Source organism: Pseudophryne corroboree, chromosome 4 (assembly GCF_028390025.1).
Source record: "Pseudophryne corroboree isolate aPseCor3 chromosome 4, aPseCor3.hap2, whole genome shotgun sequence".
NCBI classification, from domain to species: Eukaryota; Metazoa; Chordata; class Amphibia; order Anura; family Myobatrachidae; genus Pseudophryne; species Pseudophryne corroboree.
In genome coordinates, this window is record NC_086447.1 from 9,431,653 (window position 1) to 9,503,741 (window position 72,089).

General features: G+C 45.4%; 1 protein-coding gene across 1 annotated transcript; it reads left to right on the forward strand.

The window, feature by feature from the left end:
* Nucleotides 1-12,410: 12,410 nt before the first annotated feature.
* LOC134910328 (fucolectin-4-like) lies at nucleotides 12,411-34,843 on the forward strand. The gene is made up of 3 exons (XM_063918210.1): nucleotides 12,411-12,438; nucleotides 23,738-24,044; nucleotides 34,705-34,843. The coding sequence occupies exons 1-3, from the start codon at nucleotides 12,411-12,413 to the stop codon at nucleotides 34,841-34,843; spliced, it is 474 nt and encodes a 157-aa protein (XP_063774280.1).
* The last annotated feature ends 37,246 nt before the right edge of the window (nucleotides 34,844-72,089 follow it).

The window sequence follows — 72,089 nt, forward strand, 5'->3', positions numbered from 1 at the left end:
TCCTCCGGCATAGTATTAGAAGTATCAGCATGATCAGTGTTCTTAGTGCTAGGAGTGTGCATCTGCATCTCTCTTCCTCCAGCATAGTATTAGAAGTATCAGCATGATCAGTGTTCTTAGTGCTAGGAGTGTGCATCTGCATCTCTCTTCCTCCAGCATAGTGTTCGAAGTATCAGCATGATCAGTGTTCTTAGTGCTAGGAGTGTGCATCTGCATCTCTCTTCCCCCAGCATAGTATAAGAAGCCTCAGCATGATCATTGTTCTTAGTGCTAGGAGTGTGCATCTGCATCTCTCTTCCTCCAGCATAGTATAAGAAGCCTCAGCATGATCAGTGTTCTTAGTGCTAGTAGTGTGCATCTGCATCTCTCTTCCTCCAGCATAGTATTAGAAGCCTCAGCATGATCAGTGTTCTTAGTGCTAGTAGTGTGCATCTGCATCTCTCTTCCTCCAGCATAGTATTAGAAGCCTCAGCATGATCAGTGTTCTTAGTGCTGGGAGTGTGCATCTGCATCTCTCTTCCTCCAGCATAGTATTAGAAGCCTCAGCATGATCAGTGTTCTTAGTGCTAGGAGTGTGCATCTGCATCTCTCTTCCCCCAGCATAGTATTAGAAACCTCAGCATGATCAGTGTTCTTAGTGCTAGTAGTGTGCATCTGCATCTCTCTTCCTCCAGCATAGTATTAGAAGCCTCAGCATGATCAGTGTTCTTAGTGCTAGGAGTGTGCATCTGCATCTCTCTTCCTCCAGCATAGTATTAGAAGCCTCAGCATAATCAGTGTTCTTAGTGCTAGGAGTGTGCATCTGCATCTCTCTTCCTCCAGCATAGTATTAGAAGCCTCAGCATGATCAGTGTTCTTAGTGCTAGGAGTGTGCATCTGCATCTCTCTTCCCCCAGCATAGTATTAGAAGCCTCAGCATGATCAGTGTTCTTAGTGTTGGGAGTGTGCATCTGCATCTCTCTTCCCCCAGCATAGTATTAGAAGCCTCAGCATGATCAGTGTTCTTAGTGTTGGGAGTGTGCATCTGCATCTCTCTTCCCCCAGCATAGTATTAGAAGCCTCAGCATGATCAGTGTTCTTAGTGCTAGGAGTGTGCATCTGCATCTCTCTTCCTCCAGCATAGTATTAGAAGCCTCAGCATGATCAGTGTTCTTAGTGCTAGGAGTGTGCATCTGCATCTCTCTTCCCCCAGCATAGTATTAGAAGCCTCAGCATGATCAGTGTTCTTAGTGCTAGGAGTGTGCATCTGCATTTCTCTTCCTCCAGCATAGTATTAGAAGCCTCAGCATGATCAGTGTTCTTAGTGCTAGGAGTGTGCATCTGCATCTCTCTTCCCCCAGCATAGTATTAGAAGCCTCAGCATGATCAGTGTTCTTAGTGCTAGGAGTGTGCATCTGCATCTCTCTTCCTCCAACATAGTATTAGAAGCCTCATCATGATCAGTGTTCTTAGTGCTAGGAGTGTGCATCTGCATCTCTCTTCCCCCAGCATAGTATTAGAAGCCTCAGCATGATCAGTGTTCTTAGTGCTATGAGTGTGCATCTGCATCTCTCTTCCTCCAGCATAGTATTAGAAGCCTCAGCATGATCAGTGTTCTTAGTGCTAGGAGTGTGCATCTGCATCTCTCTTCCTCCAGCATAGTATTAGAAGCCTCAGCATGATCAGTGTTCTTAGTGCTAGGAGTGTGCATCTGCATCTCTCTTCCCCCAGCATAGTATTAGAAGCCTCAGCATGATCAGTGTTCTTAGTGCTAGGAGTGTGCATCTGCATCTCTCTTCCTCCAGCATAGTATTAGAAGCCTCAGCATGATCAGTGTTCTTAGTGCTAGGAGTGTGCATCTGCATCTCTCTTCCTCCAGCATAGTATTTGAAGCCTCAGCATGATCAGTGTTCTTAGTGCTAGGAGTGTGCATCTGCATCTCTCTTCCTCCAGCATAGTATTAGAAGCCTCAGCATGATCAGTGTTCTTAGTGCTAGGAGTGTGCATCTGCATCTCTCTTCCTCCAGCATAGTATTAGAAGCCTCAGCATGATCAGTGTTCTTAGTGCTAGGAGTGTGCATCTGCATCTCTCTTCCCCCAGCATAGTATTAGAAGCCTCAGCATGATCAGTGTTCTTAGTGCTAGGAGTGTGCATCTGCATTTCTCTTCCTCCAGCATAGTATTAGAAGCCTCAGCATGATCAGTGTTCTTAGTGCTAGGAGTGTGCATCTGCATCTCTCTTCCCCCAGCATAGTATTAGAAGCCTCAGCATGATCAGTGTTCTTAGTGCTAGGAGTGTGCATCTGCATCTCTCTTCCTCCAGCATAGTATTAGAATCCTCATCATGATCAGTGTTCTTAGTGCTAGGAGTGTGCATCTGCATCTCTCTTCCCCCAGCATAGTATTAGAAGCCTCAGCATGATCAGAGTTCTTAGTGCTATGAGTGTGCATCTGCATTTCTCTTCCTCCAGCATAGTATTAGAAGCCTCAGCATGATCAGTGTTCTTAGTGCTAGGAGTGTGCATCTGCATCTCTCTTCCTCCAGCATAGTATTAGAAGCCTCAGCATGATCAGTGTTCTTAGTGCTAGGAGTGTGCATCTGCATCTCTCTTCCCCCAGCATAGTATTAGAAGCCTCAGCATGATCAGTGTTCTTAGTGCTAGGAGTGTGCATCTGCATCTCTCTTCCTCCAGCATAGTATTAGAAGCCTCAGCATGATCAGTGTTCTTAGTGCTAGGAGTGTGCATCTGCATCTCTCTTCCTCCAGCATAGTATTTGAAGCCTCAGCATGATCAGTGTTCTTAGTGCTAGGAGTGTGCATCTGCATCTCTCTTCCTCCAGCATAGTATTAGAAGCCTCAGCATGATCAATGTTCTTAGTGCTAGGAGTGTGCATCTGCATCTCTCTTCCTCCAGCATAGTATTAGAAGCCTCAGCATGATCAGTGTTCTTAGTGCTAGGAGTGTGCATCTGCATCTCTCTTCCTCCAGCATAGTATTAGAAGCCTCAGCATGATCAGTGTTCTTAGTGCTATTAGTGTGCACCTGCATCTCTCTTCCTCCAGCATAGTATTAGAAGCCTCAGCATGATCAGTGTTCTTAGTGCTAGGAGTGTGCATCTGCATCTCTCTTCCTCCAGCATAGTATTAGAAGCCTCAGCATGATCAGTGTTCTTAGTGCTAGGAGTGTGCATCTGCATCTCTCTTCCCCCAGCATAGTATTAAAAGCCTCAGCATGATCAGTGTTCTTAGTGCTAGGAGTGTGCATCTGCATCTTTCTTCCTCCAGCATAGTATTAGAAGCCTCAGCATGATAGCACCTCTTGATATATTTTTAGTAATAGGGTGTGCAGTCTAGGTTCCCCCCTTTATTCCAATACTTCATAGCACCAGCTTCTATTACCTGTTATCTGTAGCTAGAAACGTATGCAGACTGGTGGTCTCATGTATAACTAGAAATGGGGAGACATTGTGGCACGTAACGCACATATTCCCAGAAAACTCACAGCTTCAGACAAGCTTATAAACTCGGGACCCACCCTCATTACCTCAATACCAACAGAACATGCTGCGCTGTATAAGAAACTGTTAAATAATAAATATTGTATAGGAAGCCTAAAGATCTGATTTCAGTCCGGTGGTATTTGTAGAGAGTCCACTGGTGGCTTCAGAGGTGCGGCTGCAGCAGAGTCCAAAATTGAAATAGTGGAGCAGCTGCAGTTGCCAGTGAGTCCTGGGCAGGCGATGTTTGGCAGTTTGTGCGGCTCCCTTATTTGAATTATGAACAATGCTGTAGCCCATCCTCTATAGCCACCACTGGATGTGACACTGACGTGTCCCGCAATAGTGTTGCTCTGTCTAACAGCGTTCTTTAGTGGGAAAGTGATGCATATGCCGCGCAGCATAACACAGAGTACACATCGCTAGCCAGCTCTCATAGACTTCAATAAACGGTCCCAATTGTAGTGATTGCACAGCGTGAGCATACGCCATGCTATGCAGGGACCAGTGTGCTGCCACCCTCTCCCTTTGGAGGCTGATTATGGCCTTCATTTGTTCCTGTCTGTCTATAAACTCAGTCTGGGCATGTCTGAAGGTTTTGAGGAACTGTGCAATTTCCTTGACACTTTGGGTGCTGGGTTGATGCCTGTGTCGGTGCCTGCTGATGGGTTAGTGGGCTGGAGGCTGGTGACTATGTGGGGTGAGAATGATAGTGTAATTCTCATCCTCTTCATCCAAATTTGCCACCAGTCAACAGGTCTGCCCAGGACCACAGGTGCTGGTGGTCACTGGCGTGCGCAGTGCATTTTATTAGGGGGTGCACCGTCGGGGGTGTGTGTCTAGCACTGCCTTTTGGGCGTGTTTAGTACCATCTATTGATGGTCAACACATATAAAATATCCACCCTTGTACCAATCCTAATAAAGCAGATACATTGTCAGATGTTGTGGTGTGCACCAAACAAACACTCCTGATGGCACTCACTGCAATTACACTGCTGCTCCTCAGCCTGGTCTGGCTCCCCCTCTCTTTCTTCTGCAAGCTGCAGCAGCTTACTTACAAGTCAGTCACTCACTGACACTGACTGTCGCAGACTAGTACTGATGCTGCTGGAAAAATTAGTGACGCGTCAATGCTGCTGCCGGCCATCTGCTAGTATTGAATTTGTCTTCCTAAGAGGAACGCTGGCTGCATGTTGCTCCTCATCAGTGGCTGGCGTTGGCATAGCATAGAAGGAGAGAGGGGAGCATGTGGCGGGGGTGGGCGTGTGAGCAGCATGACGTAATCACGTCACATCACGCTGTTTTTGTACATGGAGGTGGAAAGCCGGGAGTTTGAAAGCCGGTGGCAGTGGCACCCTTGATTAACCCAGGCGTCCGGTCAGTAATGCAGTCCTGACAGGGTGCAGCGCAGAGGGGACAGTAATCAGCCTGCTCATCGATCGCTGCATCAGGAATGTGAGATCGGGGTGCCAGACATTAGGGGGTGCCTGTGCGCACCAGGCACCCCCCCTGCGCACACCTATGCTGGTAGTGGGGCAAGGGGTGAGAAGGACATGCAGAAAATTCAAGCTGGAAAACTCTCTCAAATACACTCCTCCAAATGCCGTCTCAAACCTATCAAAGGCTAAAATGACCACGCTGGGACTTACTGTATATAGGGTGTGTAAGATTATAACTCACTCAGGTGACTTTTGGGTGCCAGGGGGTGACTTCTGGTTGGTCAGAATTTCACATGCTTCCTAGTGTGAGTCCTCACGTGAAGTTACATGCGAGTTATGTGGGCCTTGGAAGTCTCTCACCCCATTACACTTGTGAATTGCTGGACAAACTTGCACCTTTAAAATGTGTGAGTTTGAAATAGCAAAATAACTGTCTCCCTATTACATATAGCCCTAAGGTATACATTTTCTGGAACATTTTGCATATACAGCTGGCTAATTTATGTCATAGCGTATATATATATATATATATGGGTAACCCAATACACATTATTAGTGATGTGCACCGGACATTTTTCGGGTTTTGTGTTTTAGTTTTGGATTCGGTTCCGCGGCCGTGTTTTGGATTCGGACGCGTTTTGGCAGAACCTCCCTGAAAATTTTTTGTCGGATTCTTGTGTTTTTTTTTTTTTTAAACCTCAAAAACAGCTTAAATCATAGAATTTGGGCGTCATTTTGATCCCATAGTATTATTAACCTCAATAACCATAATGTCCACTCATTTCCAGTCTATTCTGAACACCTCACACCTCACAATATTATTTTTAGTCCTAAAATTTGCACCGAGGTCGCTGGATGACTAAGCTAAGCGACCCAAGTGGCCGACACAAACACCTGGCCCATCTAGGAGTGGCACTGCAGTGTCAGACAGGATGGCACTTCAAAAAAATTGTCCCCAAACAACACATGATGCAAAGAAAAAAAGAGGCGCACCAAGGTCGCTGTGTGACTAAGCTAAGCGACACAAGTGGCCGACACAAACACCTGGCCCATCTAGGAGTGGCACTGCAGTGTCAGACAGGATGGCACTTCAAAAAAATAGTCCCCAAACAGCACATGATGCAAAGAAAAAAAGAGGCGCAATGAGGTAGCTGTGTGACTAAGCTAAGCAACCCTAGTGGCCGACACAAACACCTGGCCCATCTAGGAGTGGTACTGCAGTGTCAGACAGGATGGCCCTTCAAAAAAATACTCCTCAAACATTACATGACGCAAAGAAAAAAAGAGGCGCAATGAGGTAGCTGTGTGACTAAGATAAGCGACCCAAGTGCCCGACACAAACACCTGGCCAGTAGCAGATCTTGCCACGGGCTAGCAGGACTTTTGCCCGGGGAGCCGCCTTCCGGAGGGCGCAGCACCATGGCAAGATCTAGTTTCCCTTCGTGTAGAGGACCTTTGCTGTGCGGTGCGCGATGACGTCATCGCGCACCGCACAGCATTGTGGGACTGACAGACGCTAGGGGTCATAATTGACCTCTAGTGTCTGTCATCCGAGGAAAGGGGCGGTGCCGGCGGAGATCTGCAGCGGTCGTGAGCGGGGATAGTAAGTATTTGTTTTTGTTTTTTCAGCGGCGCTACTCCACTGTACAGGGGGCGTAACTGACCATGCCCCCTGTATGAAGCCACGCCCCCATTTTCCACCCGGGGCGCCGAAGGGTCTAGAACCAGCCCTGCACCTGGCCCATCTAGGAGTGGCACTGCAGTTTTCTAGCGAGAGGATGAGTGCTTTCATCCTCATGTGAAGCTGAAGCACTAGCCATGAACATAGGCCAGGGCCTCAGCCGTTCCTTGCCACTCCGTGTAGTAAATTCCATATTGGCAAGTTTACGCTTCTCCTCAGATGTTTTAATTTAGATTTTTTGGGTCATTTTACTGAACTTTTGTTTTTTGGATTTTACATGCTCTCTACTATGACATTGGGCATCGGCCTTGGCAGACGACGTTGATGCATTTCATCATCTCGGCCATGACTAGTGGCAGCAGCTTCAGCACGAGGTGGAAGTGGATCTTGATCTCTCCCTATTTTACCCTCCACATTTTTGTTCTCCATTTTTTAATGTGTGGAATTATATGCCAGTATCAATAGCAATGGCCTACTACTATATATACTGCGCACAACTGAAATGCACCACAGGTATGGATGGATAGTATACTTGACGACACAGAGCAATGGCCTACTGTACCGTACTGCTATATATTATATACTGGTGGTCAGCAAACTGTGCAAAACGGAAATGCACCACAGGTATGGATGGATAGTATACTTGACGACACAGAGGTAGGTAGAGCAGTGGCCTTCTGTACCGTACTGCTATATATTATATACTGGTGGTCAGCAAAATTATGCACTGTACTCCTACTATATACTACAATGCAGTACAGATATGGAGCGTTTTTCAGGCAGAGAACGCATAATACTGGTGGTCACTGGTCACTGGTCAGCAAAACTCTGCACTGTACTCCTCCTATATAATACTGGTGGTCCCCAGTCCCCACAATAAAGCAGTGTGAGCACAGATATATGCAGCACACTGAGCACAGATATGGAGCGTTTTTCAGGCAGACAACGTATAATACTGGTGGTCACTGGTCAGCAAATCTCTGCACTGTACTCCTCCTATATAATACTGGTGGTCCCCAGTCCCCACAATAAAGCAGTGTGAGCACAGATATATGCAGCACACTGAGCACAGATATGGAGCATTTTTCAGGCAGAGTAGAGAACGTATAATACTGGTGGTCACTGGTCAGCAAAACTCTGCACTGTACTCCTCCTATATAATACTGCTGGTCCCCAGTCCCCACAATAAAGCAGTGTGAGCACAGATATATGCAGCACACTGAGCACAGATATGGAGCGTTTTTCAGGCAGACAACGTATAATACTGGTGGTCACTGGTCAGCAAAACTCTGCACTGTACTCCTCCTATAAAAATCTGCTGGTCCCTAGAATAAAGATATTTGCAGCCACCTGAATAAAACTGAGAGGATGCCAGCCATGTCCTCTCACTATCATTTCCAATGCACAAGTGAAAAATGGCCGCGACGCGCGGCTCCTTATATAGAATCCGAATCTCGCGAGAATCCGACAGCGGGATGATGACGTTCGGGAGCGCTAGGGTTAACCAAGCAAGGCGGGAGGATCCGAGTCTGCCTCGGACCCGTGTAAAAAGAGCGAAGTTCGGGGGGGTTCGGATTCCGACGAACCGAACCCACTCATCACTACACATTATGAGTGCTAGCTCCCAAGTAGTTATACAGTAAGTTGAATGTAGCATATTGTACCTTTTACCAGGGCTGCCACCAGAAATTGTGAGGCGCGGGACTGATAAAATAGACAGGGCCCCTACCTCCCCCCAAAAAAATTCTGCCGCACTGCTCCACCCCTATGTAATGTCATACATTGTGACGTTACATATAGGTTAAGTGTTGTGAACCTACAAGAACGGTTTATAGAGAACTGATGCGCACATTGTTTTAAGAAGGCCTGCCGCTGATTCACAGACTGGTGCAGGTATTGGCGGTAGGAGCAAGAGGTGGGCCCCCCTATCTCTAAGGGCCCGGGACACCAGTCCCCACAGTTCCCCCCTGATGGCTGCCCCGCCCTTTAACTTTTTATTTGGTTTATAAATATAGATGCACATCATTGATTAGTGTATATGAACGATAGACTACTTTATATAAATGTTGTTTATTGAGGAAAGGTCAGTATCAGACGTATGTATCAGGAATATGAAAGAACACTTTATTTTCTTTTTACAAGATTTAAAGTATATTACATACATAAGAATTACACATACACAGAGAAATATTTTGAAATCTTGTTGACATTCAATATTACAAATCCAAGAAGGTCACCATGTTCTAGCAAAGTCCATAGTATGTTTAATATTGAGTCTATCAGAAATAAAATGGGGGTCATTCCGAGTTGTTCGCTCGCAAGCGGATTTTAGCAGATTTGCTCATGCTAAGCCGCCGCCTACTGGGAGTGAATCTTAGCATCTTAAAATTGCGAACGATGTATTCGCAATATTGCGATTACACACCTCGTAGCAGTTTCTGAGTAGCTCCAGACTTACTCGGCATCTGCGATCATTTCAGTGCTTGTCGTTCCTGGTTTGACGTCACAAACACACCCAGCGTTCGCCCAGACACTCCCCCGTTTCTCCGGCCACTCCTGCGTTTTTTCCGGAAACGGTAGCGTTTTTTCCCACACGCCAATAAAATGGCCTGTTTCCGCCCAGTAACACCCATTTCCTGTCAATCACATTACGATCGCCAGAACGATGAAAATGCCGTGAGTAAAATTCCTAAGTGCATAGCAAATTTACTTGGCGCAGTCGCAGTGCGGACATTGCGCATGCGCATTAAGCGGAAAATTGCTGCTATGCGAAGATTTTTACCGAGCGAACAACTCGGAATGAACCCCCATATCAAGACCAACCTTTCCAATTTTTATGGGTTTTTTTTTTAATTAAAAGTAACTTGAAAGTATGTTTCAACAATATGAACAACAAATATGAGGAACAATTTGGTGTTTTCAAACAATGAGAATTTTCATGGTATCCAGTAAAGAAAAAGAGTAAGAAGACTCTAGTAAAGTGACGAAGAAAAGGTGAGAGGGAAGAAAGTAATGGATCTGGCTATCATACATCTGGTGAATCATCGAATTAATAAAAACCTAGAAAACAGTTTCATATCTGTGTTTTAATTGGCAGGGAGTCAATGGGGTATAGGCAATTGCGGTCGAATTCCGGCTGGAATTCGACCGTTTTTTAATTCGACACAATTCGACAATCAGACACCCTCCCGCCGGGACCCGAATTCGACATATTCAATAAAAACGGATTTGACAGTCCCGCTGTCGAAAAACGGACCAATTGACGAATATGTGCGTCCTGGATTCGACTTTTTGAACGGCACAAAAGTGTTTAAAAACCCCGAAAAAAAATTGCGTGGGGTCCCCCCTCCTAAGCATAACCAGCCTCGGGCTCCCTGATTGGCTGAAGGGACCCTCTGTGACAGGAGTCACGAGAGGTCCCGGCATTCGGGGAAAGGGGTCCCATGTGTAAACATGGGACCCCTTTCAGTGCGTGGTCCGGGTAAATGCTGTTTGTTTTTTTGCCAAGTACATGGATGACAAGCTCAGAAGAGGACAGATCTACACTGGATTTTGGTGAGTATAATTTTATTTTCAGGTACACCGTGGATTCTACTTGGAGAAGTGGACCGACCCTCGTGTCAACATATGTGTGTGTTGGCATGTATGTAATAAAGTTTTACTTTCACGGTGTGAGTGTACTGTTTTTATTTGGGTGTTTTTTTTGTAGTAGAACTACAGGTACCAGCCGGCCCGTTTCCACCCACATGCTGGTACTTGTGGTTCTCCAAGTAACAGCTTTCGGGGGAGGCTTGCTGGGACTTGTAGTTCTGCTACAAAAAACAATACTCTTTTATTTGACACAAGGCTATCAGCTCCCCATCCGCAGCCCTTGGATGGGGGGACAGCCTCGGGCATCACCCCTGGTCCTTGGGTGGCTGGTGGGGGGGGACCCCTTGATTTAAGGGGTCTCCACTCCTCCAGGGTACCCCGGCCAGGGGTGACTAGTTGGGGATTTAATGCCACGGCCGCAGGGACCGATATAAAAGTGTCCCCCGGCTGTGGCATTATCTCTCTGACTAGTGGAGCCCGGTGCTGGTGTTAAAAATACGAGGGACCCCTACGCTTTTTGTCCCCCATATTTTTGGCACCAGGACCGGAGGCAGAGCCCGGTGCTGGTTGTGAAAATACGGGGGATCCCCTGTCATTCCCCCCCCCCCCCCCCGTATTAATACAACCAGGACCGGCTCAAAGAGCCCGAGGCTGGTTATGCTTAGGAGGGGGGACCCCAAGCATTTTTTTTTCTTGATTTTAACCCATTCCCACCCCTTACCACTGAAAACCATGCTCTGATCTCTCCATATTATTTTAGTCAGTTAAAAAAAATATATATTCTTTTAAAAAATATATAAATAATACTTGTGTCTCCTAATAGACAAACCAAGTACATAATCCCTTCTAATATAAATAGATATGCTATTAGCAAACAAACAAAAAAATATGTTTTTAAATTTTTTTATTAGATTCCGCCAGCAAAGTGAGGCGGAATGAAATTGACGAAATTACTGTCGAAAAGCACTGTTGTCGAATCGACATTCTTCAATTGAATATACTTTTGTCGAAAAGCCGCATTTTTACCATTGCAGACATGTCGAATTTGACAACTGTCGAATTTCAAAAAGTCGAATCTGAAACGTCCGTTTTTTTGTCGAAAAGTACTGTATTGCATTATCAAATATATTTTTTTGGTGTCGAAAATGCCCCGTTTTTCGACATTTGCGGCAATTCGACCGCAATTGCATATACCCCAATATATTCATTCCATAGGAGAAAAAAAATCTTTATGCAAGTGTCTTTAAATAACGAGGTTTCTATCCAATCCATTTTGAAAATAAGGAAGAGTTGCTTCTGAAAAATTTTATCAGTTGGAGGTGAATAAGAAATCCATTGACGCAGGATGCGTTTACGGGCTATCGCAGATATAATTGTAAGAAGTTTCGTTGTTGGGAAGGTTAAATTGGTGTCAGCATTCGAAATTCCCAATATCGCCCATTCAGGTGTCAGCTGGCATTTCGGGGTTATATATGAAATTAGAAAGTGTAATATCTGTTTCCAGAATGGTTTTATTGCGTGAAGATATGGGAAAGATAAGCTGAGGAAGAGGAGCATTTAGGGCAACTAGAGGAATCTATGGCCCTAATTCAGACCTGATCACTATGGTGCGTTTTTTGCATCCCTGCGATCAGGAAGTCGCCACCTACAGGGGGAGGGTATTGGCTGTATGCAGGGGTGCGATCGCATTTGTAGCAGAACTTTCTACTCAGCCCAGCACTTACTCAGCCGCTGCGATGATCCGGGCCAGAGCTGACCCCAGAAACCCTCCCACCAAACACCTGGTCACTCCTGCGTTTTCCCGGACACACCTACAAAACGGTTAGTTTCCACCCACGAACGCCCACTTCCTGTCACTCTTCTTTCGATCGCCCGTGCGATCGCTTTTTTCACACCATCCCGTCGCTATGCACCGATGCCCGGTCCAGTCATCCGATGCGCCTACGCATTGCGGCACATACGCGTGCGCCGTTCAGAACTGATCGCAGGCTGTGAGAAAACGCAGCCTTGCGATCAGGTCTGAATTTCCCTCCACAATACCTATAAGATTTGCTCTCCCGGGTGATAGATAGTCACTGTAAAAGATTTTGAGACGCATTTCTTTATATGTAATTGCATAGAGTGTTCAGAGAGAATATAAGAGTTGATAGAATTTTGTCCGAATGTATACGTGGAAATTGTTCACGCCAAGCAGAAATCCCCGTGCAAAACTCACGTGAGAATGTTGGCGAATGGGCTAGAGAATAAAAGTAAGAAAGTGGATTGGACGGCTGAGAGAGTAGCAAGAATGTAGTATCTAAAGTGCATCCAGAAAGTATTCACAGCGCTTCACTTTTTCCACAGTTTGTTATGTTACAGCCTTATTCCAAAATGGAATACATTTATTTTTTCCCCTCAAAATTCTACACCCAATACCTCATAATGACAGTGTGAAAATTTTTTTTTTTTGAGATTTTTCCTAATTTATTAAACATAAACAACTAAGAAATCATATGTACACAAGTATTCACAGCCTTTGCCATGAAGATCAAAATTGAGCTCAGGTGCACCCTGTTTCCACTGATCATCATTGAGATGTTCCTACAGCTTAATTGGAGTCCACCTGTGGTAAATGCAGTTGATCGGGCATGATTTGGAAAGGCATACACCTGTCTATAAAAGGTCCCACACTTGACAGTGCATGTCTGAGCACAAACCAAGCATGAAGTCAAAGGAATTGTCTGTAGACCTTCGAGACTGGATTGTCTTAAGGTACAAATCTGGGTAAGGGTACAGAAAAATATCTGCTGCTTTGAAGGTCCCAATGAGCACAGTGGCCTCCATCATCCGTAAAAGGAAGAAGTTCGGAAGCACCAAGACTCTTCCTAGAGCTGGATGGCCATCTAAACTGAGTGATCGGGGTTGAAGAGCCCTAGTCAGGAAGGTGACCAAGAACCCAATGGTCACTCTGTCAGAGCTACAGTATTCCTCTGTGGAGAGGAGAACCTTCCAGAAGGAAAACCATCTCTGCAGCAATCCACCAATCAGGCCTGTATGGTAGAGTGGACAGACGGAAGCCACTCCTTAGTAAAAAGCACATGGCAGCCCACATGGAGTTTTCCAAAATGCACCTGAAGGACTCTCAGACCATGAGAAACAAAATTCTCTGGTCTGATGAGACAAAGATTGAACACTTTGGCATGAATGCCAGGTGTCATGTTTGGAGGAAACCAGGCATCGCTCATCACCAGGCCAATACCATCCCTACAGTGTAGCATAGTGGTGGCAGCATTTTTGTAGGGAGGTTTTTCAGTGGCAGGAACTATGAGACTAGTCAGTATAGAGGGAAAGATGAATGCAGCAATGTACAGAGACATCCTGGATGAACACCTGCTCCAGAGCACTCTTGACCTCAGACTGGGGCGACGGTTCATCTTTCAGCAGGACAACGACCCTAAGCACATAGCCAAGATATCAAAGGGCTGGCTTCAGGACAACTCTGTGAATGGCTTCAGAACAACTCTGTGAATGTCCTTGAGTGGCCCAGCCAGAGCCCAGACTTGAATCCCATTGAACATCTCTGGAGAGATCTGAAAATGGCTGTGCACCGACTTTTCCCATCCAACCTGATGGAGCTTGAGAGGTGCTGCAAAGAGGAATGGGCAAAACTGGCCAAAGATAGGTGTGCCAAGCTTGTAGCATCATATTCAAAAAGACTTGAGGCTGTAATTGATGCAAAAGGTGCATCAACAAAGTATTGAGCAAAGGCTGTGAATACTTAAGTACATGTGATTTCTTAGTTTTTTTATTTTTAATAAATGTGCAAAAATCTAAAAAAAAACTTTTCTCACGTCATTATGGGGTATTGTGTGCAGAATTTTAAGGAAAAAATTAATTTATTCCATTTTGGAATAAGGCTGTAACATAACAAAGGGGGTGATTCCGAGTTGTTCGCTCGCTAGCTGCTTTTAGAAGCATTGCACACACTAAGCCGCCGCCCTCTGGGAGTGTATCTTAGCTTAGCAGAATTGCGAACGAAAGATTAGCAGAATTGCGAATAGAAATTTCTTAGCAGTTTCTGAGTGTTATGATCCTGATACTCAGGTCAGGGGAGATCTTATACGGTGGGACCTGAATACCAGGACGTAATGCTGGAAAGGGAAAAGGAATGGGAATAACCCCTGGCACCCTATCTCCGTTGTCTCACCCGTGCTGTCAGTACACTCTTGCGAGACTATGGTTTCTTGGGCCCATGGCAGCCGCGTTTGAAGGGCGGATTACGTCTGCCCAACTCCGATGCCCCCTCAGGTCTTAATGAGAGACAAAGAGTGAACTGAGACAGGGTGATAACAAGGGGCCCTCTAACTAAACAACAAGGCCAGGGGCTACTGGCAAACCTGAAACTGAAGTAAGCGCGGCTTACCGCCAGGGAAAAGAACAACAAAAAATAATCCACTTGTCCACTCTCCTACACGGCACCGCCGAGTACCGGAGAGGACTATGGAAGCGGATACCTCCGCAAATGCACCAGTACAACAAAACTATACTAAAGTGGCCTAGGCCACAACACGCGGCAGGGCCGCAACTCACGAAACCAAGAGAGAACCTCAATCGACTGCCACAGGTAAATGCGGACCAGAAGAACTCCTTGGGACCAGATGACTAACTCCAAGATACAGGAACTCAGAGAACTGGAGGGACCGGACACAGCTAACCAGGAACAGACGTTCACCAAACATGAGCAGCATGCAGGAAGCTATCACCGGCATCTGTGTGAGGCACTGAGGAGGCATTTCACAGGGAACCCTCCAATCAGAGTCCAGAGCCCAATTACACAAAATGTCGTGCAGCTGCCTTGCTGCACGACCAGAGAAACATGTGTGAGTGCATAATTAGATGATTACTGCAACGGGGAACACGGTCCGCCTGTGGTGTCCCCATTGCTATGGACCCGGCGGCTCAGCACGCACGCGTCTTGGCGTTGCTAGGGACCCGGCGGCTCAGCGCGCACGGCGTCCTAGCATTGCTAGGGACCCGGCGGCTCAGCGCGCACGGCGTCCCTAGTTGCCAGACGCCGTGCGGGTAAGAGGAAAGTTGCAGCGGCCGGCTACGGACCGCTGCGCCTAACAGTACCCCCCCTTGAGGAGGGGTTAAAGAACCCCTAAAGCCAGGTTTCCGAGGAAATTCCTGAAAAAACAATCTCTTGAGTCTAGGGGCATGTAGATCCCTATCCAGGACCCAAGACCTTTCCTCTGGACCATAGCCCTTCCAGTGAACCAAAAAATAAAGCCGACCCGAGAAACTTTTGAATCTAAAACCTTCTCTACCAAGAACTCCTGTTGCCCCTGAACATCCACTGGAGATCTACCCTGGGAAGTCCTCCGAGGAAATCTCCTGGAAGAAACATATTGTTTCAAAAGGGAACAGTGGAAAGTATTTCCAATTCTGAGAGATCTTGGCAAGCGTAGCCGAAAAGCAACTGGGTTGACCTTCTTAATGATAAGGAATGGTCCAATAAATTTGGGTCCCAATCTAGCCGAAGGTTGTCGGAGCTTGATGTTGCGAGTTGACAACCATACCTTATCTCCCACCTTAAAAGTGCAAGGACGTCGGAGCCTATCAGAAAATTTCTTTTCTCGGAAGGCAGCTTTTCTGAGGGCAAGGTACACTTTTCTCCAAATTGCTCTGAGATGGGAGGTTAAGGTCAAGGAGGAAACTGGATAATGATGTAAAAAAGAGTTGGCTCTAGGATGAAAACCAAAGACTGAAAAGAATGGTGACTCCTTGGTGGAGGAATGACAAGAGTTATTATAAGCAAATTCGGCCAAAGGAAGAAACTCATACCAATCATTCTGGAATTTGGCCGAATACAAGCGTAAGTATTGTTTTAATGACTGGTTGACTCGTTCGGTTTGCCTGTTAGACTGTGGATGGTAACCAGATGTTAAAGACAGTTTCATATTCAATGAGGCACAAAAACGTTTCCAGAATCGTGCGATGAATTGCGGACCCCGATCAGAGACAATAATAGTGGGCAAACCATTGAGCCTGAACACATGGCAGAGGAACAAAACTGCCAACCCTTGAGCAGAGGGTAATCGGGGAAGAGCAATGAAATGATCCATTTTACTAAAACGGTCCACCACCACCCAAATGACTCGAAATCTGGCTGAAAGGGAAAGGTCCACCACGAAATCCATGGATATATGAGACCATGGCCTGCGAGGAACGGCTAAAAGCATGAGTTGCCTGATAGGCAACGAGCGAGGGACCTTATGCTGTGCACAAACCTGACAGGAATGGACAAATTCCTTAACGTCTTTCGAAAGACTAGGCCACCACACCGAGCGAGAGACTAACTCCAAGGTCTTAGTGATACCTGGATGACCCGAGACTTTGTTGTCATGAAACTCAGCTAACACAGTGCCTCTCAAAAATTCAGGGACAACAAGACGACCAGCAGGAGTAAGTCTAGGAGCTTGGTGTTGAAGCTGGTTTAATTGAGTAAACAAATCCTGTGTGAGGCCTGCCCGGATGACTGAAGATGGAACTATGGGGGTAGTAACAGGATTGCTATTGTGAACCATAAGAAAGCAACGTGACAGGGCATCAGCTTTCGTATTCTTGGAACCAGACCTGAAATGAGTAAAAAACAGTGCCCAACGTGCCTGCCGAGCATTAAGCCATTTAGCTGACTCAATGGGGTATATTTACTAACATTCATAATTTTCGGAAAAAGGTCAAAGTTCAATCACGAATAACATCGAAAGTGTAAAACTGCAACTTTTTGAATTTATTACGACTAATTTACTAAGCTGTCGTATTCGGATTTTTCATTTGTTCCGATGTCGATGTCATTCGTGTTTTTTTTACCTTTTTTACGGCAGTGATTAGCAAAACACTGCCGAATTTTTCAAAATGAATCTCGGCCGGATCTGTGTGATCCGTGCTGGGGTTCATTTTTTTTTTTTTTTTAAATAAACACTGTAAAACGGAGAAAAAAAATGCGTGGGGTCCCCCCTCCTAAGCATAACCAGCCTCGGGCTCTTTGTGCCGACCCTGGTTGCAGAAATATGGGGAAAAAAATGACAGGGGTTCCCCCATATTTAAGCAACCAGCATCGGGCTCTGCGCCTGGTCCTGGTTCCAAAAATACGGGGGACAAAAAGAGTAGGGGTCCCCCGTATTTCTAAAACCAGCACCGGGCTCCACTAGCTGGACAGATAATGCCACAGCCGGGGGTCACTTTTATATAGTGCCCTGCGGCCGTGGCATCAAAAATCCAACTAGTCACCCCTGGCCGGGGTACCCTGGGGGAGTGGGGACCCCTTCAATCAAGGGGTCCCCCCCCCACCACCCAAGGGCCAGGGGTGAAGCCCGAGGCTGTACCCCCCATCCAATTGGCTGCGGATGGGGGGCTGATAGCCTTTTGTGAAAATGAAAAGATATTGTTTTTAGTAGCAGTACTACAAGGCCCAGCAAGCCTCCCCCGCATGCTGGTACTTGGAGAACCACAAGTACCAGCATGTGGCGGAAAAACGGGCCCGCTGGTACCTGTAGTACTACTACTAAAAAAATACCCAAAAAAAGACAAGACACACACAACTTGAAAGTAAAGATTTATTACATACATCCACACAAACATACAAACATACTTACCTATGGCCCCACTTGAATAAAATAAAAAAACGGACACCCGAGCCACGCACTGAAAGGGGGCCCTGCGGTTGACCGAAAGTGACCTCACCGCTGAGCAGAAAGTTCCCACCATTGGTTACAATGGAGCGCATAGGCGCTACATTGTAACACTGCCGTGTGCCGCCTGTCAGTCAGTACAGGAGCACACAGCCGATCAGGAGGGTGCTACAACGTGGCGCTCCCTGATTGGCTGAAGAAACCCACTTAGACAGAAGTCAGAGTGGGTTTCTGGCAGACAGGGAAAGGGGACCCATGTGCAAACATGGGTCCCCTTTCAGTGCGTGGCTCGGGTGTCCGTTTTTTTATTTTATTCAAGTACGTGGATTACAAATGGATGCTACGAGGAGCCTGGGACCCTGGAGCTGGTGAGTATAATTTATTCAACAGGTACAGGTACAGGTACCGCAGCCAATTGGATGGGGGGGACAGCCTCGGGCTTCACCCCTGGCCCTTGGGTGGCTGGGGGGGGACCCCTTGATTGAAGGGGTCCCCACTCCCCCAGGGTACCCCGGCCAGGGGTGACTAGTTGGATTTTTGATGCCACGGCCGCAGGGCACTATATAAAAGTGACCCCCGGCTGTGGCATTATCTGTCCAGCTAGTGGAGCCCGGTGCTGGTTTTAGAAATACGGGGGACCCCTACTCTTTTTGTCCCCCGTATTTTTGGAACCAGGACCAGGCGCAGAGCCCGATGCTGGTTGCTTAAATATGGGGGAACCCCTGTCATTTTTCCCCCCATATTTCTGCAACCAGGGTCGGCACAAAGAGCCCGAGGCTGGTTATGCTTAGGAGGGGGGACCCCACGCATTTTTTTTTCCGAAAATAACCACTTTCCCACCCCTTCCCACTGATATACATGCACGGATCTCATGGATCCGTGCATGCCTATCCAATCACGGGGAAAAAAAGCAGGTCTGTTTTTTTTTAGCACTTTTTTACGAGTAGTAATTTTTCACGGCAGTGTTTTTTTTTTTTGCTTTGCACTTCTTAGTAAATTACCGAGATTCATACTTAAACAGCCGCGTTTTGACCGATGGTGTATTCATTCGTAATTTTTTTCTTGGACTTCCAAAAAATTACGAATGCCCTCATCACTGCCGTGATTTGAGTTTAGTAAATTACCGAGATGACACTTTGAAGAAAAAACGGCATCTCGGTCAAAATCGGGACCTTAGTAAATATACCCCAATATATTGCAGGTTCTTATGGTCAGTAAATACTGTAATAGTATGCCTAGCTCCCTCCAGCCAATGCCTCCACTCCTCGAAAGCCCATTTTACTGCCAGTAATTCTCGATTACCAACGTCATAGTTGTATTATGCGGAGGAGAATTTCCTGGACATGAAGGCACAAGGATGTAATTCCTGAGACTCCGGATCTTCCTAAGAAAGGATAGCCCCCACTCCAACCTCTGAGGCATCAACCTCCACAATAAAGGGGAGCTCCGGATTAGGGTGTCTGAGGACAGGAGCCGATACAAAGGCCTGCTTCAAGGCCCGGAAGGCAGACTCAGCTTCAGGCGACCAATTGGAAGGATCCGCTCCTTTTTTAGTCAAAGCTACTATAGGAGCGACCAGGTCAGAAAAAGTATGAATGAACCGTCTATAATAATTTGCAAACCCTAAAAAGCGCTGAATTGCTTTTAAATTAGTGGGTTGCGCCCAATTAAGGATGTCCTGGAGTTTTTTCGGTTCCATGAAAAATCCCTGGGGAGAAATAACGTACCCCAAGAAAGACACCTCTGTGATGTGAAAATCTCACTTCTCAAGCTTAGCGTATAAATGATTCTCTCGTAGTTTTTGAAGAACCAGACGCACCTGGGTAACATGTTGTTCCATAGACTCAGAGTATATCAAAATGTCATCTAAATAAACGACCACAAACAAAGACCAGACGTTAATCTTCTGGTTCTTTCCTCTGAGGACTGCCGGGAGAGACCCATCTGCATGGGCTCCTCGACGTCCTCAGGAAAGGTATAAACACAAGGATTAGGTCTAAAAGTTGTTCCTCTTTCAGCCCTCCGCTCACGGAGACGACGATCTATTTTAATAGCAAGCTCCATGAGTTTGTCGAGAGTCTCAGGAGCGGGTACTGAAGGAGACTGTCTTTAATAAGTTCAGACAAACCGAGGCGAAACTGACTGCGCAGGGCCGGGTCATTCCAGCCACAGTCGTTCGACCAACGGCGAAATTCGGTACAATACACCTGGATTTTTACCTTGTTTAAGGGCACGCAGGTGTCTCTCAGCCGATGCCTCTCTATCTGGGTCATCATATAACAGGCCTAAAGATTTAAAGAAGGCGTCTACTGACAACAAGGCAGGATCATCTGTTCTTAACCCAAACGCCCAGGTCTGAGGATCACCCTGGAGTAATGACATAACTATCCCAACCCGCTGAGACTCAGTACCAGAGGAACGAGGCCTTAAACGAAAATAAAGCTTACAAGCTTCCTTAAATTTAAAGAAATCTTTTTGGTTACCCAAAAAACGGTCAGGTAAATGCATTTTTGGTTCTGCGACCACACTCGGGGAGGTTCGCAAAAGATCTTCCTGCGATTTTACCCGAAGAGAAAGGTCCTGAACCATCTGAGTAAGTTCTTGAATTTGGTTAACCAAAAGCTGACCGGGATTCGGCCCTAACACTGCCGGATTCATGAAGCCGAATTTTAGACTCACCAAAACAAAAAATGGAAAAAATTAAACCCCTTTTTGTTTTATGTTTTGGGCCGGTGATAATGTTATGATCCTGATACTCAGGTCAGGGGAGATCTTATACGGTGGGACCTGAGTACCAGGACGTAATGCTGGGAAAGGGAAAAGGAATGGGAATAACCCCTGGCACCCTATCTCCGTTGTCTCACCCGTGCTGTCAGTACACTCTTGCGAGACTATGGTTTCTTGGGCCCATGGCAGCCGCGTTTGAAGGGCGGATTACGTCTGCCCAACTCCGATGCCCCCTCAGGTCTTAATGAGAGACAAAGAGTGAACTGAGACAGGGTGATAACTAGGGGCCCTCTATCTAAACAACAAGGCCAGGGGCTACTGGCAAACCTGAGACTAAAGTATGCGCGGCTTACCGCCAGGGAAAAGAACAACAAAAAATAATCCACTTGTCCACTCTCCTACACGGCACCGCCGAGTACCGGAGAGGACTATGGAAGCGGAAACCTCCGCAAATGCACCAGTACAACAAAACTATACTAAAGTGGCCTAGGCCACAACACGCGGCAGGGCCGCAACTCACGAAACCAAGAGAGAACCTCAATCGACTGCCACAGGTAAATGCGGACCAGAAGAACTCCTTGGGACCAGATGACTAACTCCAAGATACAGGAACTCAGAGAACTGGAGGGACCGGACACAGCTAACCAGGAACAGACGTTCACCAAACATGAGCAGCATGCAGGAAGCTATCACCGGCGTCTGTGTGAGGCACTGAGGAGGCATTTAACAGGGAACCCTCCAATCACAGTCCAGAGCCCAATTACACAAAATGTCGTGCAGCTGCCTTGCTGCATGACCAGAGAAACATGTGTGAGTGCATAATTAGATGATTACTGCAACGGGGAACGCGGTCCGCCTGTGGCGTCCCCATTGCTATGGACCCGGCGGCTCGGCACGCATGCGTCTTGGTGTTGCTAGGGACCCGGCGGCTCAGCGCGCACAGCGTCCCTAGTTGCCAGACGCCGTGCAGGTAAGAGGAAAGGTGCAGCGGCCGGCTACGGACCGATGCGCCTAACACTGAGTAGCTCCAGACCTACTCACAAATAGCGATCAGTTCAGTCAGTTTCGTACCTGGTTTGACGTCACAAACACACCCAGCGTTCGCCCAGACACTCCCCCGTTTCTCCAGCCACTCCTGCGTTTTGCAACTCGAACGTCTGCGTTTTTCCGCACACTCCCATAAAACGGCCAGTTTCCGCCCAGAAACACCCACTTCCTGTCAATCACACTACGATCAGCACAGCGATGAAAAAGCTTTGTTTAATCCGTGAGTAAAATACCTAACTTTTGTGTAAAATAACTAAGCGCATGCGCTCTGCGAACCTTGCGCATGCGCAGTAAGCGACTAATCGCAGTATAGCGAAAATCGGCAACGAGCGAACAACTCAGAATGACCCCCAAAATGTGGAAAAAGTGAAGCACTGTGAATACTTTCCGGATGCACTGTAAATTGTTGTTCCAGTCAGATGGTGTAAACCTGCGCAAGAAGTATTTGGTATAGTGTTTGGCTTGAAATTTCGCAAAAGTTTGATTTCTCGTCAAATTATTTTTTTCTAAAATTTGATCATGCGTCATTAAAGCCAAACTTGAGGTATTTGTCAAATGTCTTATAGAAGATAGGCCTAGATCCGACCATGATTTAAAAGGTTGGTTTGACTGTCCTCTTTGAATATCTGGATTTCCCATAAATGGGAGAAACAGAGAATATTGATATTGTAGTTTCCAGTTCTTTCGCAGTCTACACCATGCTGATCTGGTGGAAGTTAATAAAGGGTTGTCTTAGTATGGTTGTGGAATGTCTCTCTTGGCCAAATGCAGAAAAGCAATGAGGTTAGTGGGGGTCATTCCGAGTTGATCGCTAGCTGCCATTCTTCGCTGCGCAGCGATCAGTGTAAAAAACGGCTAATCTGCGCATGCATAGGCATCGCAATGCGCACGCGCATGATACGGTACAAAGTCCATTGCGGTTTTTCACTGGCTCTAGCGACGATTCCAATCGCACAGACTGCCGCAAGGAGATTGACAGAAAGAGGGCGTTTCTGGGTGTCAACTGACCGTTTTCAGGGAGTTCATAGAAAAACGCAGGCGTGTCGGGGAAAATGCAGGTGTGGCTGGGCGTTCGCTGGGCGGGTGTGTGACATCAAAAGCCATCCCTCCGTCGTTAGAATCAACGCACAGGTTAAGTAACTACAGGGCTGGTCTTGTTGTGCACAAAATGAGTTTGCAGGCGCTCTGCTGCACAGGCGTTCGCACTTCTGCAAAGGGAAAATACACTCCCCAGTGGGCGGCGACAATGCGTTTGCACGGCTGCTAAAAACTGCTAGCGAGCGATCAACTCGGAAGGATCCCCAATATCTGGTATGCGTTGCTGTTCTAGTGCAACATTAGCGTATTTGTTGTGACTAGAGATCCAATATTTTATATATCTGCATATAGCAGCTTGATTATAGAACATTAAATGAGGGAAATTAAAGCCTCCTTCAGATTTTCTTTTTTGTAAAATGTTAAGGCTTATCTTCGGTTTGTTGCCGTTCCAAATAAATTGACGGAAAACAGCGTTCAGGGATTTCTCATCTTTATTAGTAAGAAGCACTTGTAATGGATACAGTATTTTAGGAATGGAAATCATTATTATTAACTGAGCCCTGCATAGCAGGTGAAATAGCAGGTGAAATAATTCAAAACTGTCTCGTAGTATTCTATAGTATTCTCCACTCCGTCCGTCTGGACCAGGAGATTTATTCAGTTTAAGATCTTGGATAGCCTTTTTAATTTCATCTTCTGTGATGTCTTCTTCCAAATGTTCTATTTGTTGTGTGCTTAAAGTTGGTAAGCGGATTTTATCTATAAGAGATTTGGTCAATAAGGGTGCGTCTGGCATTTCAGTGTACAGAGTTGAGAAATATTTTTGGAATTGATTGGAGATATATTTTTGGGTGGTGAAATAACTGTTCAGTTTTTTTTCAGCTGAAAGATAATAGACTACTTTATAAACGTGCAACATTTTAAGAACTCAATGACCTCAACCTGCACTACCTTACGTACTGTGCATCATGACAATCCTTGTGCTATATTATTACTGTTTAGTATAACACACTGCCCAATACCAAATTGTAATGTATTTTTCCCTTCATATCTTTTCATACAGCAGTATATGAGAATCTTGCTCTTAGAGGCCGTGCGACACAGTCATCTATATCTCTAGACCCTTCCGTTGGATATTTGGGCCTGGGTGTGAATGCAATAGATGGAAACACAGATCCCAACTATTACCATGGGTCATGCTTTCACTCTGGTTATGAAGTTGGTCCCTGGTTTAGAGTGGACTTACTGGATTCCTATCACATCTCCAATATAATTATCACCAACCGAGGAGACTGCTGTGCAGAACGGCTGAACGGAGCAAAAATTGTTGTTGGGAACTCACTGGAAAATTATGGAAAGACCAATCCAAGGTGAGGACACAATTATTCATAGAGATGTCATGATGGTTATTTAAGTAACTTACCTCTAACAAAGCAAATTATCAGAGGAGAATGATGGGAAAATACCCAGTACTGTCCCCATTCAGAAGCTCAGTGACGTATAACATTTACAAAGGTGTCAAGGTTCAAAAATGTGAAAATGTTTACAACAATTCTGATTATAGAGGTGAACCCTAGTTGTTCCATCGGTTCTGCCAATGCCTTGGAGACCACAGAGAAGGCATACTCTAATGCAGTGACAGGCAACAGGCACTGGTCGCCATCTACAGATGGAGCCTCCATTATCTTGGCTGGCTGAGGCATTAGTCGCGATCGGGTATATGCAGCATGCCTGGCTGGAAGGAGGCACGCCTAGTCATAGGGAGGCACACAGAGCATTTGGCAATACCTTTGAGTGTAATACCAGCGATCATCCACCAGATGTCGCTTTTTAAAATCACTAATGCGCATACGTGTGGTCTCCATTAAAATACAATACTGAACTACAGCGTAGGAACTACTTTACTGGTGCGTCTCATTACGCTACATTATGCTACAGTATGTCATACAGTATATAACAGTATATACAGTACAGACACAAATAGTACAGCATATACAGATGCAAATGAATGTGTTACAGGTACAGTATGGTCTAATGATGTTAGGGATATGTGAGCGTCCAAATCCCGTTGTATTAAGTATAATGGGGAGAGATAAAACCTCCTCCCTAAGTTCCTGGATGCCAAATCACTGTGCTTTGCATCGCTGTATAGTATTTTGTATTTAATAATAATAATAATAATAATAATAATAATAATAATAATACTTTTATTTATATAGCGCTCTTTCTCCAATAGGACTCAAGGCGCTTAACAGATACATAGCATAATATAGTACAGAAAAGAATGAAGTACATTTTCATAAAATACAGAAGCATGAAGATACTAAAAGGGACATTATGGAAATGCTTGAGAAAACAGGAAAGTCTTGAGTCTACTTTTGAAGGATTCTATAGTTGGCGCCTCTCGCACTGTGCGGGGAAGTGAGTTCCATAGCGTCGCAGCCGCATGACTAAAAGCTCGACCCCCAGATGAACTACGGGAGATTCTAGGTACTGCTAAAAGTCCTTCATCTACAGATCGCAGTAATCGAGTGGGGCAGTATGGGGTCAGAAGCTGTTTCAGGTATCTTGGGCCCTGGTCATGTAATGCTCTGAAACACAGTAAGCCAATCTTGAAGATGATTCGCCATCGTACAGGCAGCAAGTGAAGTGAGTAGAGGATGGGTGTTATGTGGTTAAAACGGGGCTGGTCGGTTAACAGCCTGGCAGCTGTGTTTTGCACCAGCTGTAAGCATTGTAATTCTTTTGCTGGGAGACCAAGGTAGAGGGCATTACAGTAGTCTAATCGATATTATTCCAATGCATGTATGACTTTTGGCAGATCATCTGAGGGAATTAAGTGCTTGATTCTGGCTATGTTCCTCAGGTGAAAGAAAGAGGATTTGATTGTGGCTGATATCTGATGTTTAAGTGTCAAGCCACCATTGAGGACAACACCAAGATTCCGCTCACGATCAGTGATCTGTAATTCTGAATCCCCGAGTGTAAGTCCAGTTGGTTGGCTATGCTGCAGTCTTGTCCTTTGATGTTGCGGTCATATCATAAAGACCTCTGTTTTATTCGGGTTCAGTCGCAGCCAACTGGTGCTCATACGCTTCTGGAGCTCAGCTAGACAGCCATTTAGGGTTGCTATTGGGTTATCAGTGCCCAGAGCAAAGGACAAGTACAGTTGTGTATCATCTGCATAGCAGTGGTAGACCAGGCCATGGCGCCTGATTATTTCACCCAACGGAAGCATGTATACTGCAAAAAGCATGGGGGATAGTATAAAACCTTGTGGGACACCACATGGCAATGTCACTGGTGGTGATGAGTATAATCCAGACAATACTCTCTGTGACCTGCCTGTGAGAAATGATTTGAACCAGCTTAGGACTGTGCCATCCAGACCACAGAAATGTATCAGTCGCTCAATCAGAAGCCCATGGTCCACGGTATCAAATGCTGCAGAGAGATCCAGAAGGATTAATATTGAACAGTCACCTCTGTCTCTTGCCATCAGAAAATCATTTAACACACACACCAGGGCTGTTTCAGTTCTATGTATTCTCCTGAATCCTGATTGGAATGGATCATAAATATCATGGGTTGTCAGGCGGGTTTCCAGTTGATTTGCAACTACTTTCTCAATAACCTTTCCTAGGAAAGGAAGGTTTGATACCGGGCTGTAGTTGGTCATGCAGTCAGGATCTAAATTAGGTTTTTTAAGAAGCAGTCTAACAATTGCTTCCTTTTGGGGTCCCGGAAAAAATGTCTGTCTGCAAAGAGCATTGAACAATTTTTGCAAAGACAGGACCAATTATATCCATACAACCTATTAGAAGCTTGGTTGAGGTCGGGTTCAGATCTCAGGTGGTGGGACGCAAAATCTGAGCAATGTCAGAAGTGTCCTTTACATCCACTGGGTCAAAGCTGGTCCATGAAGGCAAGAGGCTTATATTGGCATGCTTTGTAATTTGGCACTCCTTTGATGGCACTGTGGAGATTCCAACCCGGACGGTGGATATTTTATCTGCAAAGAAGTTTGCAAACTCGTCGCATCTTGCCTGGGAGAGGGCTTCATCAGTCTGCAGGCATGCTGGCTTGCAAAGCATGTCCACTGTGCGGAAAAGTTGAGCTGGCCTATTGTTTGCTGCCGTGATCTCATTTGACAGGAACTGTGATTTCTTACGAGTGATTGTCGATTGATAGTCTTCGTTATGCTTTATTAGTTTTATTTTGTCATCCACTAGGTTAGTCTTCCTCCATCATCTTTCCAGTCTACGCCCCCTTTCCTTGAGCTCACTAATGCTGTTTGTCGAACCATTGAGCTTGACGTTGTGGTTTACAAGGTCTTATACACACAGGGGCGATAATATCAATTGCAGCCATAACATCCCTATTATAATAACGGACTAGGGAACAGGGATCTTCACAGGCTCCCAGTATAGCAGAGAGATGCAGATTTGCTGCAAGAGCCTGGGGGATCATACCCCTCCTTGGACGATACCTTGTCAACTCTACCGGCAGAGATCTTATTTTAGGGGTTGCAACTGAGAACCAAAGGGAGTGGTGGTCTGACCAGATGACTGGGTTTATTTTTAGGTCAGTGACTTCTAATCCAATCTGAAAGACAAGATCGAGAGGGTGACCACTTTTATGTGTGGCAGAAGGAATGACCTGTGTGAAGCCCAAACCATTTATTGTGCACAGGAGGTCTTGGCCAAGGCGTGAGAGCTCATCATCCACCCATGCACTGAAATCCCCGAGGATGAGCCATTTTTGATGTTCGAGAGCCAGGCCAGCAACAGTGTCTGCAATTTATTGTAGAAATATCTTTCCATCTCCAGGAGCCGGTAATGAGAAATACTGTGAAACCTAATCCTGTTGAACTCCAGGCAGCAATGCACTCGAATGAGCGAGTAATTTCAATAGGGTGGGCCCTTTATTGAAGCAAATAGCCACCCCGCTACCCATGCGGTCCAGTCTTGGGTTGTGGATGACAGAGTAGTTTGTTGGGATCGCAGCCTCCAATATAGGTGCTGCATTTTCTTCTTGCCAGGTCTCTGTAATACAGGCTAGATCTGCAGATTCAATAAGGTCAGCAATTGTTGCAGTCTTGTTTCTTATAGATCTGGCATTACAAAGGACTGACCTAATTGGGCATACCAGAGGGCCTTCAGTTTTCTTTATGTTAAGTGCAGGAGCTCTGGGTATGGGGGTCACAAAGCGAGAGTTGACAGTTCTGTTCTTCCAAACACAGGTCCGTCTTTTGGGTATCACTTCTATATGATTGTTCTTTGAATATGGGGGTGAGCAGGTGGGCAAAGGACTTAGATGGTTACCGGGGGAGATAAATTTCCGGCCTGCTCTCTTCCCACAAATGCGCCTGTGTTTTCTTTTTAAAATGCTAAGGGATTGGAGAATAGAAGCCTCCTGTGATAGGAACTGTGGAATGTGGTGGGCGGAGTGAAAGAATGAAGCTGGAGGAATACGTATACATTGGGTCATCAATGACAGATCACTATAAGTATGAGCTACATATGATAATGAGAGGGGGAGAGAAAGCAGTGGGTTTTTTTTTTTGTTTGTGTTTTGTTTTCCCCCAATTCGGTATGTGATCCAAAATTATAATGGGTTTATGAACAGAGTTATTGCTATAACCTATTGTGTATATTTGAAGCAAGTGATAAATAAAATAACTGCTGATTTAGTCAATTATCCTAGGATAGGCAGTCTTGTGGAAAGGTGTTAGAAGCCAATTCCTACTGTGTAGGTGTGAAAAGTCTTAGTGTGAGAGGCCTTTGAAGTAGATTTCTTGTGGGGGTAGTGATAACGTGTCCTGGGAAATGGATCCTGCAGTTTGAAACAGTGAGCCTTCAGTAATTCAGAGCCTGAATATACTGATATTAGTTGATTAATGCAATAAGTCACTTATTTGTTGCTCAGCGAACAGAGGTGGATGATGTCTAAGTGAGGTGCTGGATGGAGCCAAAGATAGGTTGTAGTCCACAGTACCTTATCTGGGATGTCCAATGCAGAGTACAGTAGCTGCCAAACTGAAGTACTTCTCAGTGGAGGTATGCAGAGGATTCAATCCAGGATTCAATCCAGTGTGTATCTCAGCGCAGGAATGCAATCCGTTGGTTTTGATGAGATGTCCGCGCAGAGTAGTACAAGTTAAAGGTAAGTCCTTGGATATTTATGATGATTCATAGGTCAGTTGTGGTGAATTTAATCTGTTTTATGGAGAAGATCAGGAGCATGCACAAGGCGAGGCAGCCATTTTGGGTGCCAGCAGAGTAGCACGAACAGCTTGTAACATACAGCGGCAAGTGTTACAGCGGCAAGTGTAATCTTTCTAAGTATAATGGGGAGAGATGAAAGCTCCTCCCTAAGTTCCTGGATGTCAAAACACTGTATTTAGCATCTCAGTACAGTAGTTTCTATTTGAGTACTAAGTAGCATGAACAGCTTGTAACTTACCCTGCTCTACACGCTACAGAGGAAAATGTTATCTTTCTAAGTATAATTGGGAGAGATACAAGCTCCTCCCTAAGTTCCTGGATGCCAAATCACTGTGCTTAACATCTCCGTACAGTATTTTGTATTTGAGTACTAAATAGCATGAACAGCTTGTAACGTACAGCGGGAAGTGATATCTTTCTAAGTATAATGGGGAGTAAACTCCTCCCTAAGTTCCTGGATGCCAAATCACTGTGCTTAACATCTCCGTACAGTATTTTTTATTTGAGTACTAAATAGCACAAACAGCTTGTAACGTACAGCGGGAAGTGATATCTTTCTAAGTATAATGGGGAGTAAACTCCTCCCTAAGTTCCTGGATGCCAAATCACTGTGCTTAGCATCTCTGTACAGTATTTTGTATTTGAGTACTAAATAGCATGAACAGCTTGTAACGTACAGCGGCAAGTGCTTTCTTTATTAGTAAAATGGAGAGAGATAAAAGCTCCTCCCTAAGTTCCTGGATTTGTATTTGAGTACTACATAGCACGAATAGCTTGTAATGTACCCTGCTCTAAAGGCTGCAGAGGCAAATGTTATCTTTCTAAGTATAATGGGAAGAGATAAAAGCTCCTCCCTAAGTTCCTGGATGTACTCTGCTGTAATGACTAGAAGTGTGCACACTTCTATTGAATGTGAAGTTATATTACAATAGATTTAAAAAAAACATTGGTGTTTGTTTATGCTGTTAAGGAACTTGGACGCTCATATCGCAGAACACGGCATTTAGACAGTACCTCCCCCTACCCCCATCCCACTTCCCCTTTACCCCCTGAGAGCATGCACAGTTCATACAGTAGACAGGGAGGGAGGTCAGGTTACAATAAATATACAACACAATATTGTACTGCATATGAAAATCAGATAGAGAACTGCAGTCGCTTTGATAGATGTGTAAATGGTACAGTAGCAGTAATTCTTCTCATAAAGTACAACGCAGATTCTCTAACGCCGACGATCTACAGTACTGTGTTGCTAGAACATTTAGTTGCATCAGAATTAACTAATTTATATTAATTGGTATGTCTATGGGTCCTCATTGCCGATGTGTATTTTAGATAGTGGAATGTGTTGTTCCTACAGCTTTACCCTGATTTATGTAAAAGCTGTGTGCACACTTCTATTGAATGTGAAGGTATATTACAATAGATTAAAAAAATTAAAATAATAAAGTTAGTGTCAGAAAAGAAACCCCGCAACCCGGCACTTTGGGAATCGATCCCGGACTCTCAGCATCGAAGGCCAAAGACTTCACTGTTTGCCTACACCACTTCATGGAAGATCCACAAGCTCATGTGTCAAAGTACTGTAAGCAGCGATTCCTTCCCATTAATGTTTGTTTATGCTGTTAGTGGACTTGGACGCTCATATTACAGAACACGGTATTTAGCCAACACCTCCCTATACCCCCAAACCCACTTCCCCCTGACTCCCTGGGAGCCTGCACAGTTCATACAGTAGACAGGGAGGGAGGTCAGGTTACAATAAATGTACAACACAATATTGCACTGCATATGAAATTCAGATAGAGAACTGCAGTCACTTTGATAGATGTGTAAATGGTACAGTAGCAGTGATTCCTTCTCATAAAGTACAACATAGATTCTCTAATGCTGATGATATACAGTACTGTGTTGCTCGAACAGTTAATTACGCCAAAATACACTAATTTATATTAATTGGTATGTTATATTACAATAGATAAAAAAAAATAAAAAAATAAAGTGATTGTCAGAAAAAAAATACACTTGCACTTTGGTAATAGAACCCAGGTCTCTTGGCATGGGAGGCAGAAGACTTCACCGCTTGCCCACACCACTTCTTGGAAGATACACAAGCTCATGTGTAAAAGTACTGTAAGCAGCGATTCCTTCCCATTGGTGTTTGTTATATCCCGTTAAGGGACTTGTACGCTCATTTTGTACAAAACATACAGTATACTGTACATACTTTAACGTCAATGAATTACATTTTTGCTTTCACACTTTATTTGCGTCTGCATAAACTATATGAATTTTTACTCTATTGCTTTGTCTACGGGACTTGGACGCTCACATGCAATAACACAGCAATTGGCAATTGACAAGTGTTTTAATATGTTTGTATGTATAAACTATATATATATATATATATATATATATATATATATATAATTATTTAATTGACCCTCTCCATCTGACCATTGTACCATCAGATCATTCTGACCATTGTACCATCAGATCATTCTGCCGCTATTTGCTCTAAAGTACTGGATTAGTGGAGCATTAGCCACCCAGTGGTGGAGATGTGTATTGCATGCTGAGTATGTAGTCGTGCCTCAACGCGCCTATCCGTGATTAAACTCAGCAAACTAAGCTATCGACTTGGTGCGACTAAACCTCCGGTTAGGCAGAGAAACAGCGAAGATAATGGAGGCTGTATCTTTCCCAAAGGGCTGGATTAAAGTTTGGGGGGCCTCACGATGGCTTACTTGTAGGGACCCTACCAATAAAAATGTCAGTAAGAAATGCTGCTAAAAGTATAATGTGCAAATGCTCCCAGCAATACAAATGTATTAAACACAATGTAGACCCCCAGTTCACATTATGCCACAGAGCCCTCACATTGGTTATGTAGCTATACTGTATGTGGGAGCCCCCAATGTGTGTCTCCATTCTTGCCTTGTTGTTAATTTGGCCCTGCCTTCAAAGAGCCCCCGCAATACTCTGAATCTCAGTAGTAAATTATATTAATACTAGAGATGAGCGGGTCCGGTTCTCTGGGAAGTGGACCCACCCAAAATTCTGGGATCTGGGGCAATCTGAGCAACAGCTTGGATCTCCCTGCATGCCCTGGATCCCAAACCGAGGTAAAACCTCACAATCCCGCTGACGGTTCTTGAGATTTTGCCTCGGGCTCAGTCCCATTGAATTCAATGGGCTGACTGCTGATTAGCTGAGAGAGACATCTGTCGCTTCTCTCAGCCAAGCCCCTCGCTAATCCTTGTCTGAGCCGAACATCCCCTTTACTTCTTCTGGCCTGGTACTGACGCGTTTTAACTGCACCATGGGTCTTTGCCAAGGCACCGGTGGACACCTCAGCTCATACGATTTATAAGGCTTCATGAAAGGTCCAGTATGCTCACTCCCGGGCACAACTATATTCACTATCAGCTTTGTAACAACTAGAAGGAGAAGTTGTCTCCTACCATGAGAGTGATACTGTGAACAAGCCGGGAGAAGTAAAGGAGATGTTCCGCTCAGACAAGGATTAGCGAGGGGCATTAGTGGTTACAGAGATGCTGGGACAGTCGTCATCCCATAAGATCATTTATGGCCACAATCATCTGGCATCCTGAAAGAACTGATGAGCCAGAGGAAAAAAATGAGTAGAGCTCCCCTGTATGTTTTACAATCAGCACCAAGCTCTTGGACCAGTCCTGTTTCCAAAAATATGGAGGGGGAGATACAGGGGTCTCCCGTATTTTTGGAACCAGCACCGGGCTTCACTAGCCAGGGTGGCAGTTCTGCAGCCCGAGCACATGCTTATATGGGTCCCCACAGCCACAGCATCAATCCCCTACTACTGTAGTTAGCCCTGGCTGGGGTACCCTGGGGAGTTGGGACCCTCCAATAAAGGAGTGCCCACTGTCCAGGGCACTCAAGAGTCAGGGCTGAAGTCTGGGGCTATCCCCAGCATTACCAGGCTGTGTATGCTGATTTCATAGTCCAATAAGTGTAAGAAAATATGTATATATTGTCTTTTACATAGAGGTCCCAGGAAGCCTCTCCGCATGCTGGTGTTTGTAGAACCACAATTACTGTAGCAGCGTGTGGGGAATTAAAAGGCCTGCTGATACCTGTAGTTCTACCTGTAAAATAAATATTATAATAAACATATTACACGCACACCATGACAGTACAACTTTAATAAAGCATTAATTCACACTCACATACATACTGACACTCACACATACTTACCTACAGCCCACGCTGTCCTTCACGTCCTCTTCTCCAGTAGTAATCCACGTCACCTGTAGAAAAGAACTTAAATACTGTACTCCCCTATTCCAGTGTAGAACACATCCCATTTGTTCCATGTAGGCATCCCAGGGGTTAAATAAAATGTCGATCCGATCCAGTCCGGACCTCCACATGCTGCTCCTCTGCGCAAATGACTGGGACCCGGGTGACTCCTGTCAATGGGAAACCCCTGAGCCAATCACCTTACAGCACCAGAGGAGCTCCACCAGTGATTGGCTCTGGGCTTCCCATTATTTATTTATTAATAGTTTCTTATATATTCCATCGCTCTTTACAAATGGAAACAACAGTGATAAAACAAAACTGGGTAATAACAGACAGACATAGAGGTAGGAGGGCCCTGCTCTCATGCCTACACTCTATAGGGAAATAGGCATTGATACACAAGGATAGGTGTTACTAATGATCCACCAGATTGCATAGGTTGTTAATGGGCTGTATGATAAGGTTACCCAGCAATGTTGGCCTGGGGTCAGGAGGGTGTGAAAGTGAAGAAAGATCTCTCTGATCTGTGTCACGCTTCTGTCATAGTCGCCAGCCATAAGCCGGTCTATTGTTTTTGCGACTTTTGGTAATCCTATTACAGCGCAGCGATCAGGTTTCTACTACGCATGCATATGCACCGCAATGCGCAGGCGCGTCATACGGGTACAAAGCGGATCGTTGCTGAGCGGTGGTTTTAACGAAGAAACCATACGCACAGCCGATCGCAAGGAGATTGACAGAAAGAAGGCGTTTATGGGTGTCAACTGGCTTTTTACTGGGAGTGGTAGGGAAAACGCAGTCGTGTCCGGGCGTTTGAGGGGCGACGTCAATTCCAGCGCCAAAAAGACTGAAGTGATCGCAAGGGCTGAGTAAGTTCAGACCTACTCAGAAACTGCACAAACTGTTTTTGCAGAGCTCGGCTGCACACGCGTTCGCACACTTGCAAAGTGAAAATACACTCCCCCGTGGGCGGCAACTATGCGTTTGCACGGCTGCTAAAAGTAGCTAGCGAGCGATCAACTCGGAATGACCCCCCTTGTCTGAGTTATATGTGTGCAATTGGGAGTTTTGGGATTGCAGGGGACATGTTTGCATGTTCCCAAACCCTATTACATCTGTGAGTTTGTAAGTTTGGCCAGTTTAGCGCTAAACTCGTATTTTTCAGAAAAAAACACCCAATTACATGTGGCTCCAAATGTGTATTTAGTGGGTGAATTTGGAATAATATGGAATTCTATTTAAAATGCCAAATCTTTTTAATCATTTGATTTTATTTGATGTTTATTGCTGGAGAAATGACAGAAAACGTCCTGAGGCCAGTATAATATAGAGCCTGCGACTGATTATGCGGCTGTGACATCATCATTCACTTTCATACTGCAACACAAAGGTTTTGCAATAACTTAGATGTCACTTCTGCAATAACTTCCTGTAGATCTGTGTCTTAGAAAATGTGTGTAATGAATATAATCACGTACAGCGTGCACTAACGTGAACTCTTTTCCTATTGGTTCTGCAGTTGCGGAGAGATTACCACATTAGCAGCTGGAGCGTCACAAACCTTTGAGTGTGATGGGATGGTGGGACGCTATGTGACCGTCTATCTTCCGGTACAACAAAACCTCCACTTCTCTGAGATACAAATAATTGGCTACTAAAGCTAATCATACTGCTTATTATTGCATAAAGTGTCGGTGCGAGATTTTACCGTCTTTCAGATCCATTGATCACACTGCGATAGCCAATCACTTTCTCTTCTTTCACCTGAAAAATTATCCTGTTTCATATTTTGGGTTCAAAATTAATTCACTGAAATAAAACAAAGGCATTAAAACACGTGTCATATATTATGCTTCTGCAATAGTATCCACCATCGTCCTATAGTCACTGCGCAATCTGCGGCCACACTGTGACATTAAGTGCTGTCTGGGACATTTCCTCCTGTGATACCCGTCTACCGGCCACGTTACCAGACACTACTCTAGGCTTCAGGATTGGAGGTTTGGGTCATTAATGTAGAACTAAGACTTTCTCTGACCTCACCTGCAGTTCTGCTACCATGTAATAAGGTGATTGAAATAAATTCACGCTTTATATCAGGAACGTATCACAGGTTTACACGGGTGTAGTACGATCTGCTGGCGGTTGGGCTCCCGGCGACCAGCATACCGGCGCCGGGAGCCCGACCGCCGGCTTACCGACAGTGTGGCGAGCACAAATGAGCCCCTTGCGGGCTCGCTGTGGGCACGGCCCACTATTTTATTCTCCCTCCCGGAGGGTCGTGGACCCCCACGAGGGAGAATAAGTGTCAGTATGCCGGCTGTCGGGATTCTGGCGCGGGTATACTGTGCGCTGGGATCCCGACAACCGGCATACTGAAGACCACCTGTTTACAGATAGCTGACATCTGGTTTATAAATGACAGTCTCCTGCTAAAGACATTGTACAAACATAAAGATTGTCTATCATGTAAGTCTAATTGGGTTTTGCTGCAGATCTGTCTCTTAGGTGTGGTCACTATCAGAGGTGTCACTCACCCAAATTACACTCGGTTCGGACACAAAAGAGGAGTGGCTTTGTGGTGTGGGGGCATGTGTGTGTATATACATTGGCGTTTCTATAATGGGTGCAATATGTACGGTGCACTTGGGCATCTTGGTCCAGGGGGACCCACAAATCACACCCATATTTAAATAGTTTCCTTTCCGGAGTTCAGCATCGGGCACTACAATCATGGTGAAAATGGCCGCCACGCATGCGCAGTAGTTAAATGTGCTGGATCTATGTGCAGATGAATCCCCTTCTATGTTGAAATGACCATATATATATATATATATATATATATATATAGTAGAGCATCAGTCCGGCACTCATGAAAAACTGGTGTATTAATCATGCCGGTGCCTTCACAAAAACATTCAAATAACTCACATACCAGTGCGGTGCTCAGCAATCAGAAACGGAAGCGAACAACCAAGTGGTAACAACGCTTCAGTGCTCTTTATTCAGCACTATCTTCAGGATACATTAAACAAAAAAAGATACAATCTTACCTTATATACACTTGCACCCATGTGAAGAGGCCGTGGTCGGGCGTCCCGCCGGAAGCCGCGACACGCGTCCACTCAAAGTGACGTCACCCCCGAGGGGGCGATGCCGTGCACCATCACCATAACAACATCTAAACAACAAATAATAACATGTAGAGCAGCGGCTAATCAGACAATCCAATTAGAGAGACAACATTAGTAGCAAAATCATGTTACTAATAAAAATATATCATAGAGCATGAAAACATATTAAAAGCATGCAAGGCTGAAATTTTCATTAAGACCACGAGGACTCAAAACTGATAAGCGATGGATCCATTGTGCTTCTCTCTGCAGAAGCAAACGGTTCCTGTCACCACCCCTCCGTGGTTTTGGTACAAAATCGATCATTCTGTACCGGAGCGAAGCTAAACTATGTTTCTGTTCTACAAAGTGACGAGCTACCGGGTGATCTAGTTTACCTTTACCTGCCAAAGCTGCTCGAATCGTGGAACGATGCATAGTCATACGTTCCTTAAAGGTACATTGTGTCTTCCCAATGTAAGACAAACCGCAAGGGCATAAAATTTGGTAGATCACATATGAAGACTCACACGTAAGATGGTAATTGATGGTATAATTCTTACCAGAGTGAGGGTGAGAAAAAGAATCGCCCACTAGCATGAACTGGCATGTGGTGCAACCACAGCGGAAACACCCATGTTTTTTATTGGATAAAAAATGTGTTCCTGATGTTTTATCATATTCGGTAATATCTGTGCGCACTAGGAGGTCCTGAAGGTTGCGTCCCCTAGTAAAACATGGCATAACATCCATGTTGTTAAAAGGAAGAGAGTGATCAGTTTTAAGGATGTTCCAATTATTTTTAGTTGCTGAATTAATCTGAGATGCACTGACATTATAGTGTCGGACCCAGGGTAATTTCATAGTGTTAGTAATTTTGGTATTTTTAATCAACAACTGGTCTCTATCAAGTAATAATACCCTTGTTTTAGAATCCAAAAGGAGTTGGCATAAATATCCCCTCCTAAGCCATTTATCAGAAAGGATGTCAATTTGTTCAATAGCCTTGTTGATGTCTGAATTAATTCGCCTAATGCGGAGCATCTGAGAAAAGGGTAAGGATCTCTTTAGGCTGGTCGGGTGACATCTATGTGCATGGAGCAAGGTATTGCGGTCAGTTTTTTTGTGATGAACTGATGTAGTTAATATGCTACCTTGCTTAACTACATCAACATCTAGATAATCAATGTTTGTTTTACTCATTCTAATGGTAAATTTTACAGGACATTTGGTTTTATTATGTTCAGTAATCAGTTCACCAAATGCCATATCACTGCCATTCCAGATGATAAATAAATCATCTATATACCGTGTATAAAGATGAATTAAAGATGCAGTATCTGGGTGATCAAAGAATTTTTTTTGTTCCATGTAGAACATATAAATGTTAGCGAACGTGGGGGCCACCGCTGCCCCCATCGCACACCCCGTACGTTGAAGGTAATATAGACCGTCAGACAGAAAATAGTTCTTAGTCAAAATGAAGTTCAGCAATGATAAACAAAAATCAATGTATTTCTCAGTAAATGTCCCATCAGCTTGCATACATTTTTTTACAGCTAGTAATCCCTGATCATGAGGGATAACGGTATAAAGATTAACAACATCAGCACAAATCAGAATAGAATCTGGGTTAACATCACATAAAGCTGACAATTTGTTTAGGAAAGCAGTGGTGTCTAGGAGAAAATGTTGTTGTTTCTGGACCAGCGGTTGCAAAACAGCATCTAAGTAAATAGAAGCTGGTTGTGAGAGAGATCCACGGGCCGATATTATGGAGTGGCCCGGTGGGGGAGAAATTCCCTTATGAATTTTGGGGATGGTGTATAGCAGTGGGGTAATGGGATGCCTAGGCAACAGAGCATCAGCTAGCTCTTGATTAATAATTCCATTCACCACTGCTGAACCCAAAATAGATTGTAGCTCCTTAGTAAAAGATGCTGTAGGATCACAATTTAAATGACAATAAGTGTCAGTATCCGCGAGTTGCTATAAAACCTCAGATCGATAATCCTGTAGGTCTTGTAAGACCACGGCCCCACCTTTATCGGCGGGCCTAATGATTAAATTATGGTTATTGGCAAGCGTCTTGATGGCCTCCTTCTCCACTGAAGTTAAATTGGAATGCAAGTAGGGAGAAGAGTTCAAAGCCCCTTGAACGTCATTTTCCAGTAACCTCATAAAAGTTTTAATACTTGTATTAGCAGAAGATGGTTCAAATGTAGATCTTGGAAGAATCTTCTTCAATTGTTGAGGAATAATCTGTGACTGTTCAGAAGGTGTGCTTTGATTTCTATTAAATAATTCTTTTAGTTTGATGCTCCTGTGTAACTGATGTTTTTCCACCTGCCACTTAAAGTCATCAAAAAATATAGTTGGAACGAAGGAAAGACCCTTACTTAATAGGGATATTTCTGTGGTACTCAGTTCGTATGAAGAAAGATTAAATACTATTTCCTCTTGTTCCCTGGTGGTGGTTTTCTTCCATGGCCCTTCCCTTCTATTCTGTCCACCCCGTCTTGTGCTTTTACGTTTTTTGCACTTTTTCTGGGATATTTTGAACGTGTCATAGTCCCTAAAGGGGCTTGATGTGCTGAAGTGGTTGGAATATCAGAGTCGCTGGTATTGGTGAATTCTTGTGAACTTGCTGTATCACAGGCAGTTTTAGGGTAATTTCTCCTGAAAAACGGCCGTTTGGGATGTCGTTCATTGGAGCCTCCGCTAAGCCATTGATACACTTTATGCTGTGTATAATCCATTTCCACTTTGTGCAGTTTAGATTTCTTAAATTTAATTAAATCCCTGCGATAAATAGCTAATTGGTTCTCAAATTTGCTCAACCAGTCATTATCTATATCCGTGGTAAAAGCTGGTAAGTGTTGTTGTTCAAATGCCGCAATTTTATCTTTAGTGGACATTCGTTCCTTTTTAGAGTACTTGATGATTAAAAGTATCAAGTCAAAGGAGCACTTGTTTAGGATTCCGATCCATTTCTTACAGAACTGTGGATCATAACGGCCCAAGGTTGGGCAATTTTTCATTCTTAACCCCCGTGGGATCATCTTAGCACGATAGTAGTCGCTTAATGAAATTGAAAGGTATTGGAAATCAATTTCACGTTTTTTGAGTCGTAATAGATCTCTATATAGTGATTCTACTGGTGCCGCTTCTGGTTGTTGATTTAAAACGTCAGAATCCAAAATGAAGTCAGCTTCTGCTTCAGAGAAGCTGAATATATCCCCTGTAGCAAATATAGAGGGGTCAAAAGGCAGTTCTTTATCAGTGATGCATCCTTCTGCCATTTTCAGTAGCGAGCAGGATTGCGATCACCCAGACTCTCAAACACCGTTGTCAGTCTGTTAGGAACAGGTGATGTCCTGCTGCTAATATCAACATACAATTAAAACCAAGACAAAGTCATAGGAAGCAAGTATCCATATATATCAAAGGGTTCGTCCGGTGCCTTGACAACAACGTCTGAATCAGACTAAATATAGTAGAGCATCAGTCCGGCACTCATGAAAAACTGGTGTATTAATCACGCCGGTGCCTTCACAAAAACATTCAAATAACTCACATACCAGTGCGGTGCTCAGCAATCAGAAACGGAAGCGAACAACCAAGTGGTAACAACGTTTCAGTGCTCTTTATTCAGCACTATCTTCAGGATACATTAAACAAACAAAGATACAATCTTACCTTATATACACTTGCACCCATGTGAAGAGGCCGTGGTCAGGCGTCCCGCCGGAAGCCCCGACATGCGTCCACTCAAAGTGACGTCATCCCCGAGGGGGCGATGCCGTGCACCATCACCATAACAACATCTAAACAAAAAATAATAACATGTAGAGCAGCGGCTAATCAAACAATCCAATTAGAGAGACAACATTAGTAGCAAAATCATGTTACTAATAAAAATATATCATAGAGCATGAAAACATATTAAAAGCATGCAAGGCTGAAATTTTCATTAAGACCACGAGGACTCAAAACTGATAAGCGATGGATCCATTGTGCTTCTCTCTGCAGAGAATATTTATATTTATATTTTTATTAGTAACATAAGGTACAGCCCTGGGCTGCTGGGTATACACCTGTTGTTATTCTCTCTGTCTTGAAGAAGGCTCGATGGGAGCCGAAACGTCGACACTATATGCTGTTATGCTGACTGTCTCCATGTGAGACACACCTGTGAGTGGCAATAAATTTTTCTATTCTCAAGGAAAGTGGTGAGTGCCTGTACTCTTTTTGGATATATTTTGGACTTCTTTGGAGCCCCTTATGGAGCACCGCCTATGTTGTGGACTGTAGCAGTGAGTGTGGACTTATCTGGATATATATATATATATATATATATATAGACTCCCACGCTTTCTCTAATGTTCTGCGGTTATGCAGAGCCGCAGATTGAAGGGTGGATTTGGAAACCCCCCTCCAGAAATCCTGCGCTAGCCCCCTGTTTCATAGCGTACAGAAAGGGCGCGTTCACAGACCTTATGCCACGTACAGAATTGAGGAATCCACAGTTATGCTCTATGGGAGGTCCATCAGCTACAGTAGCCTCCTCCCTGGTGCTAGATCCATGCTGATGAAAATGATGATGATGATGATGATGATGATGATGATGATGATTGTACACCAAGAAGAATGATCCCGCACCAGACTGAGAAGAGGTAGGTACAGGTGTAACTCCGTTATCATGTGACCCAACAATATACAGCATCTAGGAAAAACTCAGCCAGAAGTAATCATTATTGTTGGTTCCCCCCCCCCCCCCCCCCCCCCCCCCAGTTACGCTGAAATGTTACATAGCAACAGAGGAGTTCTGTCAGTGTGCTGACTAAAGCAAAAATAATCTCTTTTGGGGGCACTCTTTAATCATTTAAAATATATAAGAATGATACAAAATGTATTTATATGCATTAAAATTAGTAATAGACCTGACAATAGCCTCTTAGGTAAAAGCCACCTCAACCTGAATCTCAGACTTCTACAGTATGTCCTGGGTGAAGATAATATAGTCTACACGCCTATAAATCTCTGGTTCCATTGCACTTCCATTCAGCAACACATGTTATAGCAGAGGAGTACCACACAGAGACCTGTAACTGCATACACTGACAGTGAGTATACACAGACACTAATAACACAGTATCTCCAGCCCTCTCCTCATACAGCACATACAAGGAAACACGTATAGAATCCCAGCACTGTGGGGTAATAGTATATATCTCTGGTGCACTTCCATTCAGCAACACATGTTATAGCAGAGGTGTACCACACAGAGACCTGTAACTGCATACACTGACAGTGAGTATACACACACACTAATAACACAGTATCTCCGGCCCTCTCCTCATACAGAACATACAAGGAAACACGTATAGAATCCCAGCACTGTGGGGTAATAGTATATATCTCTGGTGCACTTCCATTCAGCAACACACATGTTATAGCAGAGGTGTACCAAACAGACCTGTAACTGCATACACTGACAGTGAGTATACACACATACTAATAACACAGTATCTCCAGCCCTCTCCTCATAAAGAACATACAGGGAAACACATATAGAATCCCAGCACTATAGGGTAATAGTATAAATCTCTGGTGCACTTCCATTCAGCAACACATGTTATAGCAGAGGTGTACCACACAGAGACCTGTAACTGCATACACTGACAGTGAGTATACACACACACTAATAACACAGTATCTCCAGCCCTCTCCTCATACAGAACATACAAGGAAACACGTATAGAATCCCAGCACTGTGGGGTAATAGTATAAATCTCTGGTGCACTTCCATTCAGCAACACATGTTATAGCAGAGGTGTACCACACAGACCTGTAACTGCATACACTGACAGTGAGTATACACACACACTAATAACACAGTATCTCCAGCCCTCTCCTCATACAGAACATACAAGGAAACACGTATAGAATCCCAGCACTGTGGGGTAATAGTATATATCTCTGGTACACTTCCATTCAGCAACACATGTTATAGCAGAGGTGTACCACACAGAGACCTGTTACTGCATACACTGACAGTGAGTATACACACACACTAATAACACAGTATCTCCGGCCCTCTCCTCATACAGAACATACAAGGAAACACGTATAGAATCCCAGCACTGTGGGGTAATAGTATATATCTCTGGTGCACTTCCATTCAGCAACACATGTTATAGCAGAGGTGTACCACACAGAGACCTGTAACTGCATACACTGACAGTGAGTATACACAGACACTAATAACACAGTATCTCCGGCCCTCTCCTCATAATGAACATACAGGAAACACGTATAGAATCCCAGCACTGTGGGGTAATAGTATATATCTCTGGTGCACTTCCATTCAGCAACACATGTTATAGCAGAGGTGTACCACACAGAGACCTGTAACTGCATACACTGACAGTGAGTATACACACACACTAATAACACAGTATCTCCAGCCCTCTCCTCATACAGAACATACAGGGAAACACGTATAGAATCCCAGCACTGTGGGGTAATAGTATAAATCTCTGGTGCACTTCCATTCAGCAACACATGTTATAGCAGAGGTGTACCACACAGAGACCTGTTACTGCATACACTGACAGTGAGTATACACACACACTAATAACACAGTATCTCCAGCCCTCTCCTTATACAGAACATACAAGGAAACACGTATAGAATCCCAGCACTGTGGGGTAATAGTATATATCTCTGGTGCACTTCCATTCAGCAACACACGTTATAGCAGAGGCGTACCACACAGAGACCTGTAACTGCATACACTGACAGTGAGTATACACACACACTAATAACACAGTATTTCCAGCCCTCTCCTCATACAGAACATACAAGGAAACACGTATAGAATCCCAGCACTGTGGGGTAATAGTATAAATCTCTGGTGCACTTCCATTCAGCAACACATGTTATAGCAGAGGTGTACCACACAGAGACCTGTAACTGCATACACTGACAGTGAGTATACACACACACTAATAACACAGTATCTCCAGCCCTCTCCTCAGACAGAACATACAAGGAAACACGTATAGAATCCCAGCACTGTGGGGTAATAGTATAAATCTCTGGTGCACTTCCATTCAGCAACACACATGTTATAGCAGAGGTGTACCACACAGAGACCTGTAACTGCATACACTGACAGTGAGTATACACACACTAATAACACAGTATCTCCAGCCCTCTCCTCATACAGAACATACAAGGAAACACGTATAGAATCCCAGCACTGTGGGGTAATAGTATATATCTCTGGTGCACTTCCATTCAGCAACACATGTTATAGCAGAGGTGTACCACACAGAGACCTATAACTGCATACACTGACAGTGAGTATACACACACACTAATAACACAGTATCTCCAGCCCTCTCCTCATACAGAACATACAGGGAAACACGTATAGAATCCCAGCACTGTGGGGTAATAGTATAAATCTCTGGTGCACTTCCATTCAGCAACACACATGTTATAGCAGAGGTGTACCACACAGAGACCTGTAACTGCATACACTGACAGTGAGTTTACACACACACTAATAACACAGTATCTCCAGCCCTCTCCTCATACAGAACATACAAGGAAACACGTATAGAATCCCAGCACTGTGGGGTAATAGTATATATCTCTGGTGCACTTCCATTCAGCAACACATGTTATAGCAGAGGCGTACCACACAGAGACCTGTAACTGCATACACTGACAGTGAGTATACACACACACTAATAACACAGTGTCTCCAGCCCTCTCCTCATACAGAACATACAAGGAAACACGTATAGAATCCCAGCACTGTGGGGTAATAGTATATATCTCTGGTGCACTTCCATTCAGCAACACATGTTATAGCAGAGGTGTACCACACAGAGACCTATAACTGCATACACTGACAGTGAGTATACACACACACTAATAACACAGTATCTCCAGCCCTCTCCTCATACAGAACATACAGGGAAACACGTATAGAATCCCAGCACTGTGGGGTAATAGTATAAATCTCTGGTGCACTTCCATTCAGCAACACACATGTTATAGCAGAGGTGTACCACACAGAGACCTGTAACTGCATACACTGACAGTGAGTTTACACACACACTAATAACACAGTATCTCCAGCCCTCTCCTCATACAGAACATACAAGGAAACACGTATAGAATCCCAGCACTGTGGGGTAATAGTATATATCTCTGGTGCACTTCCATTCAGCAACACATGTTATAGCAGAGGAGTACCACACAGAGACCTGTAACTGCATACACTGACAGTGAGTATACACACACACACTAATAACACAGTATCTCCAGTCCTCTCCTCATACAGAACATACAGGAAACACGTATAGAATCCCAGCACTGTGGGGTAATAGTATATATCACTGGTGCACTTCCATTCAGCAACACATGTTATAGCAGAGGTGTACCACACAGAGACGTGTAACTGCATACACTGACAGTGAGTATACACACACACTAATAACACAGTATCTCCAGCCCTCTCCTCATACAGAACATACAAGGAAACACATATAGAATCCCAGCACTGTGGGGTAATAGTATATATCTCTGGTGCTCTTCCATTCAGCAACACATGTTATAGCAGAGGTGTACCACACAGAGACGTGTAACTGCATACACTGACAGTGAGTATACACACACACTAATAACACAGTATCTCCAGCCCTCTCCTCATACAGAACATACAAGGAAACACGTATAGAATCCCAGCACTGTGGGGTAATAGTATAAATCTCTGGTGCACTTCCATTCAGCAACACATGTTATAGCAGAGGTGTACCACACAGAGACCTGTAACTGCATACACTGACAGTGAGTATACACAGACACTAATAACAGAGTATCTCCGGCCCTCTCCTCATACAGAACATACAGGAAACACGTATAGAATCCCAGCACTGTGGGGTAATAGTATATATCTCTGGTGCACTTCCATTCAGCAACACATGTTATAGCAGAGGTGTACCACACAGAGACCTGTAACTGCATACACTGACAGTGAGTATACACACACACTAATAACACAGTATCTCCAGCCCTCTCCTCATACAGAACATACAAGGAAACACGTATAGAATCCCAGCACTGTGGGGTAATAGTATAAATCTCTGGTGCACTTCCATTCAGCAACACATGTTATAGCAGAGGTGTACCACACAGAGACCTGTAACTGCATACACTGACAGTGAGTATACACACACACTAATAACACAGTATCTCCAGCCCTCTCCTCATACAGAACATACAAGGAAACACGTATAGAATCCCAGCACTGTGGGGTAATAGTATATATCTCTGGTGCACTTCCATTCAGCAACACATGTTATAGCAGAGGTGTACCACACAGAGACCTGTAACTGCATACACTGACAGTGAGTATACACACACACACTAATAGCACAGTATCTCCAGCCCTCTCCTCATACAGAACATACAAGGAAACACGTATAGAATCCCAGCACTGTGGGGTAATAGTATAAATCTCTGGTGCACTTCCATTCAGCAACACACATGTTATAGCAGAGGTGTACCACACAGAGACCTGTAACTGCATACACTGACAGTGAGTTTACACACACACTAATAACACAGTATCTCCAGCCCTCTCCTCATACAGAACATACAAGGAAACACGTATAGAATCCCAGCACTGTGGGGTAATAGTATATATCTCTGGTGCACTTCCATTCAGCAACACATGTTATAGCAGAGGCGTACCACACAGAGACCTGTAACTGCATACACTGACAGTGAGTATACACACACACTAATAACACAGTGTCTCCAGCCCTCTCCTCATACAGAACATACAAGGAAACACGTATAGAATCCCAGCACTGTGGGGTAATAGTATATATCTCTGGTGCACTTCCATTCAGCAACACATGTTATAGCAGAGGTGTACCACACAGAGACCTATAACTGCATACACTGACAGTGAGTATACACACACACTAATAACACAGTATCTCCAGCCCTCTCCTCATACAGAACATACAGGGAAACACGTATAGAATCCCAGCACTGTGGGGTAATAGTATAAATCTCTGGTGCACTTCCATTCAGCAACACACATGTTATAGCAGAGGTGTACCACACAGAGACCTGTAACTGCATACACTGACAGTGAGTTTACACACACACTAATAACACAGTATCTCCAGCCCTCTCCTCATACAGAACATACAAGGAAACACGTATAGAATCCCAGCACTGTGGGGTAATAGTATATATCTCTGGTGCACTTCCATTCAGCAACACATGTTATAGCAGAGGAGTACCACACAGAGACCTGTAACTGCATACACTGACAGTGAGTATACACACACACTAATAACACAGTATCTCCAGTCCTCTCCTCATACAGAACATACAGGAAACACGTATAGAATCCCAGCACTGTGGGGTAATAGTATATATCACTGGTGCACTTCCATTCAGCAACACATGTTATAGCAGAGGTGTACCACACAGAGACGTGTAACTGCATACACTGACAGTGAGTATACACACACACTAATAACACAGTATCTCCAGCCCTCTCCTCATACAGAACATACAAGGAAACACATATAGAATCCCAGCACTGTGGGGTAATAGTATATATCTCTGGTGCTCTTCCATTCAGCAACACATGTTATAGCAGAGGTGTACCACACAGAGACGTGTAACTGCATACACTGACAGTGAGTATACACACACACTAATAACACAGTATCTCCAGCCCTCTCCTCATACAGAACATACAAGGAAACACGTATAGAATCCCAGCACTGTGGGGTAATAGTATAAATCTCTGGTGCACTTCCATTCAGCAACACATGTTATAGCAGAGGTGTACCACACAGAGACCTGTAACTGCATACACTGACAGTGAGTATACACAGACACTAATAACAGAGTATCTCCGGCCCTCTCCTCATACAGAACATACAGGAAACACGTATAGAATCCCAGCACTGTGGGGTAATAGTATATATCTCTGGTGCACTTCCATTCAGCAACACATGTTATAGCAGAGGTGTACCACACAGAGACCTGTAACTGCATACACTGACAGTGAGTATACACACACACTAATAACACAGTATCTCCAGCCCTCTCCTCATACAGAACATACAAGGAAACACGTATAGAATCCCAGCACTGTGGGGTAATAGTATAAATCTCTGGTGCACTTCCATTCAGCAACACATGTTATAGCAGAGGTGTACCACACAGAGACCTGTAACTGCATACACTGACAGTGAGTATACACACACACTAATAACACAGTATCTCCAGCCCTCTCCTCATACAGAACATACAAGGAAACACGTATAGAATCCCAGCACTGTGGGGTAATAGTATATATCTCTGGTGCAATGCCATTCAGCAACACACATGTTATAGCAGAGGTGTACCACACAGAGACCTGTAACTGCATACACTGACAGTGAGTATACACAGACACTAACAACACAGTATCTCCAGCCCTCTCCACATACAGAACATACAAGGAAACACGTATAGAATCCCAGCACTATGGGGTAATAGTATATATCTCTGGTGCACTTCCATTCAGCAACACATGTTATAGCAGAGGCGTACCACACAGAGACCTGTAACTGCATACACTGACAGCGAGTATACACACACACTAATAACAGTATCTCCAGCCCTCTCCTCATACAGAACATACAGGGAAACACATATAGAATCCCAGCACTGTGGGGTAATAGTATATATCTCTGGTGCACTTCCATTCAGCAACACATGTTATAGCAGAGGCGTACCACACAGAGACCTGTAACTGCATACACTGACAGTGAGTATACACACACTAATAACACAGTATCTCCAGCCCTCTCCTCATACAGAACATACAAGGAAACACGTATAGAATCCCAGCACTGTGGGGTAATAATATAAATCTCTGGTGCACTTCCATTCAGCAACACTCATGTTATAGCAGAGGCGTACCACACAGAGATCTGTAACTGCATACACTGACAGTGAGTATACACACACTAATAACACAGTATCTCCAGCCCTCTCCTCATACAGAACATACAAGGAAACACGTATAGAATCCCAGCACTGTGGGGTAATAGTATATATCTCTGGTGCACTTCCATTCAGCAACACATGTTATAGCAGAGGTGTACCACACAGAGACCTGTAACTGCATACACTGACAGTGAGTATACACAGACACTAACAACACAGTATCTCCAGCCCTCTCCACATACAGAACATACAAGGAAACACGTATAGAATCCCAGCACTATGGGGTAATAGTATATATCTCTGGTGCACTTACATTCAGCAACACATGTTATAGCAGAGGTGTACCACACAGAGACCTGTAACTGCATACACTGACAGTGAGTATACACAGACACTAATAACACAGTATCTCCAGCCCTCTCCTCATACAGAACATACAAGGAAACACGTATAGAATCCCAGCACTGTGGGGTAATAGTATATATCTCTGGTGCACTTCCATTCAGCAACACATGTTATAGCAGAGGTGTACCACACAGAGACCTGTAACTGCATACACTGACAGTGAGTGTAACCCTGATTTAGGGTTTAAACAACACTTATACTGAGGTAGTTATAATATGGTGACTAAAATGGAGTATAAGCATATATATTATTCATATAAAAGTTATGATGTTGTAATACTGTATGCATGTTTTGAGGTAAATAATACAGTTCACATATATGTAATTGTATATACATTGATGTAAATGTAGTGGTGAATACAATGAAGGCTTATTTTATGGTGTCACCGTGTATCTAAAGGGTTAATGTCCTTGTGCTCCTAACTGTCAATCACCTAGTGGGGTGATTGCCAGTGGGCGGGGCATCACCTCAGAGTGGGTCATGTGACTACTAGAGAGGGGTGGGGAGGTGCTGTGAGTGTAGCTGAGGAAGAGACTGCATATCCCTGGGTGAGAGGACAGAGTATTTTGCTGCTCCGGCCGTCGCTCGCATTAGAGCTGAGCGGTATACATTGCTGCGGCCGGAGGGGGCTTAGTGTGTGTAGCCAGAACAGGGCTTCCTTACTGTAAAGGTGGTGACAGCAGCATTGAGACTCAGCACTGTTCATAGAACCCGGCATCAGCGCTAGTCACCTCACCCAGCAGTATTGGAAGGGCGCACCTATGACAGGGAGACAGAGAGGGTTCCTTCCTACCTATTACCGGCACAGACTCTGACAGCCACAACAAAGAAGCCAGGACCAGCAGCAGAGGCTCCATTCTGTATGGCTGTAAGTGTAAGGGAGGAGTCGGGGGAGTGTCTGCAGGAGGCGGAGACTGAGCAGCAGAAGCTCCATTCTGTGTGGCTGTAAGTGTATGGGAGGAGTCGGGGGAGTGTCTGCAGGAGGAGGAGACTGAGCAGCAGAGGCTCCATTCTGTGTGGCTGTCAGTGTAAGGGAGGAGTCGGGGGAGTGTCTGTAGGAGGCGGAGACTGAGGAGCAGCAGGGGCTCCATTCTGTGTGGCTGTCAGTGTAAGGGAGGAGTCGGGGGAGTGTCTGCAGGAGGAGGAGACTGAGCAGCAGAGGCTCCATTCTGTGTGGCTGTCAGTGGAAGGGAGGAGTTGGGGGAGTGTCTGCAGGAGGCGGAGACTGAGCAGCAGAGGCTCCATTCTGTGTGGCTGTCAGTGTAAGGGAGGAGTCGGGGGAGCATCCTGCAGCAGCATCACTAGATGGTAGAAGTGTGAGTGCATAATCCAGCCATTTATATTACACCTACACTAAGCACAGCAAGCCATAGGTGACTATTGTACATAGTCAATTTCATATTGGGACTAAGGACTCCAGGGCTAGGCCGCAATAATGGCTATTAAGCAGGAGGATAGTAATGGGTCACAATAGTCAGAGTGACCTATAATTACAGTTCCATGTATGGCTTAATCATAGTGCTAAGGAGAAGGTAGAAAGCACTGGGTATATATATGTAACAGGAGGAGTGGAGTGAAACTTGAACTGTTTAACGCTTCATAAATAGTTTTAAAGCTCCCCCATATATCAGCATCACATCAGTCAAAGGAGAGCCAGAGACATTGTTCCGCAGCTCTAAATAGAAAGTAACACCCTAAAGCTGCCACCTAATGTGTGTATTTATGCCCCTGAATTAGCAGAATTAGAGGCAAGGACATTAAAGGTAGCCATACTACAGTGACATTGGATGGATGTTAAAGCCTCTTAGCCACAAAGGATTAGACTATCATCCCGATTCAAGGACTAGCTTGTGGCACTTTAATACAACTGTGCTATATGTATATTCGTGAACCCGTAAGAAGGACTGAGACGTAAGAGACTATTAGTTTTAAAGTTAAAGGATTTGAGCTCGCTGTGACTATGATAAGAGAAACCATCTCTTGCAGATATATTTAATATAGACTCATCCTAAGAGACAACAATAATTTGAGGCGTACAGGAATGGAAAAGCTATATATGCTCTGAAATATAGAAAGCATCAGCTACTTCAAATGGACACAAGGACGCAGCATAACAAAGGTTTATCATACCAGCTTCTTAGGAGTTTACTTTAATACTGAACAACTACGGTAACATTTTTACTGAGGAAAGGATACAGATTCATTGGTAATCAACTGTTGATGTTACTATCTATGAGCTAAATAGATACTTTCTGTTACCTGCCAAGGAGGAACTATAAGTAACCTTATAGGAGAAAGTAATCGCTACCATAAGTAGACTGAGCCAAACATCTTTCTCTTTAACTGAAGGGAGAACTGATAGTTGATACTAAAACATAGGGTCAGACATTCTGTATTAACTGCTGTTATTTCAATGGAAGTTTATGGGCCCTTATAGTGCACTATCATATTAAGAGTACCCGGGTCACTCTAACACCTAAGGGTGTCTTGAAAAGAAAAAGGATTTGTTGTATTGCATGCAGGTACTGTGTATAGGCCTAATTGACAGGGGGTTAGCATGGATTAATGACTTAAAGGGGAATGTGTAATTGATGAAATGTTAATGTATACTTAATCCATTTGGTACTGGTCATTAAAGTGTTATACTTGCCATGTGTGTGTGGTCCGTCTGGAAGTTGATCTGAAGATCCTGGAAGAAAGAGACAGGTATATTAGATAATATATCTATGATATAAGGGAATCATCCCCTAAGAATAGAGATCAGGCTTACTCAAGCAAGCCTTAACGGTAGTTAAATACTACACATAGCTTGAGTGGAGGCACAGCTATTAGGTAACCATCCCTTAATAGAATACATAGACAGCTCTCGTTCAAGGTATTGAGGGTAGGGTTACATGAGTATACACACACACTAATAACACAGTATCTCCAGCCCTCTCCTCATACAGAACATACAATGAAACATGTATAGAATAGAGATGAGCGGGTTCGGTTTCTTTGAATCCGAACCCGCACGAACTTCACTTTTTTTTTCACGGGTCCGAGCGACTCGGATCTTCCCGCCTTGCTCGGTTAACCCGAGCGCGCCCGAACGTCATCATGACGCTGTCGGATTCTCGCGAGACTCGGATTCTATATAAGGAGCCGCGCGTCGCCGCCATTTTCACACGTGCATTGAGATTGATAGGGAGAGGACGTGGCTGGCGTCCTCTCCATTTAGATTAGATTTAGAAGAGAGAGAGAGAGAGAGATTGCTGTGATACTGTAGATTAGAAGAGAGTGCAGACAGAGTTTAGTGACTGACGACCACAGTGACCAGTGACCACCAGAGACAGTGCAGTTGTTTGTTTTATTTAATATATCCGTTCTCTGCCTGAAAAAAACGATACACAGTCACACAGTGACTCAGTCTGTGTGCACTGCTCAGCCCAGTGTGCTGCACATCAATGTATTGTATATAAAGCTTATAATTGTGGGGGAGACTGGGGAGCACTGCAGGTTGTTATAGCAGGAGCCAGGAGTACATGATAAATAATATTATATTAAAATTAAACAGTGCACACTTTTGCTGCAGGAGTGCCACTGCCAGTGTGACTAGTGGTGACCAGTGCCTGACCACCAGTATATTAGTAGTATTGTATACTATCTCTTTATCAACCAGTCTATATTAGCAGCAGACACAGTACAGTGCGGTAGTTCACGGCTGTGGCTACCTCTGTGTCGGCACTCGGCAGGCAGTCCGTCCATCCATAATTGTATTATAATATATACCACCTAACCGTGTTTTTTTTTTCATTCTTTATACCGTCGTCATACTAGTTGTTACGAGTATACTACTATCTCTTTATCAACCAGTGTACAGTGCGGTAGTTCACGGCTGTGGCTACCTCTGTGTCGGCACTCGGCAGGCAGTCCGTCCAACCATAATTGTATTATATACCACCTAACCGTGGTTTTTTTTTCATTCTTTATACCGTCGTCATACTAGTTGTTACGAGTATACTACTATCTCTTTATCAACCAGTGTACAGTGCGGTAGTTCACGGCTGTGGCTACCTCTGTGTCGGCACTCGGCAGGCAGTCCGTCCATCCATAATTGTATTATAATATATACCACCTAACCGTGGTTTTTTTTTCATTCTTTATACCGTCGTCATACTAGTTGTTACGAGTATACTACTATCTCTTTATCAACCAGTGTACAGTGCGGTAGTTCACGGCTGTGGCTACCTCTGTGTCGGCACTCGGCAGGCAGTCCGTCCAACCATAATTGTATTATAATATATACCACCTAACCGTGGTTTTTTTTTCATTCTTTATACCGTCGTCATACTAGTTGTTACGAGTATACTACTATCTCTTTATCAACCAGTGTACAGTGCGGTAGTTCACGGCTGTGGCTACCTCTGTGTCGGCACTCGGCAGGCAGTCCGTCCAACCATAATTGTATTATATACCACCTAACCGTGGTTTTTTTTTCATTCTTTATACCGTCGTCATACTAGTTGTTACGAGTATACTACTATCTCTTTATCAACCAGTGTACAGTGCGGTAGTTCACGGCTGTGGCTACCTCTGTGTCGGCACTCGGCAGGCAGTCCGTCCATCCATAATTGTATTATATACCACCTAACCGTGGTTTTTTTATACCACCTAACCGTGGCAGTCCGTCCATGTGCTGATTGGGGAGGGTTTTTTGGAAGGGACATCCTGCGTGACACTGCAGTGCCACTCCTAGATGTGCCCGGTGTTTGTGTCGGCCACTAGGGTCGCTAATCTTACTCACACAGCTACCTCATTGCGCCTCTTTTTTTCTTTGCGTCATGTGCTGTTTGGGGAGGGTTTTTTGGAAGGGACATCCTGCGTGACACTGCAGTGCCACTCCTAGATGTGCCCGGTGTTTGTGTCGGCCACTAGGGTCGCTAATCTTACTCACACAGTCAGCTACCTCATTGCGCCTCTTTTTTTCTTTGCGTCATGTGCTGTTTGGGGAGGGTTTTTTGGAAGGGCCATCCTGCGTGACACTGCAGTGCCACTCCTAGATGGGCCCGGTGTTTGTGTCGGCCACTAGGGTCGCTAATCTTACTCACACAGCTACCTCATTGCGCCTCTTTTTTTCTTTGCGTCATGTGCTGTTTGGGGAGGGTTTTTTGGAAGGGACATCCTGAGTGACACTGCAGTGCCACTCCTAGATGGGCCCGGTGTTTGTGTCGGCCACTAGGGTCGCTTATCTTACTCACACAGCGACCTCGGTGCAAATTTTAGGACTAAAAATAATATTGTGAGGTGTGAGGTATTCAGAATAGACTGAAAATGAGTGTAAATTATGGTTTTTGAGGTTAATAATACTTTGGGATCAAAATGACCCCCAAATTCTATGATTTAAGCTGTTTTTTAGTGTTTTTGGAAAAAAACACCCGAATCCAAAACACACCCGAATCCGACAAAAATAATTCGGTGAGGTTTTGCCAAAACGCGTTCGAACCCAAAACACGGCCGCGGAACCGAACCCAAAACCAAAACACAAAACCCGAAAAATTTCAGGCGCTCATCTCTAGTATAGAATCCCAGCACTGTGGGGTAATAGTATAAATCTCTGGTATACTTTCATTCAGCAACACATGTTATAGCAGAGGTGTACCACACAGAGACCTGTAACTGCATACACTGATAGTGAGTATACACACACACTAATAACACAGTATATCCAGCCCTCTCCTCATACAGAACATACAGGAAACACGTATAGAATCCCAGCACTGTGGGGTAATAGTATAAATCTCTGGTGCACTTCCATTCAGCAACACATGTTATAGCAGAGGTGTACCACACAGAGACCTGTAACTGCATACACTGACAGTGAGTATACACACACACTAATAACACAGTGTCTCCAGCCCTCTCCTCATACAGAACATACAAGGAAACACGTATAGAATCCCAGCACTGTGGGGTAATAGTATATATCTCTGGTGCACTTCCATTCAGCAACACATGTTATAGCAGAGACGTACCACACAGACCTGTAACTGCATACACTGACAGTGAGTATACACACACACTAATAACACAGTATCTCCAGCCCTCTCCTCATACAGAACATACAAGGAAACACGTATAGAATCCCAGCACTGTGGGGTAATAGTATATATCTCTGGTGCACTTCCATTCAGCAACACACATGTTATAGCAGAGGTGTACCACACAGAGACCTGTAACTGCATACACTGATAGTGAGTATACACACACACTAATAACACAGTATATCCAGCCCTCTCCTCATACAGAACATACAGGAAACATGTATAGAATCCCAGCACTGTGGGGTAATAGTATAAATCTCTGGTGCACTTCCATTCAGCAACACATGTTATAGCAGAGGTGTACCACACAGAGACCTGTAACTGCATACACTGACAGTGAGTATACACACACACTAATAACACAGTGTCTCCAGCCCTCTCCTCATACAGAACATACAAGGAAACACGTATAGAATCCCAGCACTGTGGGGTAATAGTATATATCTCTGGTGCACTTCCATTCAGCAACACATGTTATAGCAGAGACGTACCACACAGACCTGTAACTGCATACACTGACAGTGAGTATACACACACACTAATAACACAGTATCTCCAGCCCTCTCCTCATACAGAACATACAAGGAAACACGTATAGAATCCCAGCACTGTGGGGTAATAGTATATATCTCTGGTGCACTTCCATTCAGCAACACACATGTTATAGCAGAGGTGTACCACACAGAGACCTGTAACTGCATACACTGATAGTGAGTATACACACACACTAATAACACAGTATATCCAGCCCTCTCCTCATACAGAACATACAGGAAAGACGTATAGAATCCCAGCACTGTGGGGTAATAGTATAAATCTCTGGTGCACTTCCATTCAGCAACACATGTTATAGCAGAGGTGTACCACACAGAGACCTGTAACTGCATACACTGACAGTGAGTATACACTAATAACACAGTATCTCCAGCCCTCTTCTCATACAGAACATACAAGAAAACACGTATAGAATCCCAGCACTGTGGGGTAATAGTATATATCACTGGTGCACTTCCATTCAGCAACACATGTTATAGCAGAGGCGTACCACACAGAGACCTGTAACTGCATACACTGACAGTGAGTATATACACACACTAATAACACAGTGTCTCCAGCCCTCTCCTCATACAGAACATACAAGGAAACACGTATAGGATCCCAGCACTGTGGGGTAATAGTATAAATCTCTGGTGCACTTCCATTCAGCAACACATGTTATAGCAGAGGTGTACCACACAGAGACCTGTAACTGCATACACTGACAGTGAGTATACACACACACTAATAACACAGTATCTCCGGCCCTCTCCTCATACAGAACATACAGGAAACACGTATAGAATCCCAGCACTGTGGGGTAATAGTATATATCTCTGGTGCACTTCCATTCAGCAACACACATGTTATAGCAGAGGTGTACCACACAGAGACCTGTAACTGCACACACTGACAGTGAGTATACACACACACTAACAACACAGTATCTCCAGCCCTCTCCTCATACAGAACATACAAGGAAACATGTATAGAATCCCAGCACTGTGGGGTAATAATATAAATCTCTGGTGCACTTCCATTCAGCAACACTCATGTTATAGCAGAGGTGTACCACACAGAGACCTGTAACTGCATACACTGACAGTGAGTATACACACACTATTAACACAGTATCTCCAGCCCTCTCCTCATACAGAACATACAATGAAACATGTATAGAATCCCAGCACTGTGGGGTAATAGTATATATCTCTGGTGCACTTCCATTCAGCAACACACATGTTATAGCAGAGGTGTACCACACAGAGACCTGTAACTGCATACACTGACAGTGAGTATACACACACACTAACAACACAGTATCTTCAGCCATCTCCTCACACAGAACATACAAAGAAACATGTATAGAATCCCAGCACTGTGGGGTAATAGTATATATCTCTAATGCACTTCCATTCCGCAACACACATGTTATAGCAGAGGTGTACCACACAGAGACCTGTAACTGCATACACTGACAGTGAGTATACACACACACTAATAACACAGTATCTCCAGCCCTCTCCTCATACAGAACATACAAGGAAACACGTATATAATCCCAGCACTGTGGGGTAATAGTATATATCTCTGGTGCATTTCCATTCAGCAACACATGTTATAGCAGAGGTGTACCACACAGAGACCTGTAACTGCATACACTGACAGTGAGTATAAACACACACTAATAACACAGTATCTCCAGTCCTCTCCTCATACAGAACATAAAAGAAAACACGTATAGAATCCCATTACTGTGGGGTAATAGTATAAATCTCTGGTGCATTTCCATTCAGCAACACATGTTATAGCAGAGGCATACCACACAGAGACCTGTAACTGCATACACTGACAGTGAGTATACACACACACTAATAACACAGTATCTCCAGCCCTCTCCTCATACAGAACATACAAGGAAACACGTATAGAATCCCAGCACTGTGGGTAATAGTATATATCTCTGGTGCACTTCCAATCAGCAACACATGTTATAGCAGAGGTGTACCACACAGAGACCTGTAACTGCATACACTGACAGTGAGTATACACACACACTAATAACACAGTATCTCCAGCCCTCTCCTCATACAGAACAAACAAGGAAACACGTATAGAATCCCAGCACTGTGGGTAATAGTATATATCTCTGGTGCACTTCCAATCAGCAACACATGTTATAGCAGAGGTGTACCACACAGAGACCTGTAACTGCATACACTGACAGTGAGTATACACACACACTAATAACACAGTATCTCCAGCCCTCTCCTCATACAGAACATACAAGGAAACACGTATAGAATCCCAGCACTGTGGGGTAATAGTATAAATCTCTGGTGCACTTCCATTCAGCAACACATGTTATAGCAGAGGTGTACCACACAGAGACCTGTAACTGCATACACTGACAGTGAGTATACACTAATAACACAGTATCTCCAGCCCTCTCCTCATACAGAACATACAGGGAAACACGTATAGAATCCCAGCACTGTGGGGTAATAGTATATAGCTGTGGTGCACTTCCATTCAGCAACACATGTTATAGCAGAGTCTTACCACACAGAGACCTGTAACTGCATACACTGACAGTGAGTATACACACACACTAATAACACAGTATCTCCAGCCCTCTCCTCATACAGAACATACAAGGAAACACGTATAGAATCCCAGCACTGTGGGGTAATAGTATATAGCTCTGGTGCACTTCCATTAAGCAACACACATGTTATAGCAGAAGTGTACCACACAGAGACCTGTAACTGCATACACTGATAGTGAGTATACACAGACACTAATAACACAGTATCTCCAGCCCTCTCCTCATACAGAACATACAAGGAAACACGTATAGAATCCCAGCACTATGGGGTAATAGTATTTATCTCTGGTGCACTTCCATTCAGCAACACACATGTTATAGCAGAGGCGTACCACACAGAGACCTGTAACTGCATACACTGACAGTGAGTATACACACACACTAATAACACAGTATCTCCAGCCCTCTACTCATACAGAACATACAAGGAAACACGTATAGAATCCCAGCACTGTGGGGTAATAGTATAAATCTCTGGTGCACTTCCATTCAGCAACACATGTTATAGCAGAGGTGTACCACACAGAGACCTGTAACTGCATACACTGACAGTGAGTATAAACACACACTAATAACACAGTATCTCCAGCCCTCTCCTCATACAGAACATAAAAGAAAACACGTATAGAATCCCATTACTGTGGGGTAATAGTATAAATCTCTGGTGCACTTCCATTCAGCAACACATGTTATAGCAGAGGTGTACCACACAGAGACCTGTAACTGCATACACTGACAGTGAGTATACACAGACACTAATAACACAGTATCTCCAGCCCTCTCCTCATACAGAACATACAGGAAACACGTATAGAATCCCAGCACTGTGGGGTAATAGTATAAATCTCTGGTGCACTTCCATTCAGCAACACATGTTATAGCAGAGGTGTACCACACAGAGACCTGTAACTGCATACACTGACAGTGAGTATACACACACACTAATAACACAGTATCTCCAGCCCTCTCCTCATACAGAACATACAGGGAAACACATATAGAATCCCAGCACTGTGGGGTAATAGTATATATCTCTGGTGTACTTCCAATCAGCAACACATGTTTAAGCCGCTCATAACTTTATTGTGATTACATAAACCTTTTACTTAAGCTAGCTTATCACTAAATAAAACCACACCACACACTGAAATAAAGACACGGACACAGTAGCTGGAGTTAAAGGTCAGACGATGTTTATTAATCGCTGACCAACTCTTTAAACTAATAATTGAGGCCGAATTAGAATTGAATTGAATATATATTAACTTTAGTTTGGAGGATGGCAAACAGAAAACCGCTGCCAAACACCAGCACCCGTCACCTAGATGACAAACCACCAAACCAAGGAGGGGAGTACACATATCCCGCCTCCTTCCCGCATAACCCGCATTGTGCTGGCCTTACCCCTCTTTCTCTGGCAAACGTTCGGTTCCCGCAGGGGAACGTCTAAATGTCCAACCGCAAGAAAAGGACACACCTGCCGTCCATTTAAAGAGGGAGCCCCACAATGACCACTTATGCCTGTGTGACAGCTGGTTGGCAGCGATTTCCCGCCACCAAGGTTTTCCAAACCGCCACCGCCATCCGCAAACAGAACCTTAACCAACCATCACCATAAATCCTGCATATCACGTTGGGTGCCTTGAAAAAGAGGTGGAAGCTTGAACTTTCCAGTTTTGGGACTATATCCACATTTCCATTCCCTGTATTACACAGTGGTGAAAGATCTGGTCTCAATGCAGTATTATACTATGGTGCATTTTTTTTTCTTTTTCATATTGAATGAACTACATCGGTCCACTGTGGCAAAACTGAATTTTCTGGACATTGAGCGCAAAAGTGAGATCGTACTTTTTTCTTTTTTTTACAAGGTTGTATAGATTGGTGTTCTATTTAGTACTTTCCTGTGCAGCTCATTTGCGGCGCCCAGAGAGGAATTATTTTCTTATTGCTTAGAAACTAACTAGCTCTAACGAAAAAGACCGAAAATATCTTCCAGAAAAAACTGCACTCCTTCCGGAGAAAGGTGAACCCCATCGTCTCTATAGAACTGCCTGTTCCGCAGCACCAGCAGAGGATGCTTAATTGCCACTCCGCCTATGGCCTTGACAAACAGAGACACCGTCGAGTTCACCTTTTTGCGTGCTTTCTCCAGCGCCGAGAAACGCACCGCACCACGCCAATGGAAACGGGGCACCATTTCCGACCAGACAATGCATACCCCAGGCCAGTGACAACGTATCGCCACCACATCCGCCTTTATAGACAAAATCAAGTCTATGCCTTTAACTCGGCCCAGATCATTACCACCCAGATGAATGATAATACAACTGGGGCGACCCCAGCGGCGCTCCCGAGAAAAAAGGATGCGCAACAGATCACCCCACAACATGCCCCTAACACCTAACCATCTAAATTGCCGGGACCCAAAAATCTCAGTCGCCCTAGATGCCATGGGATGTTTCTCCGCCCAAAAAACATATGAATGACCAACCATCCATATGTGGTCTCCAAAATTGCTGACAGCTGTAAAAGAAAATATCCTAATGTCAGATTATGCACATAATCTGTAACTTAAACACAACGTAACCAATAAAACCCAAGTGAAGGAGAAAACTCAAAAAACCTCCCGTGGACCTTGGTAGAACAGCCAATTGAAATTAGGCCCCCTCGGAGGAAAAATTTTAAAAATTCGCTTCACACCCTCGATTCCTGAACGGTAAGCGTTCAAAAACCGACGAGTAAACACGTTTTTGGGTTAGCGCAACAGGCGCACTTATAACTTATCTATACGGACATAGGACTTATAGGAGGCCGACTTCCAGCGACCCAACTCCCGAATAGCCGCTGGTGATGAACCAGCGGCCGCCGCATGGGTAGCCGCCCCAATCCGAAAGGAATGAGTACCGAAGTCCGCCTCCTGCAAGCCCAACGCCGTCAAACATTTCTTGAACACCGATGAGAACTGAAACTTTGTCAGAGGGTCCAACTGCGCGTGCACCAGCAACTGGTTGCCCCCCGGAGGTCTTAACCGCACATACTCTTGCGTCAACCGCAGCGGGCAAACGCCCATACCTCCCTGAGCCTCCAAGGACAACCAGCGACCCCGACCTGTTTGATCTGTCTTGGACCGCACAATCCTACAGAGCAACAGGCCCTCCTGCAAGCGCACATTCTCGTAGAGCAGACCCGATTCCCGGGACGCCTTGCTGCTCGCCACTAGCTCGCTCACCCGAAAAGCACCGAAAAAGGCCAGGGCATACGCGCTACTAAACAATGCCACCTCAAATTCCGAGGACGCAATCCGAGGTAGCACACGCAGCAATTCCGCTAGCAGCTGCAACGTTATAGGCCTACGTGAATCCGCAGGCGCCGGGTGCAACCTAGCCCAACCTTTCAGCGCTCTGGAAAGGACAAACGACCCCGTGGGGTCCGTTGTCCCGTGGAGTCGCGAGTGAAAGGCGATGCCCGCAAGGGCAGTAGCCATGGCCGCTTTTGACCTACCGTTTTGGTAATGCTCCCAAACAAAGGTCAACAGGGCGTCGGCCGAGGACTCACCTGCTACCCCGTACCTACTCTGAAAGGCTGACCAATCCCGCCATGCAGCATCATACGCTCGTAGCGTAGAGGGAGCCAGTGCACACCTGGCCAACGCCGTTAAACCGCTTCGACCATCTGCCAGACAGAAGGTGGGCACTGTAACCCCTCTGCCTCCGCTCCCGGAACCAACGTCCTGAATTTGTCAAACTGGAACCGGGACAATGCATCCGCAATTCCATTGTCAACTCCCGGAACGTGGCGAGCCCTAAAATTAATATTGCGCTGCAAACAAACCAACACTAAATGCCTTAGCAATCGCAGCGCCTGCGGAGATGAGGAACGCTGGTTATTAATCGCATGCACTACCCCTAAGTTGTCGCAAAGAAACAAAATGTCCCTATTTGCGAACCGTCCGGCCCATAACTCAAGCGCCACTAAGATCGGGAACAATTCCAGCAGAAGCAGGTTCTTGGTAAACCCACGCGTTACCCAAGATGCCGGCCAGGCCGCAGCGCACCATGAGCCAGCGAAGAACGCGCCGAAACCTCGACTGCCTGAAGCATCCGTGAACAACTGCAGCTGCTTACTGGAACAACAAGGAGCGGGCCACAACACTTCCCTGTTGAAGGACACCAGGAACGAGACCCAAATCCGCAAATCATCCTTGATCTCGCGGGAAAGGTACACGGAGTGATTCTGTCGAACCGTCCCCGCGGTGGCCCGCTCAAGTTTGCGACAGAAAATCCTACCCATGGGGATAATCCGACACGCAAAATTGAGAGAACCAAGCAAGGACTGCACCTGTTTAAGCCGAACCCTGCGTTTTCCTAAACAGTCTGTAATCAAACCCAATAGTTTCCGCACCTTATCCTCGGGCAAGCAACAGCACCCCCCTACCATGTCAATCTCGATACCTAAATAGCTAAGACAAGTGCAAGGACCCTCGCACTTATCCTGCGCAACCGGTACCCCTAAAGCGCAGAATAACGACCTGGCCACCGAGAGAATGTCCCCACAGACCGAACTGTCTCCGGGGCCTACAAAAAGAAAGTCATCCAGGTAGTGAGCCACCCCCATCTGCCCGGAGGCGGTCTGGACGCACCAGTGCAAAAACGTGCTAAAGCACTCAAAGTAGGCGCAGGAGACAGAGCAACCCATGGGGAGACACCGATCGACGTAGAATTCGCCCCCTATTTTGAAACCCAGAAACCGCAGGGAATCTGGGTGTAGCGGGAGTAGCCGAAAGGCCGACTCCACGTCCAATTTTGCCAACAGACTCCCCGGACAACAATCCCGCACTAATCGCAGCGCGTCGTCAAACGACTGATATCGAACTCTGCATTGGGCTTCCGGGATAGCGTCGTTGACCGACAGCCCCGGCGGGTGCGACAAGTGCTGTATCAAACGAAACTTACCTATGGCCTTCTTGGGCACTACCCCTACTGGGGAAATGCACAAGGAGGGCAACGGGGAAAGGGCGTAGGGCCCAGCCATGCGCCCCAGCCCAATCTCCCCGTCAACCTTCCGCCGGACTTCCTGCGGGAATTCCCGAGCCGATCTCAAATTCTGGCGTGCAACCACATACACCGAATCCGGGATTGGCAAACGAAAACCGTGCTGAAAGCCCTGCAAGAGAAACGATGCCGCCGACTCATCGGGGTACAAGGTAAGCCAGCGCTGCAACTCGGGAACTATAATCGGGGAGAAGGCCTTACTTGCCAATTCCACCGGCCTCGGTGGAAGCGGCAGGCTTACCGCCTGTCGCCGCGGTGCATTCCTTGGCCGGGTGACTGGCTCCGCACAACCTGCATGAGTGGCGAAAACGACAGCCCGTTCCTTTGCCGCATTTGCCGTCGTTGTAGGCAAAGCACTTGCCTTTTCCCGTCAATCGAGAAGCCACCGCCCCGGCCGCCCCGGGCTTCTTGGCCGTGACGTCCGGGGTGGGTTTGACCTGCTGCGTGACCTCCAACCACACCTCAACATCCTTAAAACCCGCGGGCAGGATGGGGTTGCCATCCTGATTGCGACGAAACTTCTCGTCGTAATCCCGCCACGCGGAACCCTTGGATTTTAAGTACATATCGTGTACTAAAAACAAATATTTCACCAAGTTGGCATACTCCGCGGGACGCGATTCCGTGTAGCAAGCCATGAACACCAAAAACCCACGCAGCCACTGGTGAAAATTGCGAAACGCATTTTCCCCAATACCACCCGGTTTCTTGGCCGCGTCAAAACCCTGCCGCATTTCCTCTGTAAGGGTGAATATGTCTACATACTTCCCCTTACGTATTTTTTCCCGCATGCGCTTACGAACCCCTCTTGTCACTGCCGTGTTGGCGCAATGTACCATCTCGCCGTAACGGGGAGGGTCGGAGGGGACCACCTGCGCAGGAGCGGCCACCTTGTGCGCCTCCTTGGCCATTCGCCGCGCGATGAGCCTAGCTAATTTACGCGGGCGCCGCGGAGAGCCGGATGATACGCTGCTAGAAGACGAGGAACTACAAGTTGAAACGTGTAAAGGAATATTTAGCTCACCGGAGTTTGAAGGACCCGGAACCGCGTCGTCCGCTGCACCCGCCTCCGCTGATGGCCGTACCTCCACGTTCGCAGTCGCGCTTGTCCGTGACCTTCGCCTCGTGACGGGCGTAGCCCCTGAATTAGACGGAACCTGCAAGGGAGAAAAAGAGGGGACAACCGGCACCGGGGGAACCAGAACATCATTAACACTTGTCCGCAAATGCGGAGGCGGAGAGCCCGTCCCCCCGTTCCGTGGCGGATGGCCGCCCGGCAGCTGCAGGGAGGGGGCCCCCGCCGAGGTGTACCCGATCGACTGCGTAAAGGCTGACCCGCTCACTGCACCGAAACTCGCGGGGTAAGACGGCCGCCACGCCGTATGCGGCGGGCAGCCGCCCGCCCCCGCCCATCCGTATGACGCCGGAAGGAACTGAGGGGGCGCCGCGAGAGGGGGCCAACTCTGTGCCACCTGATACCCACCGCCCGGTGCCTGCCCTGACTGCAGGCCCGCAAGGGCCGGCAAGGGCACCGCGACTCGGGGGCCACCGACCGACCACGTGGACTGCACGCCGGCGCCCGCGCTGGCCCCGTGCGGGGAAAACTGTGTGCCGGACACCGTCATGAAGCCCATGGAAGGCATGCTGGCGGCTAAGGGGAATGCTGGAGCCGGAGGCCACGCAAAACCCCCGGGGAAGGACTGGCTCCCCGCGAAGCCTTGCTGCGCTGCTACCGAAAGCGCCCCGCCGGGCGTCATATAAGCCGCCGAGACGGATGTCTGTGTGGACCCAAACTGAAAAGGACCGGGAAGGGCGTGGAGAGGGGTTTGAAAACCGACGAGCGGGGGCGCCGTTAATGGCGTCGGGGCGTCTGACACCCAGGAGGAGCCCGAGCAGGCCACCGAGGCCGGGGGAAAACCCTGCCATGTGACTGCCGCCGGGGCGGGTGTGGCGGCCGCCGCTGCCACGTCCCCCGCCCCGGCGACACTAGGCCCAAACGGCCCAATGTTATTTAAATTGAGGTGCGGTGTGCTAAACCCCCCGCTGGAGGGGGGTAGTATGGGGCCCTGTATTGTCCCGGGGACAGCGGGAGCCGCTACCCGCTGCCCTGGGCTCATATCCCCCAGCTGCATATTGACCCCCCCCTCGCCCTCCGCAGCTCTGCCGCGGCCGTCCGGCACAGCTTGTGCCCCCAGGACGCCGCCGAGAGCCGACCGCGGGGATGGAGGAGGAGGGCCGGAGGCACTTATGGAAGGAGGGAAGGAAGTCGTTTCGCCCGCGGGAGGCGCCGGGGAGCGCAGCCCAGCCGGACCGCGCGCACCCGCGCCACGTGCAGAGCGGCCGCCGGCCGCCGGAGGGGAAGTGCTGCAGACGCCCGAGGCAGGAGGGAGAGGAGAGGCCCGTCCCGCTGCGAGCGCCGGGACGCGCGGCCCGGCCGAGCCGCGCGCATCGGCACCACGTGACGAGCGGCCGCTGGCCGCCCGTCTCCGTGCGGCAGGGGAGCGGGCTGTAACTGCCCGTCCCCGCCGCCTGTCTGAAACAGGGGGAAGTCCTCTCTGTGGCGCAACGCTCGGGGAGCGGGAGCGGAAGGCGCTCCCCGCATCCACGAGGCGCCGGGGGGGGGGAGCTGCACGTTTTGGACGAGGCATGGCAGAGGGGGGAGAATCTGCAAAAGTAGACAATGACACGCAGAGAGGGGGCACAGCACTGTATAATGCCCTAGAGAAGGCAAATGAAATTCAAAAAAAAAAAAAAAAAAACAATTTACAGGCAGTGAAAATAAGCAATAGTACTTATCCTTCCTGGGGCATAAACTGAAAGGCAAGAGGGAGTCTAGCAAGATGGCCACCCCCTATATACTAACCTAAGACCCTCCTCTTCATCCTGATGCACAACCCCTTAAACCAATAGGAAAAAACCAACCGGGAAAACTGATCTGCCTAGCAACTGCTTAGTCATTTAACAACCAATCACAAAAAGTTGATCGCTTATATGGCCTCAGGCTTATGCAGCCTTCAGCTTATCATAGCAGAGGCGTACCACACAGAGACCTGTAACTGCATACACTGACAGTGAGTATACACACACTAATAACACAGTATCTCCAGCCCTCTCCTCATACAGAACATACAAGGAAACATGTATAGAATCCCAGCACTGTGGGGTAATAATATAAATATCTGGTGCACTTCCATTCAGCAACACTCATGTTATAGCAGAGGTGTACCACACAGAGACCTGTAACTGCATACACTGACAGTGAGTATACACACACTAATAACACAGTATCTCCAGCCCTCTCCTCATACAGAACATACAATGAAACATGTATAGAATCCCAGCACTGTGGGGTAATAGTATAAATCTCTGGTATACTTTCATTCAGCAACACATGTTATAGCAGAGGTGTAACACACAGAGACCTGTAACTGCATACACTGACAGTGAGTATACACACACACTAATAACACAGTGTCTCCAGCCCTCTCCTCATACAGAACATACAAGGAAACACGTATAGAATCCCAGCACTGTGGGGTAATAGTATATATCTCTGGTGCACTTCCATTCAGCAACACATGTTATAGCAGAGGTGTACCACACAGAGACCTGTAACTGCATACACTGACAGTGAGTATACACACACTAATAACACAGTATCTCCAGCCCTCTCCTCATACAGAACATACAATGAAACATGTATAGAATCCCAGCACTGTGGGGTAATAGTATAAATCTCTGGTATACTTTCATTCAGCAACACATGTTATAGCAGAGGTGTAACACACAGAGACCTGTAACTGCATACACTGACAGTGAGTATACACACACACTAATAACACAGTGTCTCCAGCCCTCTCCTCATACAGAACATACAAGGAAACACGTATAGAATCCCAGCACTGTGGGGTAATAGTATATAGCTCTGGTGCACTTCCATTCAGCAACACACATGTTATAGCAGAAGTGTACCACACAGAGACCTGTAACTGCATACACTGACAGTGAGTATACACAGACACTAATAACACAGTATCTCCAGCCTCTCCTCATACAGAACATACAAGGAACACGTATAGAATCCCAGCACTGTGGGGTAGTAGTATAAATCTCTGGTGTACTTCCATTCAGCAACACATGTTATAGCAGAGGCGTACCACACAGAGACCTGTAACTGCATACACTGACAGTGAGTATACACACACACTAATAACACAGTATCTCCAGCCCTCTCCTCATACAGAAGATATTAGGAAACATGTATAGAATTCCAGCACTATGGGGTAATAGTATATATCTCTGGTGCACTTCCATTCAGCAACACACATGTTATAGCAGAGGTGTACCACACATTGACCAGTAACTGCATACACTGACAGTGAGTATACACACACACACTAATAACACAGTGTCTCCAGCCCTCTCCTCATACAGAACATACAAGGAAACACGTATAGAATCCCAGCACTGTGGGGTAATAGTATATATCTCTGGTGCACTTCCATTCAGCAACACACATGTTATAGCAGAGGTGTACCACACAGAGACCTGTAACTGCATACACTGACAGTGAGTATACACACACTAATAACACAGTATCTCCAGCCCTCTCCTCATACAGAACATACAAGGAAACATGTATAGAATCCCAGCACTGTGGGGTAATAATATAAATATCTGGTGCACTTCCATTCAGCAACACTCATGTTATAGCAGAGGTGTACCACACAGAGACCTGTAACTGCATACACTGACAGTGAGTATACACACACTAATAACACAGTATCTCCAGCCCTCTCCTCATACAGAACATACAATGAAACATGTATAGAATCCCAGCACTGTGGGGTAATAGTATAAATCTCTGGTATACTTTCATTCAGCAACACATGTTATAGCAGAGGCGTACCACACAGAGACCTGTAACTGCATACACTGACAGTGAGTATACACACACACTAATAACACAGTATCTCCAGCCCTCTCCTCATACAGAAGATATTAGGAAACATGTATAGAATTCCAGCACTATGGGGTAATAGTATATATCTCTGGTGCACTTCCATTCAGCAACACACATGTTATAGCAGAGGTGTACCACACATTGACCAGTAACTGCATACACTGACAGTGAGTATACACACACACTAATAACACAGTGTCTCCAGCCCTCTCCTCATACAGAACATACAAGGAAACACGTATAGAATCCCAGCACTGTGGGGTAATAGTATATATCTCTGGTGCACTTCCATTCAGCAACACACATGTTATAGCAGAGGTGTACCACACAGAGACCTGTAACTGCATACACTGACAGTGAGTATACACACACACTAATAACACAGTATCTCCAGCCCTCTCCTCATACAGAACATACAAGGAAACACGTATAGAATCCCAGCACTGTGGGGTAATAGTATATATCTCTGGTGCACTTCCATTCAGCAACACAAATGTTATAGCAGAGGTGTACCACACAGAGACCTGTAACTGCATACACTGACAGTGAGTATACACACACTATTAACACAGTATCTCCAGCCCTCTCCTCATACAGAACATACAAGGAAACATGTATAGAATCCCAGCACTGTGGGGTAATAATATAAATATCTGGTGCACTTCCATTCAGCAACACTCATGTTATAGCAGAGGTGTACCACACAGAGACCTGTAACTGCATACACTGACAGTGAGTATACACACACACTAATAACACAGTGTCTCCAGCCCTCTTCTTATACAGAACATACAAGGAAACACGTATAGAATCCCAGCACTGTGGGGTAATAGTATAAATCTCTGGTGCACTTCCATTCAGCAACACATGTTATAGCAGAGGCGTACCACACAGAGACCTGTTACTGCATACACTGACAGTGAGTATACACACACACTAATAACACAGTATCTCCAGCCCTCCCCTCATACAGAACATACAATGAAACATGTATAGAATCCCAGCACTGTGGGGTAATAGTATAAATCTCTGGTATACTTTCATTCAGCAACACATGTTATAGCAGAGGTGTAACACACAGAGACCTGTAACTGCATACACTGACAGTGAGTATACACACACACTAATAACACAGTGTCTCCAGCCCTCTCCTCATACAGAACATACAAGGAAACACGTATAGAATCCCAGCACTGTGGGGTAATAGTATATAGCTCTGGTGCACTTCCATTCAGCAACACATGTTATAGCAGAGGCGTACCACACAGAGACCTGTAACTGCATACACTGACAGTGAGCATACACACACACTAATAACACAGTATCTCCAGCCCTCTCCTCATACAGAAGATATTAGGAAACATGTATAGAATTCCAGCACTATGGGGTAATAGTATATATCTCTGGTGCACTTCCATTCAGCAACACACATGTTATAGCAGAGGTGTACCACACAGAGACCTGTAACTGCATACACTGACAGTGAGCATACACACACACTAATAACACAGTATCTCCAGCCCTCTCCTCATACAGAAGATATTAGGAAACATGTATAGAATCCCAGCACTGTGGGGTAATAGTATATATCTCTGGTACACTTCCATTCAGCAACACATGTTATAGCAGAGGTGTACCACACATTGACCAGTAACTGCATACACTGACAGTGAGTATACACACACACACTAATAACACAGTGTCTCCAGCCCTCTCCTCATACAGAACATACAAGGAAACACGTATAGAATCCCAGCACTGTGGGGTAATAGTATATATCTCTGGTGCACTTCCATTCAGCAACACACATGTTATAGCAGAGGTGTACCACACAGAGACCTGTAACTGCATACACTGACAGTGAGTATACACACACACTAATAACACAGTATCTCCAGCCCTCTCCTCATACAGAACATACAAGGAAACACGTATAGAATCCCAGCACTGTGGGGTAATAGTATATATCTCTGGTGCACTTCCATTCAGCAACACACATGTTATAGCAGAGGTGTACCACACAGAGACCTGTAACTGCATACACTGACAGTGAGTATACACACACTAATAACACAGTATCTCCAGCCCTCTCCTCATACAGAACATACAAGGAAACATGTATAGAATCCCAGCACTGTGGGGTAATAATATAAATATCTGGTGCACTTCCATTCAGCAACACTCATGTTATAGCAGAGGTGTACCACACAGAGACCTGTAACTGCATACACTGACAGTGAGTATACACACACACTAATAACACAGTATCTCCAGCCCTCTCCTCATACAGAACATACAATGAAACATGTATAGAATCCCAGCACTGTGGGGTAATAGTATAAATCTCTGGTATACTTTCATTCAGCAACACATGTTATAGCAGAGGTGTACCACACAGAGACCTGTAACTGCATACACTGACAGTGAGTATACACACACACTAATAACACAGAGTCTCCAGCCCTCTCCTCATACAGAACATACAAGGAAACACGTATAGAATCCCAGCACTGTGGGGTAATAGTATATATCTCTGGTGCACTTCCATTCAGCAACACATGTTATAGCAGAGGTGTACCACACAGAGACCTGTAACTGCATACACTGACAGTGAATATACACAGACACTAATAACACAGTATCTCCAGCCCTCTCCTCATACAGAACATACAGGGAAACACGTATAGAATCCCAGCACTGTGGGGTAATAGTATATATCTCTGGTGCACTTCCATTCAGCAACACATGTTATAGCAGAGGTGTACCACACAGAGACCTGTAACTGCATACACTGACAGTGAATATACACAGACACTAATAACACAGTATCTCCAGCCCTCTCCTCATACAGAACATACAGGGAAACACGTATAGAATCCCAGCACTGTGGGGTAATAGTATATATCTCTGGTGCACTTCCATTCAGCAACACACATGTTATAGCAGAGGTGTACCACACAGAGACCTGTAACTGCATACACTGACAGTGAGTATACACACACTAATAACACAGTATCTCCAGCCCTCTCCTCATACAGAACATACAAGGAAACATGTATAGAATCCCAGCACTGTGGGGTAATAATATAAATATCTGGTGCACTTCCATTCAGCAACACTCATGTTATAGCAGAGGTGTACCACACAGAGACCTGTAACGGCATACACTGACAGTGAGTATACACACACTAATAACTCAGTATCTCCAGCCCTCTCCTCAGACAGAACATACAATGAAACATGTATAGAATCCCAGCACTGTGGGGTAATAGTATAAATCTCTGGTATACTTTCATTCAGCAACACATGTTATAGCAGAGGTGTACCACACAGAGACCTGTAACTGCATACACTGACAGTGAGTATACACACACACTAATAACACAGTGTCTCCAGCCCTCTCCTCATACAGAACATACAAGGAAACACGTATAGAATCCCAGCACTGTGGGGTAATAGTATATATCTCTGGTGCACTTCCATTCAGCAACACATGTTATAGCAGAGGTGTACCACACAGAGACCTGTAACTGCATACACTGACAGTGAATATACACAGACACTAATAACACAGTATCTCCAGCCCTCTCCTCATACAGAACATACAGGGAAACACGTATAGAATCCCAGCACTGTGGGGTAATAGTATATATCTCTGGTGCACTTCCATTCAGCAACACATGTTATAGCAGAGGTGTACCACACAGAGACCTGTAACTGCATACACTGACAGTGAGTATACACACACACTAATAACACAGTATCTCCAGCCCTCTTCTCATACAGAACATACAGGGAAACACGTATAGAATCCCAGCACTGTGGGGTAATAGTATATATCTCTGGTGCACTTCCATTCAGCAACACATGTTATAGCAGAGGTGTACCACACAGAGACCTGTAACTGCATACACTGACAGTGAGTATACACACACTATTAACACAGTATCTCCAGCCCTCTCCTCATACAGAACATACATGGAAACACGTATAGAATCCCAGCACTGTGGGGTAATAGTATATATCTCTGGTGCACTTCCATTCAGCAACACACATGTTATAGCAGAGGTGTACCACACAGAGACCTGTAACTGCA

Bases quoted from the DNA above. Each gene is read 5' to 3' on its own strand.
- LOC134910328 (XM_063918210.1), top strand. From the start codon at position 12,411: ATGTTGGCGAATGGGCTAGAGAATAAAA. The intron at 12,439-23,737 runs GTAAGAAAGTGG...CTTTTCATACAG, and splicing joins GAATGGGCTAGAGAATAAAA to CAGTATATGAGAATCTTGCT. The intron at 24,045-34,704 runs GTGAGGACACAA...TTGGTTCTGCAG, and splicing joins TATGGAAAGACCAATCCAAG to TTGCGGAGAGATTACCACAT.